At 43.5% G+C, this 51,437-nt stretch overlaps 2 protein-coding genes across 5 annotated transcripts in view; both read left to right on the forward strand.

Annotated features, from left to right (window-relative positions):
* The first annotated feature begins 3,715 nt into the window (after nt 1-3,715).
* DBNL (drebrin like) lies at nt 3,716-30,357 on the forward strand. 4 transcript variants are annotated; one of them, XM_056860065.1, is made up of 14 exons: nt 3,716-3,817; nt 6,211-6,266; nt 9,449-9,561; nt 11,341-11,415; nt 13,455-13,601; nt 17,252-17,329; nt 17,981-18,132; nt 20,012-20,066; nt 20,469-20,540; nt 22,936-23,041; nt 23,475-23,624; nt 27,133-27,254; nt 28,760-28,865; nt 30,115-30,357. In XM_056860065.1, exons 1-14 carry the CDS (start codon nt 3,735-3,737, stop codon nt 30,252-30,254), a joined length of 1,455 nt encoding a protein of 484 aa, XP_056716043.1. In that variant the 5' UTR covers nt 3,716-3,734; the 3' UTR covers nt 30,255-30,357. The 4 variants fall into 4 exon arrangements, with proteins under 4 accessions (XP_056716043.1, XP_056716045.1, XP_056716044.1 ...); XM_056860067.1 differs by lacking the exon at nt 23,475-23,624 and having other exon boundaries at nt 3,727-3,817; XM_056860066.1 differs by lacking the exon at nt 20,469-20,540 and having other exon boundaries at nt 3,727-3,817.
* A 16,563-nt stretch (nt 30,358-46,920) lies between these two features.
* The window catches only part of LOC130487141 (matrix metalloproteinase-17-like), an 18,839-nt gene continuing 14,322 nt past the window's right edge, over nt 46,921-51,437 (forward strand). Inside the window, exons 1-2 of the mRNA XM_056860546.1 lie at nt 46,921-47,286; nt 50,345-50,477. Coding sequence (XP_056716524.1) covers nt 47,092-47,286; nt 50,345-50,477 — 328 coding nt within the window. The 5' untranslated portion in view covers nt 46,921-47,091. The remainder of the gene's footprint in view (nt 47,287-50,344; nt 50,478-51,437) is intronic.

A 51,437-nucleotide genomic window follows, 5' to 3' on the forward strand; every position in this document is an offset into this window, starting at 1 on the left:
CTTTGTCATTTGTTGAACTAATATGGCGCAGTGGTTATAGTGACAGATTAGGATCTGGGAGATTCAGCTTTAATCCTACTCTGCAATGGGTGACTTTGGGCCAGTCATTTTTTGTCCTACCTCACAGGGTGGTTGTGAGGATAAAATGAAGGTAGATCAATATTATAAACTGCTTTGGGTCCCAAATGGGGAGAAAATCAGGGTATAAATCAATGAAAGGGTTGCCAACTCCAGGTTTGGAAATTCCTGGACATTTGAGAGCGGAGCCCGGGAGAGTGGGGTTTACAGAAGGGAGGGACTTCAGTAGGGTATAAAGCCACACAGTCCACCTTCCAAAGCAGCCATTTTCTCCATGACAAGTGGAATAAATGTTTTAAATAAAAAAATGCATGGTCTATGTAGTGGAACTCCCTGCCCCACGATGTGGTGATGGCTGCCAACTTGGAAGGCTTTAAGGGGGGAGTGGACATGTTCATGGAGGAGAGGGCTATCCGTGGCTACTAGTAAAAAATGGATACTAGTCATGATGCATACCCATTCTCTCCAGGATCAGAGGAGCATGCCGAATATATTAGGTGCCTCAGAACACAGGCAGGGTAATGCCGCTGCAGTCGTCCTGTTTGGGGGCTTCCTAGAGGCATCTGATTGGCCACTGTGTGAAGAGACTGCTGGACTTGAAGGACCTTGCTCTGATCCAGCATGGCCTTTCTTATATTGGAGATCACTTGTAATTCTGGGAGATCTCCCCAACCCCCCCAACCTGGAGATTGGCAACCCTATTTCCAAGGAATGTGGCAACGGTACTGCTTTTTCCTGAGGTGTGAAGCGTCTTAAGGTGCTGTCGAAGATCAGCCACGACTTGTGTTCCCTCCCACCGTCACTTTGCAGCCCTTCAAGGGAGTGGACGTGTTCATGGAGGATAGGGCTATCCATGGCTATTAGTCAAAATGGATACTAGTCAGTGGCGGACTGGCCAGGGTGTCAGCTTGCCCACTTAAACATTTAGACAATATGTTAAAAATGTTAATAACCTTTTAGTAGCTTGAAAATATAATAAACGTTCCAATACTATTGCTGTATGAAACTAAATTTTCAATTGTGCTTTTTTCCACTTATGTATTTTTTGATATAATTTTTATTTATTTCTTATAAAAATTAAACGACAGCCTTATAGTTGTGAGTGGGGCCCCCCTTTGTCTCCTGGCAACCGATATTTTTAGACCCAGTCCAACACTGATACTAGTCATGATGCCTACCTAGCCTTCTCCAGGATCAGAGGAGCATGCCTGGAACACAGGCAGGATGGTGCTGCTGCAGTCGTCTTGTTTGTGGTTTCCTAGAGGCACCTGGGTAGATCATGAAAAGCTATGGCTGGTTTTAATGGAAATGGGTGTGCCACTACATCTGATGGTTTTGATGCACAACCTGTACTCTGGACAAGAGGCCACAGTTAGAACAGAATATGGAGAAACGGAATGGTTTCCAATTGGCAAAGGTGTCAGACAAGAATGTATTTTATCTCCCTATCTCTTCAATCTATATGCAGAACATATAATTATTAAAGCTGGATTAGATTTAGATGAAGGTGGAGTGAAAATCGGAGGAACATTAATAATTTGAGATATGCTAATGACATGACATTATTGGCAGAAAATAGTGAAGATTTGAAACGACTACTGCTGAAAGTTAAAAGAGAAAGTTCCAAAGCAGGACTGCAGCTGAACATCAAGAAAACAAAAGTAATGACTACAGAAGAATTACACAATTTTAAGGTTGACAATGAGGAAATTGAAATTGTTCAAGACTTTCTATTCCTTGGCTCCACCATCAACCAAAAGGGAGACTGCAGCCAAGAAATCAGAAGGAGATTGAGAGTGGGAAGGGCAGCCATGAAGGAGCTAGAAAAGATTTTGAAGTGTAAGGATGTGTCACTGGCCAACAAGACTAGATTAATTCATGCCATCATATTCCCTATTAGTATGTGTGGGTGTGAAAGCTGGACAGTGAAGAAAGCTGGTAGGAAGGAAATAGATTCCTTTGAAATGTGGTGTTGGAGGAGAGTGTTACGGATTCCGTGGACTGCCCAAAAAATAAATGAGTGGGTTCTAGATCAAATCAAGCCTGACCTGACCCTAGAAGCAAAAATGACTAAACTGAGGCTGTCGTATTTTGCTCACGTCATGAGACGACAAGAGTCACTGGAAAAGACAATTCACAGTGGGTAGCCATGTTAGTCTGTCTGCAGTAGTAGAAAAGAGCAAGAGTCCAGTAGCACCTTAAAGACTAACAAAAATATTTTTTCTTCAGTATCTGAAGAAGTGAGCTGTGGCTCACGAAAGCTCATACCCTGCCAGAAAATATTTTTGTTAGTCTTTAAGGTGCTACTGGACTCTTGCTCTTTTCTACTACTGGAAAAGACAGTCATGCTAGGAAAAGTTGAGGGCAGCAGGAAAAGAGGAAGACCCAACAAGAGATGGATTGACTCAATAAAGGAAGCCACAGCCCTCCGTTTGCAAGACCTGAGCAAGGCTGTCAAAGACAGGACATTTTGGAGGACTTTCATTCAAAGGGTCGCCATGAGTCGGAAGCGACTTGACGGCACTTAACACACACACAGAAGCCCCTGGTTGTTGGCCGTTGTGCGAACAGACCGCTGGACTTGTTGGGCCTTGCTCTGACCCAGGTGTTTTTTACATTTTTTTCTTATGTTTTTCACGTTCTTAAGGCGAAGGATGTGTCACCGGCCACCAAGACTAGATTAATTCATGCCATCGTATTCCCTATTACTATGTATGGGTGTGAAAGTTGGGCAGTGAAGAAAGCAGATAGGAAGAAAATAGATTCCTTTGAAATGTGGTGTTGGAGGAGAGTGTTACGGATTCCGTGGACAGCCAAAAAAACAAATGAGTGGGTTCTAGATCACATCAAGCCTGAACTGACCCTAGAAGCAAAAATGACTAAACTGAGGCTGTCGTATTTTGCTCACATCATGAGACGACAAGAGTCACTGGAAAAGACAGTCGTGCTAGGAAAAGTGGAGGGCCGCAGGAAAAGTGGAAGACCCAACAAGGGATGGATGGACCCCATAAAGGAAGCCACTGCCTTCAGTTTGCAAGATCTGAGCCAGGCTGTCAAAGATAGGACGTTTTGGAGGGCTTTCGTTCATAGGGTCGCCATGAGTCGGAGGCGACTTGACGGCACTTCACACACACAGGACGAAAACGCACGGTCGCTTGAGCCTCCTTTCTTCCCTGTTCCAGCCAGGATTCAGCCAGGATCGAACGCACGAACGTTCGAAGAACGTTCAGCCAGGATCGAACGCACGAACGTTCTTCCCTGTTCCAGCCAGGATTCAGCCAGGATCGAACGCACGAACGTTCGAAGAACGTTCCAAGAACGTTCGTGCGTTCGATCCTGGCTGAATCCTGGCTGGAACAGGGAAGAACGTCCGTGCGTTCGATCCTGGCTGAATCCTGGCTGGAACAGGGAAGAAAGGAGGCTCAAGAGACCGTGCGTTTTCGCCCATTCAACCCGGGGCATCCTGGCAAATGGGTTTGCAATCCTGGCGTGGGTTTGCCCGCCTCCCGGCTCGTCCCCGCCCCGGTGCAGCAGCAGCAGCAGCAGCGAGCGCAGGTCTCGTCCGCGCGGCGCCAGGCCAGGCGGAGCCGGAAGCCGGCGAAGGCTGAGCCAGCAGATGCGGAGAGAAAGCAGGCGGTCGCAGCAGCAGCTCCTCCATGGCGCTGAACCTGAGCAAAAACGGGCCGGCGCTGCAGGAGGCCTACGGGCTGGTCGTCGCCTCGACGAGCCCCACTGACTGGTGAGGGGGAGCCTCTCCGCCGGCCTGGCCTGCCTGCCTGCCCGCTCGCCCCCTTCGCTTCCTTGTCCCGGGGACCGGCGCCGGTTTCATCCTGATCGGGTGGGGTGGAGGCGCATGAGAAGGCATCCACCGAGGAGTGGGGCGGAGGCCGTTTGCGCACGGGAGGTTTTGCCTTGGATCTGCCGCTCTTTGCCTGCGCGTCTTCCCCAGCCGGATTCTCCAAACTCTGCACGGGGGGGCTTATTGTTGAGTTTGGAGCAGTCGGATGGGGGGTGGGGAATGGGCATCTCGAGAGGGGCGAACCCAAGGCACAAACCCCCGTGCGTAAACGGCCTGAGTCACTCCTGGCCACGGGACGCCAAGGGAGGAGGAAGCAGCGCCGCGCTGTCTTGAAGCTGAACCTGGGGTTGTGGATAATTCACAGTGGGTAGCCGTGTTAGTCTGTCTGCAGGAGGAGAAAAGAGCATTTATTCATGGAAGGTTTTGCCTTGGATTTGCCACTCTTTAGATGCACTTTTCTCCCATCCATATTCTCAAAACTCAACAATAAGCCGCCATGCAGAGTTTTGAGAATTCAGATGGGGAAAATGTGCATCTAGAGAGTGACAAATCCAATGCAAAACCTTCCTTGAATAATGGAAGCAAGAGTCCAGTAGCACCTTAAAGACTAACAAAGCGCATACCCTGCCAGAAAATATTTTTGTTAGTCTTTAAGGTGCTACTGGACTCTTGCCCTTTTCTACTACTGGGGTTGTGGGTGTGGTAGGGGAGAGCTGCGGTTTGTTTAGCTCCAATTCTGCCTGGAATGGCTGCGGGTGTGAGAAAGGTGTGGGTCTGAGATGGCTGGTGATGGTCATCGTGGGGTGTCCTATGGGAAGGAGGGAGCTGTGAAATAAGATGAGGTTGTAGGGGAGCCCTACGTTATAAACCTCCCCCCCCCAACTTTTGTTGACTGCCCTTCCCCCAAGGAACCAAGAATGGTGTTATATGGCCTCTTCAAAGCAGCCCTGTGAGGTAGGGAGTGTGTGGCAAGAAGCTAGTGTTGGGCTAGGACTGCACAGATCCTCCTTCAAATCCCCACTACACCAGTATACTATGGTATTGGAATGGGATCTGGGAGATCTGGGCTTAAATCCTCACTCTGCCTTAGAGTTTTCTGAGTGACCTTGGGTCAGTTGTATGGTCTCCGTTCTACCTAACTAGGTGGTTGTGAAGCTAAAATGGAGAAAGGGAGAGCTACGTATGCTGCCCTGATCTCTTTGCAGAAAAGGTAGGATGGAGGCTTACCCAATCAATAAGCTGGGCTATGAAGCTCGCGGTCTGACCTTGGGAGAGTCACTGTCGCCTAACCTACCTGACAGGGTTATTGTGATCATAAAATGGGGGGAAGGAGAGGAAAAGAAGTTGGTGGTTGACGAACAGCAGGCATCTTTTAATGGGGAAGGAGGTATTTTCGTCTTTGTTGTTTTATGTCAGTTTCAACTTGTAATGTTATTACTGTAAGCTGCCTTTAGCCAAGAGGAAAGGTGGGGCAAAACATTTAAATATATATGTATTGCCCTGAGCACCATGGAGGAAGGGTGGGATGAACATTTGATAGAACGTGGCTAGGCTGAGGTCAGTGAACTTCATGGCTGGTCAGGGCCTGTCCATTCCAAATGTACCAATCTAGCCACTGTGCCTCATGGTTGTTGCAGAGATACCCGGGGTTTCGATGATAGATGCATGGGTTGTATTAGTCTCTTCCTAGGCCTGTGTGATGCTTCTGGCAACACCGGTTTGGTTGTTAAAGGCAATTGCCCTATGCATATTATAGATCATACTGCAACGGAGATTCAGGAAGGGTTTCAAGTCACAGCAGCTTGGTGAGTGCTGTTTAAACTCAAACGAAACTGCTGTGGGGTGTGCAGATAAGCATGCAGTATCTTTCTGTGTGAGAGCTTTTCGCAAACAAGGAAAATCAAAGCGATTCTTCCCACCCTTCCCCAGGATCATAGGGTCTGGATATTTGCCATGTGTTTCTGGGAACTAACAAGCCAAGTAGATATGGAGATGAACCTGTGTAAAGAGGAACTTGGAATGGAGTAAGAGAGGATGCACGTTAGCATGTGGTTGTGAACCTGTAATGAAAGTTTTGTACCCTATGTACGACAGTTCATAGTGAATTGACCCATTGATAGGCAAATATGTGATATAACCGAAGGGAAAATAGTGAGAGACGTATGGGTGTGGAATAGAAATGAATGACTGGGTTTGCCCTGAAGATGTCCACAGATAATGATTGAGCTGGGGTAATATGAAGATGTTAAACCTGTTTATGTAATAATAATTTATAATTGTGTGAGTTAAGTAGTCACTGTGATTTATCTTGATGCTTGCTTCATCCTCTTCAGGGCTCTATTTACCTATGAAGGTAACAGCAATGACCTGAGAGTGGCTGGCACTGGAGGTGAGTATGTTTGGGAAGTTTATCTCGGTATGTGTGACTTTAACATCTTTTTTAGATAACTGAGAGTTAGCCTCAAGAGGATTGTGTTACTTGTTAAGCCGCAGCTCGGGTGCTACCCACCTAACTTGCTGCCAGTTTCTGATTATGTATGTACAATTTGCTACATGATCCACTTGAGGCATCTATCTGACAGTGTTCCAGTAGCCTGTATCTCTTCTGCATACACCAAGAAATAGTAGTCCTGTAGTTTTATGCCTGTTGCTGCTTGTTTAGGCACCAGGTAGATCCTGGGAAACACCCCGGACCCAGCCCTTGGAAATGGAGCGTGGGAAGTAATGTGGAAATACATCTTCTGTTTGACAGTGGAAAAGAAGCAGTACAGTATGCACTGAGCGTTTTTCTTAGATCATGTGGAGCGTAAGAGTTCAGTTACTTTTAAACCTAAAACAAACCCTTTGTGTGTTTTTAAGGTATACAGAAAAGGTGAAAGAAAAAATGAACTATTAGCAGACTGGGAAGCAAAAATGGCCTTGGAAAGCCCCCCTTCCCCCAAAAAAGAGAGGTGGAAGGACCAAAAGCCATCTCCTATGCGCCGGCAGTTGCTTCCCACATGAGCCAGAGCATCTGGCTTCCTAGTGGTGGTGGCAGCTGCTGTTCACCCCACATAGGGCATTTATTTTGTAACGTTGCTATCACCACCATTGTTGCATTTGTTAGTAAAAGTACATCTTTGAAGGCCAAAAACTTCACATTAAACTTCCTCCTCCAGAACGTTTATGCGCAGTGCCTTCTTTCAGATCTCACATCTAACCAGAGTCGAGGAAGTGTAACTCTGGTTAGTGATGCAATCAGTATTGACCAACCATTGTTTTCAACCTTGTAAACCAGAAACAGAAATCATAGTTTATGCTATCTAGTGCTTGGCGTGATGTTTGACCCGACAAATTAAAGTTATGGGTATTGCTCCACCTCAGGAGGTCCCTGTGCTATGGCGGGCAGGAGTCCTGAGCAGATGAAAGCTGACAAATGGAACTAAAACATACCATAGTTTGCCTTTAAATTTGGAAACTCAAACCATGGCTTTAAATCATATATTTTAACCTATGATGAAGTGCAAATCATGATTTGGTGTGATGTCTAAACCAATTCATAATATTCTTAGTTTAAAGTTAGCATCCTTTGATGTTACCAAGTCCATTCTCACTGGGGACTGGACTCTGATGCCTTTATCAGGTGTGCAGAAAACCTCTGGCAGGTACAGCTTCTTCACTGGGGCGGCTTTGTCTATCATAATGCTGCATCAACAAGATTTATATACAATTGTTAAGGGAATTGGGCTACTTTAGCTGGAAATCCCGGTGTGGGGATCTGTAGAAAAGAGAACCTCAGTTCAAGAATATTGGTAATATAGGTGTGATTTTTTTAAACTTGTAGAAATGGGAAGTAGCTAATAGTGCTGAGCAGTTCCCTAACCTTAGTTTGAGGAAGATTACACATGAGGAGAAATGAAAGTTCAGCTGTGGCTTGTACCAAAATTATTTTCTGTTCGCATTTTGCGTGTTTGCGGATGGCTGGTTCCTATTGAGACGAACTAAAATTATTGACTGTTAAAATAGCTTGAAGGAAGTCTTCTATTGTGAGAACAAAAGGTTTACTGAGTGAAAATCAGCTTGTTTCGTTGGAGGGGAGGGAAGGGGAAGAACCACTTTGTGGGTAAACTGAATTTCCTTTTGAAGCTGTTACACCAAATTCTAAGCAAAGATATCCTTTCTTAAGGCTGCAGTCCTAAGCTTACTTAACAGGAAGTCGCATCCCATTGAACCTGTTGGGGCTTCCTTCTGAAAAAACATGCGTAGATCCAGACCGCAAGTGAGCTTGTCGGGATGTACCACCTTTTTCTATCAAGGATACCATTTTCTGCCAAGGCGTACGCCCTCAGGTTCTTCTGTGAAAACTTAAATGCACAAATTATGGAAATCAGCCAATGATGCTTTAATGTCTTAATTGTGCAGAGGGTGCCTTTTGTTGCTGTAGCACTTGTTTTTTTGGCCGCAATAAGTGAAATGGTAGGAACTGTGGCAAATAGTACGGGCCAAGGGTAGTGTTGGGAATCAGAGTGCGTGCCAAGGGTAGTGTTGGGAATCGGAGTGCGCGAGAGCCTGTTTTTTATGGGTGGGGGCAGGGTGGTAAAGAATGATCTAGAAAAAAGACGAGGAACTGCCCACTGCTTCCAACTGGAATTTGAGTGCCTGTACCTCCTGAAGCTTGCACTTCAAAATATTTGCTGGGTTTTATTCTTTGTCAAATCAACCAAGGGGCTGTAACTGTTATGTCATACTACTCAGCTTTGTGTTCTCTGAGCAACTTCAGCAGCAACTCTGACAACTGCAAGAGTAGCTGGACTTTGTGACTACTTAAGCAATGGTGCTGTAATAGTTCTAGAATAATAGTTTGACCTTGGTCATTGGTTCTGTTAATCAATAGTGCCTATAAAATGTTCCTTTGGTAATTGCTGTTTGGGTTGCATAGACAATAATAGCTGGATTTTCCAATATAAATTCCCAGTGGATTGTAATGGTTACTGAAGCTCTTTTTATTGTTTCAATTGCACTTTTCAGAGTATAATGCATTATAAAATTCCTAGCTCCCTTGTGAGAGCAAGAGGTTAGGCTGAAAGGTTGTTTTTTTTTAATCTAATGCCATCTAAAAGGCTTCACAAGTTGAACAGGAATTTGAATGTGGAATTTTCCATGTCCTTCTGTATGTTGTGGAAGATCAGCAGTATTGGTAGAGTTATATAAATGATGGTCCAAATAACTGTCAAGCTAGTTCTATGGCCCAAAGACCTTTGTCTTGAACTGTAGCTCCCTATTTGGCACATCAACTGCTTTGGACACGAACTGGAATGGGCTTTCCAAAACAGTTTGAGCAGCATGGAGGGTGGGTGGGAAGCAGATCTTCATGGTGGGTGAGGGGAACAAGCCCCTTGAATTGAACTAAAAAATTCTTTGGATTTCATCTCCCATATTGGTAAACATTTCAGACAAATAGAAATTACACTTGGTGATAGTACAGTGTGTTCATCTAGTATTCTGAACTTGCATTACTGGTTTTGGTTGACTGAGTTGGGTTACTTTCACTTTACTTTTCTTTCTTTTTTGTCAAATAATGATTAAATATAGATGGTGGTCTGGAGGAGATGGTGGAAGAACTCAACAGTGGGAAAGTGATGTATGCTTTCTGCAGGGTGAAAGACCCCAACTCCGGTTTGCCCAAATATGTACTTGTCAATTGGGTATGTGGAATGTAATTCCATTCATTTCTGCAGTTTAAGGGTCATATCTTTCTTAATAAAAAAGATGCAGTACTCCTTTTTTTGTAATGAAAGAATTAAGTATGAAATCATTACTGACAGTGTTTGAAAAGTCAAGAGGTGTAGATCCCTCCTTCGACCCAGAATCCCTGTTCTGATCACAGTGAACACACATGAAGCTGCGTTATACTGAATCAGACCGTTGGTTCATGAAGGTCAGTATTGTCTATTCAGACTGGCATCGGCTCTCCAGGATCTCAGGCAGAGGCCTTTCACATCACCTATTGCCTGGTCCTTTCAACTGGAGATGCTGGGGAATGAACCTGGGACCCCTATGCAAAGCTTTCCATTTAGCCTCAGCCCCTCCCAATGACTGACTCCAGATGGAAAAAGCCAGAAATTTTGGGGCTGCAACCCTATCTACTTATGATGAGGGGGCATTCCTCATTGAGTATAAGTTTTTACACATCTTGTGTTTCTTTACTAAGATTGGGATGCTGGTCAAGTATTTTAATTCATTCAGATAATATTCCTAAATATTTAAAGAACTAAAAATACAAATATGCTTTATGCTTCCAATTAAGCAGTAGACTTTATCAGATCAGTGTTAATTTTTTTAGTCTTAATGTGACTCACAAAAGATTCAAGAGTGATCCAGCAGCCAAGCAATCTTTAGCTCTTCTTGATGCACATCATAACTGTCAAGGAAATGCTGAGTGAAAAAGTAAACACATGGTAATATTTAAGCATAAACATACCAGAAAGAGAACTAGGTGCTAGAAAGAGGGTAAAAAGGTTGAAGGGCAATAGATTGCCTTAATGGCAGTCCCCCAAGGCTTCTGCGAGAAAAACCACACAAGCAAACATAAAAGGTTTGCAGAGGTTCCTTATGCTTTTTTAGTTCATTTACTCATTTTACTGTATTATTAAATGATTACAAATTTTGCTTTTCAGCCAGAAATTAGCTCCAAAAGCAACTCAAGGGAATCAAACTGTAACAAAACTTACGACTAAAGTTCAGTATAAATGTTCTGAGAGGGGATTCTCAGCTTAGCTGGATTCAGGCAGAGTGAAGGGATTCCTGGTTCCTTGCTGCCCACTTCCTGGTGGCCTCATAGAGGCAACTGGAAGCTGGAGGAGGGAGGGCTCTTTGCTGGAGCAGAATTCTGGTGCACTGGAGGGGTGTCTGGTTTTAATGCCATCCCGATGAGGACCCCTTCCATGGCAGATAGAAGCTGGAGGGGGCGAGATTACATATCAAAAACCAAAATGGGGGGGGGGGCATTGCTTACCTGATCTGGTGTTCTGTGCATTCTCTTTATAACATTGTTTCTGGTGTAGGAGATGGACATTGCAATAATAAATGGTTAGCAGTAAAGTTAATGTAAACAGCCTGGCAGGTGAATGAAGGCAAAATACAGTTAGGTATTTATCTCCTTTTGATCTTTGCTTTTAGTAACTGAGGACACCCCCCCTTTTTAAAAAAAACATCCAGCCTAATGAAGAGTTCTGGAGAACTCAAAAGCTTGCACAGTGTTGTCTTATTTTGATTGATCTTAATAAAAGGTATTACATGGCTTTTGTTTTTTTGTGGGGGGGGTGGGTTCTTTGAACTAACACAGCTACCTACTTTGTCTATTATGTGAGCTTCCTTTTCCTTATATTTTGTCCTCCTTGTGCAAGTTGACCGCTCCATGCATAAACAGTATCGTATTCATTAAACGGGTCAAACATCAAATTTCTACTGCTTTCTTTTGATAGATTGGTGAAGGTGTTAACGATGTGAGAAAGGGAGCCTGTGCCAACCATGTCAGCACTGTAGTGAACTTCTTAAAGGTATTTAATCTTCATTTTATTCTCTGTAATCCCCTTTCCTTTCAGCTGAATGCTCTCCCACATAAACAGCTCTGTGGTCTTTGTGCAAAAGGCAAATCCTACCAGAAGCTCAGAAATAATGCTCTGTTTTCCCCCATTTCCCTGAGTGCGATGTTTCTGGAGCAGCTGCTTACAGGGTCAGTTTCCTTGAGATGAGAGAGCTTTGGAAGCACACGGTGCTCCTATAATACCTGTTTAGAAGTTGAGTAGTGGGGAGCAAGCACACAGAGACCCTAACAGGCTATACTAATCTTGAAACAGCATCAGATTTCTCCTCCACCCCTTCACAGCAGCAATACATTCTTGCATCTCTCTGCTTGCCAGAAAGCTGCGGAGTTTTCTCGCAGTGGCCAGATTCAAACCACAAAATGGTTTCCTTCAGACCCCACCAAGGCAGATGAGGTGTGACTCACATTCCAGTGGTTTGGATTGGCCACCCGCCCGTCAAAGGCCATTGAACAAGCACCAGATACCAAAGTATACAACAACCTAGAGAGAGGGAGTTATTTTTGAGTAATTGGAAGCTCTTGCTTGCAATGAAATTTAAGTCCTTCATTTAGTCTGTAGTATCACACCCTTACAGTTTTGGGCTCCAGTAACCCTCTCAGTATTAATTTATTTCCTGCCAAGTATCCTGGGCACTTTGCTTGGGTCACAGTGTTAAATTCAGGCTCCATGAAGGCAGGTTCATAGAGATGTTACGTTCCAAATACATTTGAACAGTACACCATGCAAGTTTAGGCTTTACTGTATCCCCATTTGGTTGTAGTCTGTGCCCAGAATGTATCTGCTAACCCCCCAGTCCAAAGTTCTGCTTTCAGAATATATTGCACAGATGAGTGGAATCTGCTTAATTTTGCATGTGCTACTTGGTTCGTTTTGCAGAAGATTTTGTCAAGGAATGCTGAAGGAGAGGGGGGAAGAATGGGGAATTGAGCCTTTCCTCAGACTCTCTTTGGTTTTTAGAGTGTTCAGACACTTCCTGAACTGGGAGCCAGAGAGGGTTTTAAATATGAAAACTGATATTCTCATCCAAAAAGTGTATATAATTCACAGTTCTTGTCTTTGTTGGGAATAAGAGCAAAATATAAGCAGTTCAGCCTGTCTCCAGAATGGAAGTAGAGATGAATATAGTAGTATTTACCTGATACTAGGACATGTAACCATGAGTTCCAAATTCTGTGCTGTTTAGCTGATTTTCTTATTCGTTTATTCCTTTCACATCTGAGCATTTAAAATGAATACTGGTGGGAAGAACGTCCTATTTTTATTTCTTATTTCCTTTTCCTGACTTTTCTGAGCTACTGACATCATCATTTTTAGACTTAATAGTTCTCTAGGCTATAATTTGTGGACTGCTGACCACTCTAAATTGATCTGTTGTCTCTGTAGTTGGTGCAGAGAAAAAACCAAAATTGGAATTTTTAAACACTGCTTGACCATGTCTGTTCTTTTGTTTTGCATTTCTGCCCTTCACAGCTCTGGCTTGCAATGCCCAGGTGCTGCTTTTTGCAGCGAAAGTAAGCTCCCCAACAATACTACGGAGTAAAAGCCAGCATGGAGAGCCAGCCTGGTGCAGTGGTTAAGAGCAGTGGTTTGGAGCAATAGACTCTGATCTGGAGAAATGGGTTTGATTCCCTACTCCTCCACATGAGTGGTGGATGCTAATCTGGTGAACTGGATTTGTTTCCCCACTCCTCAACAGGAAGCCAGCTGGGTGAACTTGGGCTAGTCACAGCTCTCTTAGAGCTCTCTCAGCCGTACCTACCTCACAGGGTGTCTGTTGTGGGGAAGGGAAGGTGATTGTAAGCTGGTTTGATTCTTCCTTAAGTGGTAGAGAAAGTCGGTATATAAAAACTAGCTCCTCCTCCTCCTCCTCCTCCTCCACTCATTATGGGGCAATAGAATATATTGGGATATAAACGGGAAGTTCTTCGCTCCATGGTTAGCACCTCGATATACTTTCCAGACCTTCAGCTGTACTTTGCATCGTTTTACAGGGCGCTCACGTGACGATAAATGCTCGGGCTGACGAGGATGTGGAGCCCGATGTTATCATGGAGAAAGTGGCCAAGGCGTCGGGAGCAAACTACAACTTTCACAAAGAAGGCAGCAAGTTTCAGGATGCTGGTCCTCAGGCTCCAGTGGTGAGTCCCTCTAGGCTCTTGGTGCTAAGAGCTCTGACATATAGGCTGGAGAATCTGGGGCTGACAGTGAAATCCTACTTTTCTGGGAGTAATTCCCCCACTGAATATCATGGGACTTAATTCTGAGTAGACCTGTTTATGATTGCTCGCTCAGTTACTCAGATGAATGGCTGGGCCGCTGGGCACTTGAGCCTGGGACTTCGGCCAAAATTAATCTCTTGCATTGAGCGTAAACATTTTTTGAGCCGGGTATGTTGTGTACAGCTTCACACATGGCTGTTTGTCTTGGAACTTCCTGAGTTTTCATTGCGATGATACAAAGGATCTGCTTTGATCATTCTTGAAATCTCAGTGCATTGGCTCAGAGGTTTAAAAAGAAAACGTAACTTTCATATCCCAGGGCATAATTCCTGGCCTACTTGAAAAATTCTACAGGTGTATTGATGGGCAATAGGCCCTTCTACAGAATTAGATGTGAAAGTTATCTCTGCAGAAGTTTTCAAAAAAGAATCATTGTGGCTGCTTCTTTCTTTGGACGTATAGAGTTAGTTCTGTGTTTTTCTTTTTAAAAAACTAAAGATGCAGGGTTAATGTCACATGAACACATGAAGCTGCCTTATACTGACTGAGTCAGACCCTTGGACTATCAAAGTCAGTATTGTCTACTCAGACTGGCAGTGGCAGCAGCTCTCCAGGGTCTTTCACATCACCTACTTGCCTAGTCTCTTTAACTGGAGATGCCAGGGATTGAACCTGGGACTTTCTGCATGCCAAGCAGATGGTCTACAAACTGAGCCACAGTCCCTCCCCTGAGATTATCTCTCATATTGAGATTATGTGTAGAAAAATTTGACAGAATACAAGCCCTCAGTATAATCTTCAATTCATACTCTTCTTATGTAGGAGTTATAGTACCACTCAGAAAACTCTTGCATGACTTAAATGTTTTATCATACTGTATAATATCTGTATGATATAATTTGGCTCATACTTGCAAGAATTCTATGCAGCTTCTCTATGCAAAGGTGTGGAAAGCAGATTTAGAAAAGACATTTGAAGATGGCATTTCAAAAGCCATTTGGAATTCTAATTATAGGTTTTCCTAAATGGTGTGTCTGATATAATAACAGCTAAAAATTTACAAGTATGTTATGTCAGCAAAAGACTTATAGTTCTCTTTGCTGGAAGCAGTATGAATGTTGTGCTGTCTTTGGCAATGCCCTGTAACTGTGGTTTTCTTGTCTTCTGTTAAGGAAATGCGTGTAGAAAATGTATCTCATTCTGGACCTGGCCCCTTTGCAGATCAAAAACCCTAGAGAATGCGATCAGCTACAGATAGGGGACATTTCTCTAGAGACTTGGGGGAACACCCCCCAGGTATGCAGAAAAATACAAAAAAAGAAATTATTTTTTAAAATTAAAATTTTCAAGAAAGACTATGATCTCATGACAGTATGTCTGCTGCCATTTTGGAAAAGGGAGGAGCATCTGCCTCGTGCTGCACTCACCAGGTGTGTGGGTGGGCAGGTAACAAGGAACAGTGAGGAAGAAGATTGGGGAAGAAGAGCTGGACCCATCCCTTGCCCCCAGGCACTGCAGGCAGTTCCTCCGCTTTTCATACTGAATCTATTCTCTTGCATTTTATTCACCTAGATTCAATTGAGTTTAACTGTGAATCCACACAGAGAGCTACTTAATGCTGTATTTATATTGGCAAAAATGTATATAGCTAAGATATGGAAGACTTCTAGGTAGCCCTCAGAGAAGTGGTGGTTTACTTAAATGCTGGGAACTTTGAGCTATGGCAGAGGTAATGTATCAGATTTGGGTAATATGTGCTTAGCTTGGTAAGTAGAAACCAGACAGAGGAAAAGGACTTTTTGTATTGTTACGTTCTATAGAAGCAGACTTCTGCATCTGAGCTTTATTTATTAAAATACTGTCACGAGATAACTTTAAAAAGATGAAGATATACAAGGAATCAAAATCGAATATACAAACTGATGAGGAATTTATTGCAGTTTCCAACAAGGATTGCCCAGTGATGCACTCTAAACAAAACAGAGCCATTAAAGTAATCCTTTATTAAAAGCTTGAGCTGAGAAGTTCACCAAGTTTCTTGTAGCTTCAGGGAGGGTAATTCAAAATTCTACTCTGTACCATCTTATCAGCCCCCAAAGACGGAGGCCTTGTTTTCTTTGACGATAGTCCTTTTAGAATAGCAAAGCCAGCATAAAAACTTGTCAGGATACAAAGGTTCATTTTCAGCCAGAGAAACCTAAAAATGGCTCCTCTTATGCCAAGTTAAAATTCACTCACAAAGCCCACGAGTAAAATCCACAAATAAGAAATGAGCTGTCAAGGAAACAACAGGGGTAGTTATAAAAAGCAACCAGCTTTCAGAGATTTCAGGTCTCTAGTGGAGTCAGCTTACATCAAACCAGAGTCTTGGGAAAAGATGTAAGTTTTTAACTGTGCTCCTAAAGGCTGCCAGAGACTATGCTAGTCGTGTTTCATGGGGGATGACATTCCACCATCTTGGTGCTGCCACTAAAAAGTCCCTATCACACCTTGCTCTCCGTTGAATCTCCACCAGTGATAGTATGTAAAAGTAGCATCTCGCCAGATGATCTCAGCATCTGCGAATGTTCATGTTGTGGAAGGCGGTCTGGTGCCACATTTAAGAGCAATAGTTTATTCTCTGGGCATCTCGCTGTGTTAGTTGAGTGGGGTTCTTTTCTTCTGCTTGCTGGATGAAATTGCTGTGGCATGAAAGAAGTTGACAGTGATTGTAGGAGAAGAAATGTTGGAATTCGGTGCAGTTGAAGGAAACTAAAGTGTAAACAAACAGTACTGAACTCTGGAGAACTAAGACAGAAGTCTTTAATCATATTAAGCACGTGAAGGTTTTTTGTTTTCTTTTTATAAAACAAATCCCTAACAGTTGCAGATAAGAAAACTGAGAAGGTCTCCCCTTTGCTCTGGAACTTTTAGCTGGTCTTAGGATATATGTTGCTGAGCCTTTTTATAATTTTTTCCCCCACTGGGCCATCGTGGCCATGTCTTTTAATGCCCAGTGGTAGGGGAAAGTGTTGTTTCTTCAGTTTCCTGTGACCTTTTCCATATGGGTTATTTGCCCTGGGTTCAATGCTGTTGTTTCCCCCCCCCCCTGCTTCCCTGCAGTATTGTGGTGCGTTCACGCACCTCCCAGGTTTTCTCTGGCTTTTCTCGTCTCTTTCCAAATTGGCTTTGCTGCAGTTTTGGGAAAGATTGTAGCAAAACCTGGATGCCTAACGTGTGGGTGGGAAAGTTTACTTTTTTCCTGATCCCACCTGCATGGCAGCCATTTTCCTTGCCCCTGTCCCCACTGCGGCTGTTCCTTCCCCCCGCCACCAGCTGGGCTTTCATATTGCAGTTATGCACTGGCTTAATGTGCTGATGTTACTTCTTTGTATAAAATTTCTTATCAAATTGAGGAGTAGCCTAAATGGAATTGCCTCATTGTTTGGGGAGAATAAAAAATGCTTTGATGAAAATTTATTCTGTGTATAGTAACTTCAAGATATGAATTATGTTACCAAGTTGCTGGCATTTGTTTAAAAATAGTGATTAAATTGTTTCAAACTATATGTTTCTCTTTTATGTAACAGGGATCTGTTTATCAGAAAACAAATGCCCTGTCTGAGATCAAGAGAGTCAGCAAAGATAGCTTCTGGGCCAAAGCAGAGGTATGTTGTGTATTTAACGAAGGGCCAGACCAAATGATTTCACGGGCCTTATATGGCCCCCGGGCCTGACGTTCCCCATCCCTGCTCTACAGATTGGTTGAAGTTCAAATCTGGGCACATTTTGGGAGCATTATATGATCTATTATTTGGCGGTTCTTTGAAACTGAAGTATAAACCAAGAAAGGGTGGGGAAATTTCAGCGAATTGGATAAAAATGTATTTGTGTTTGCTTTTTGTTACTAGCTCCAAATAAAATATTAGGAGTTACTCTGATAAAGCATGGGAGATGGTAGGAAACTGCACTTTGCAATTTAGAAAAACACTTGAGCTTCCTCAGCTAGGCAATTAATTTCTTTGTCATGTTTTAAATGGCTTGCTGTATGGACACATTCCTCCTATGAGGGATGGGTTGGCTAGAAAGAAATGTGGAGTGGTGCATCGTACTGACCTACATGATTTATTTGAAGGGTCTGCTAAAATGGCAAGAAGAATTGTGCTGGGTGACGCAGTAGATTGTCTGTATTGATTTGATGTAATAGCGCTGTGCTGTGGGTGAATTTTTTAATGTGACTTGAGTGGTGTCATGCACGCTGTGTGTACTTCTTCTCCAGAAGCAGCTGTTTCTCAGACTTGCTGTGTTTGCTGTTTCAGAAAGACGAGGAGAATCGCCGGCTAGAGGAGAAAAGAAAAGCTGAAGAAGAGCGTCAACGTCTAGAAAAAGAACGGCGAGAACGCGAATTGCAGGAAGCATCTTTACGTGAGCGTAGATTTAAAGAGCGAGCCAATGAAATTGATGCTCAGAAGTGAGTAGATTTTGTTTTTATTTAAAGCACTGTTAACACTAACTCCGATTAACCGATTATGTAAAGAGCTGTGTAAAAATGAGAACTTTAGTGCTCAGTTCTCTGAACTGCATATGATTGTTCCGTATGAACTGTATATGAATGCTGCAGTAGATGGGTCTACTTCCCTTACCGGAGTGTTTCTGGAAATTGTGACTGTTGCTGCTGTAAAAGCCAAACCTACTGGTGGGAAGTGTTATGTTACGTTCTCTTGTTCTTAAAATGTCTGTGATAAGTGCATAAGACACAGTCTGAAATAATTGCTGCAGGAGAGCCATTTATGTGCATGTGATGTAGTGGTGAAAGAGTGGCGGACTCTAATCTGGAGAACCGGGTTTGATTCTCCACTCCTCCACGTGAAGCCAGCTGGGTGACCTTGGGCCAGTCACAGTTCTCTCAGAACTCCCTCAGCCCCACCTACTTCACAAGGTGCCTGTTGTGAGGGGGAGGGGAAGGTGATCGTAAGCCACTTTAAGACTTCTTACGGCAGATAAAAAGTGGCGTATAAAAACAGATTTTTCTTCTTCTGAACACAGCCTGAGAATATCTTCTTCCATGCTATAATTTTCTAATATTTCCACAGCTTCTATCTTCTCACTGTGACAATTCAGCCTCAAAAAATCTTGAGTCAACAGTATAGTATTCAGGGCTTGTGGCTAGTTTCCCCTAAGTATCTCTGAGCTCACACATCCTTACCCATTGCCCCCTTCCCTCCACCCAGAAGCCCCAAAGTGTGAGATGTCCATTCGATCTATGAAACTGAGCACACAGAATGAGCTTTTCATTTATTTGCCTAAGTGTGTGTTCTGTGAATTCAGTTGTTACAAATCCACAGGAAGTGATTGATGTGGAAGCCCACACAATCTCTCTGACACATGTGACTGTAGTACAGTCTCTCTATATGTACCTAATTCCTTAACCATCTGGAATATACATTAACTTCAGCTTCGTGTTGGCTCATTTGCACTCTAAAAATATGAATCTGCTGTGGGCCAGTACTAACAATATGAAGTAAGAGCTAAAGTGAATGCCTTCAGAAGGAGGCAGCTTCAGCAGCTGAGCTGTAGGGTTTGATGGTTAGGGAATTTCACCTTTTGAGGCTGTTTGCTTCTCAGTTGTCCTAGTCGCACTAGGGAGGCAGACTGACATGCAGATATCTTGTGCTGCCTTTAGAATGGATCTGCTTTCATATGAACAAATGGTTTATAGTTCACCAAAGAGGACCTCCATTCCCTCATTCCTCTCAGAAACTGATGGAGCTTATATGATCTCAGCATTGCCCTAAACATCAAATTTGGCTTTGGCAGTTGTGTTCAGGAAATAGAAGGGGTGTGTGTAAACTCACCTTTTTGCTAGTAGAAAACTAGATTGGCTTAGACCTATAGGGGGGTCCCAATCTTTTTGAGCCTGTGGGCACCTTTGGAACTCTGATACAAGGTGGTGGGCACAGCCACAAAATAGCTGACAGGAGAGGCAGAGCCACACACAAAGGAAGCCCAAGTGCAGGGGACAAGAGGAGTAATTAAAAAAAATATACTGGGAAAGAGCAGTGTGAGAGAGAGATAATAAACAAACACTATAGTGGTAGCTACCACCAAAACACCATTATTTTAATTTGCTCAACCAATCAGATCTCCAGGGGCCGATCAGAAGCCCTGCTGGGCAGGAGCCCAACCTGTCTGACCTACTTTCTAAAACCCCTTGGCTGGTGACAGAAAAGATGTCAGCTGGCACCACGTTGGGGCCCCTTGGTTTAAGGCAAATAATGCCAATGAACAGAACTGAGGCCTTTGTTAGCATAAATTCTCATTAACCACAAGGTTTTGTTTTGAATTTGCAGGAAATTCCAGCAACAACAGGAAACTGAGTCAAGGGATAAAGAGAAACAACAATGGGTAAGGTTTGAAATTCACTCTTTTCCTATTGGCCTCTACGTCATTTTTAAAAGCCTTCTGCACAGAGGAGTGTTGTGTCATCTGCCAGAGTGATGTGGCGTCCATTTCTGCGACTTCTCAACCCATTACTATCCCAGTGAATCTACAAATGCTGCTGATGGTGTTAGTCATCTGCAAGGCTCAGAAAGGCGCCACTGTACCTTTAAAAGCAATAGGGAGAGACTGCCTTGGTGATAGAATTGTGTGTTGGCTGTTCTCTTTGGTAGGCTGCATAGCTGGCGGCAGGCGAGCTGTAGCAAAGGTTGTGCTCACCTAGTAAAGCCCAATTTCTCATTTTACTGGAGACCTGCTTCTGCTTGGCCTTACTGTGAGTGGAGTAAGGGAAGTCATCTTATGTTACAGAAGGAGCAGGAGGAAGATCACAACAGGTTGCAGAAGAGTTTCCGAAGGAGTGAGTCTGTGGAGAAAGCTCAGGTACCTTGGTGCAGGCTTCTTGGCGATTTTGCTTCATCCTCAATCAGGAGCTAACAGCCATGGCTCTGTAATTCCTCAGCATTAAATCAAGTCGGTATCTGTGGATTTGGTCATCTTTGCACGGCTTCTCAATGCATGCTGGGTCTGAATAAGAACTATAACACTTCTAACCCAATGTTGTCTCCGTTTTCAACACGGGATGTTTCTGATAAAGTTAAACAGTGGAATGATGCACCATCCATACAGATCGTCACTCTGGAAGGTGGGGAAGTCTGTCCACTTCCTCAAAACCTATTATGGGCTTGGATATCCTGGTCCATCATGTAGAGATGACTATCTTTCAGTCTCATTCTTGATCTTAACCACATTCCAAGGCAGTGAATTTCACATTCTGGCTGTGTATTGATTCAGGGGTGTGTGATTTTTATAAACTATGAAGTTGAAATATTAAAATGCCTCTGTACACAGAGAACAGCAGCTTCCAATGTGTCCTTTTGTGACTACTCATTATTGTATATGCTGAATATACAACCTTTCACTACTTCTTTTCTGTATTAATCTCCTTCTTGGACCTCTGCTCAGTTTTGCAGTTTTTCTGGTAAACAGCACTGGTCCTTTCATAATATCACGGCCAGAAAAATTCTCCGTTGTACTCTTTAGCTTTGTATTTCCTGAAATTTCCATTGATCATTTTACTGGCACTGCATACTGAACATTGGCCTTCACCAAGTTTCTGCGAATGAAACTTTGGTCCTCTTCCGGAGCTGGCACACCTACTGAACACAGCTCATGCTTAAATATCCTAAATAACAAAACATCTGTGTAACGATTTCAACTTTGTCTACAATCTGTAATTCTCTGGCTATCCAAATAATTTCTGTGAATGCATGTCTTTGGTTTAGTACCTACTAGTCCAACGGTCCAGAATAACTTTGTAAATCTGCCCTTCAGTCACATGACTCATAATTTTGTCTACTGAACTCTCTTTAGTGTGTGCTGCCGGCACAGCTCTTCAGCTGCCATGACTTAAGGCTGGATTTTCTGGGGCAATCTTGGTTGAGATCCTTCTTGCATGCACCTCTTCATCTTTTGTGAAGACAACTTGCCTGCTTGGATGCAGGACTTCAAATCACACCTTTATTTGGCATTAAAGGATGCAGGACTTCTGATAATTTATTATGCGCTCTTTCCTATGCTGCCATGAGTCTTCAGAGGGGCATGAGCAACCTCTTGGCAAAATATTCTCTGAGTAAGGGTTTCATGATCTTTGCACGTTCCACCCTCTAATTAGTTACATCCTGTGTTTCTAGATTAATGGAGGCTTTCTTCAGTTTGACAAAATATCTTTTACTACATTGTTCTTTCTGCATGATCTCTGGTGAAGTTTAATCATGAGTAGGAAAATCCAAGTTGTTTCTTTGTTAATCCTTAAATCCTCAGTACTTACAACATAGCAGACCCTTGCATATTCTGTATGTGAGACTGTGGTAAAAATACCTATCAGCAAGCCTTGATCTCCCATTAATGTGGCCTTCCCAAAAGCAAACAGGATGAACTGCATTACCTCAGACAATTCCTATGACTTCTGCAATTCCAGGATAGGTGGGTGCTAGAAGCAGGGCCTTAATTTCGATGCATGAAAGCTTATTTTTGCCCTGGGGTAACTAACTAGGTCAGAAAAGAGGAAGATACAACATGAGATGGATTGACTCAGTAAAGGAAGCCATGGCCTTCAGTTTGCAAGAACTGAGTAAGGTAGTCAACGATAGGATGTTTTAATGTAATGATAAAGGTAGTCCCCTCTGCAAACACCGGGTCATTACTGGCCCATGGGGTGACGTCACATCCTGACGTTTACTAGGCAGACTGTGTTGATGGGGCGGTTTTTCATTGTCTTCCCCAGTCATCTACACTTTACCCCTATCAAGCTGGGTACTCATATTACTGACCTCGGAAGGATAGAAGGCTGAGTCACCCTTGACCGGCTACCTGAAACCGACTTCCCTCGGGATTGAACTCAGGTCGTGACCAGAGCTTTTGAGTACAGGATGTTTTGGAGGTCATTAATTCGTAGGGTTGCCATAAATTAGAAGCAATGGCACATCTCACACAGCTAACTAATTTGCTTAAATCAACAAAGTCCTTATTGTAGTGTTTTTTGCTTGTGCAAGAACCTTTCTAATATGTGCTTGTGTGTGTAATATTTCCTCCCAGTGAATGGGTTAACGGTTATCCATGCAAGTCTTTAGGTATTGGCAGCCTAAGCTGGTACTTTTCCCTACCTGCAAAAGTCAGGTAGCAGCATTGGTAGCTATTGCTAGATATTCCTCCTTTTCTCCCCACCCCCAGATGACCACGTGTTACCAGGTTTCAGCATCTCTTCCTCTCCTCACAGGAAGCAGCATCACTGATAGCACAAAGATCAATGAATCCCCGGGAAATCTTCAAGCAAAGGGAGCGGTCCATGTCCACAGAAGCAGCAGCCATCAGTTCTCAGCCAGGTATCCAAAACTGGAACAGAAATGCTTGGGGGGGCGGTCTGTTACTTTTAAGGGACGATGCTTTTCCATAGGCCACTTTATATGGAAAACATCAGCTTCCTCAATGCACTGTGAATTTTTTCAAGATGCTTTGAATGAATGAAGGAGCCATAAGGGTAGACAAATGAATCCACAGAGCATCAAGGATGTTGTTTTCACATGGAGCCGTCAGAGAATCACTTACGTAATACTCTGTCACTCTTAGAATTCTGGCTCCTTTCTGAGATCTTTTGAAAGAAGCCTTTAGGGACTGGTAGACAGGAGACGGGTGTAGAATTGTTGCCAGGCTGAAATTTACTAGTTTGTCCAAAGCCTGCTGAGTGAATGGAAGTAAGAAAAATAATCTCTCTTGCACCCCTTCATGTATTTTCTGTTGACTTGCCTCCTCTCCTAGGCAAGTTACGGAGCCCTTTTCTGCAGCAGAACAGCCAAGCAGAAACTCCCGTGTCCCCCGTCCGTCCCACTGTGCAAGACGTTTACCCTCCTCCTGTTGTTCATTCGTCTGTGCATGACACACCTCCAGTCTCTCCTGTTCCTGAACTTGGTAAAACTATTAAAAGAGACCTTTTCTGTTACTTGATTATCATAGGGCTTTAAAAAAAACAAATAGTTGAAGGTGTTCTTGGAATAGCCTATGGTCCATTGAGCCAGCGTGGTGTAGTGGTTAAAGAGTGGTGGACTGATTTCCCCGTTCCTCCACATGAGTGGCAGACTCTGATCCGGTGAACTGGGTTTGTTTCCTCGCTCCTCCACATGAAGCCAACTGGGTGACCTTGGGCTAGTCACAGTTCTCTCCGAACTCTCTCAGCCTCACCTATCTCACAAGGTGTCTGTTGTGGGGAGAGAAAGGGAAGGAGATAGTAAGCCAGGTTGATTCTCCTTAAAAGATAGAGAAAGTTGGCATATAAAAACCAATTCTTCTTCTTTTATTGATGCCTTAGCCATAGAGGAAGAACCGTCTCTGTCCTGAAGGAGGCTGTAACCAGCAAAATTAAACTTAATTCCAGAACTACTTTAAGTCTATAGTTTTTTAGGGTGTTTATGATCAAAATATTTTGATCTTTACTTGATAAGTACTTAATGTAATTTTTCCCGGTTACTGCATATTTGTGTTTTCACTGTATGGGTTAGTAGATTTCTCTTGCTGTAGCCCATCGTGAAATGTTTAAGTACAATAAGAATTCCCCTTCTGCCCATCTTGCAGTTTCCCCAGGGAAGACTTTTACTCAGAGCTGCTTACTTTCCAACTCATGGTACTGCAGCATAAAGTTCATTCATGGATACTTAGGACTATGCCTGCTGGCTTGCCTGTTAGCCATGCTTAGGTATTGACACCTGCCTCCTCCCCCCTTCTAAATCACATTCTGTCTCCCCATTTGTGGTGATAATTCTTTCAGAATGGCTATTGCCGAGACTTTTCACACGTCTCCTCCCACACCTTCAGTGTCAGTTGCAGCTCCTGGCCCTTTCACAACTCTAGAAACGAGGGGTGCTGTTACGTTAGCAGTTATTCTGGTATTTTGTTATATGGTAACAATAACAGGAGCCCCGTGGCGCAGAGTGTTAAGCTACAGTACTGCAGTCAAAAGCTCTGCTCACGACCTGAGTTCGATCCTGACAGAAGTCGGTTTCAGGTAGCCGGCTCAAGGTCGACTCAGCCTTCCATCCTTCCGAGGTCGGTGAAATGAGTACCCAGCTTGCTGGGGGTAAAGGGAAGATGACTGGGGAAGGCACTGGCAAATCACCCCGCAAACAAAGTCTGCCTAGAAAACGTCGGGATGTGACGTCTCCCCATGGGTCAGGAATGACCCGGTGCTTGCACAGGGGACCTTTACCTTTACCTTTTTAACAATAATACAGTGTGGGCTTTTCCTAGCCTGTTATATTTCTGGTCAATGTTGCTGTTCCTTGTCCGAAGAGGTTGACAGGTTCTTGGGGTCTTTTAAATCTGTTTCATTTTTCTCTGTATTGTGACGTATTCTTTGTTGTTATGTGGTGCACAACATGTCTCCTAGGCTGTTCAGAGATCTGTCTCTTTTGATGTAGGGGAAAAATGACTGCTTTTACATTTGAGATTAGTATTATTAGTATTATTATATCTGATTATGCATAGGCTGTTTCAGGAAAAGGCAGGGATTCGGCTGTGTCATACAGTGCAGTCCTAAGAAGAGTCACTCCAGTCTAAGCTCATTGATTTCAGAGTAACTGATTTCAGAATAACATTGATTGCAGAGTAACTCTGCCCAGAATTGCACTGTTAGTGGGTGACAAGGAGGAGAAACAAACAGGAAAGCCAGTAAAAGGCAGCTTTGCCTAATCAAAAGGCGAGGGCAAAAAATGGGTGTAACTCCTCCGGTGGCTGAGCTGAACTGTCATTATGACCACGTTCTGAGCAAAAAGAAGATACCACCAATGAATGGAGTCTTGGTGGGTGATTCTCGTCTTTCAGTCATTATTTTCACTGGACATGCTGGAGGCCGTCGCCTGCTTGATGACTTTCTATTTCTCCTGCACTCTGCACTTAAAACAACTCATGAAGCAGCTTTCAACAATAAAAGAATAAAACCACACTTCTGGTCTGACGAATTGAACGCAGCAATATAGGACTTGTTCTGGCCACAGTTCAGTAGAAGAGGCCATATACTTTCCCCCTCTACTTCTGCAGAATGGATCCAGAGTTTCAGTGTCAGATTCTGCATGCCATTATACACCCTTATTTTCGAGCCGAGATCTACTCTGCAGTAGCAAAACAAACTAAAATTCCTTTGAAAATACACTTTGCGTGCTTAACTGAACCATATTTTTTTCTATAAGAGCCTGTAGCTATTAAGTACTATATAATACCTTTTACAGAGGTTGTGGTTCAGTGTCTGAGCACATGTTTTGCATGCAGAAGGTCCCAGGTTCAGCATGTGTAATCTCCAATAAAAATATTTCAGGACCTTTTTGTGTGTGAAACTCTGAACAATGGCAGCCCATCAGAACAGATGATGTTATGCTAGGTGGGCTAATGGCTTGACTCTGCAGAAGACAGCTTCGGGTATATTTAAAAGACAGTTTCCACCTCATAGGCACATAAATATATGGGAATTTCTGAGATGTGTACTTAATCATCTTCTCAAAGTGTGACAAATGAACCAGAAAAACTTGCTATACAAGCTGTGAGAGATAGCAGAGGTGGAACTATGGCAAATACATACACACAATAGGCTGAAATGCCTCATCTAGCCTTGCCTGGCAGAGAGACAAGAGACTTCTCAGGCCTATAAAATCATGTCAGAAGAAATGGGACAAATCTGTTTAGGCTTAGTTGGTAGAACATCTGTTTTGCCTGCAGAAGGTAGCTGGTTCAATCCCCCTACTTCTCTAGTTAACAGGATCAGGTGGTAGGTGATGTGAAAGACTTCAACCCAAGACCCCGAAGAGCCACTGCCAATCAGAGTAGATGATACTGACCTTACTACCGCAGTGATCTGACTCATTGTAGGGCAGCTTGCGTGTCCACCCTTTTGTAGACATAAAGTTAGGGTTCCATCATACCATTGTTTAGTAGAACTCACCTATCCCATTTGAATGTTTCTGCTAATATTTTACAATAATATGAATAATGAGAGCCATCGTGGTTTAGTGGTTAAGAGCGGCAAACTCTAATCTGTTGAACTGGGTTCGATTCCCCACTCCTCCACATGAAGCCTGCTGGGTGATCTTGGGCCAGTCACAGTCCTCTCAGAACTCAGACCATGTGAAGGGAGGCAATGGCAAACCACCTCCAAATGTCTCTTGCCTTGAAAAGCCTACAGGGCCACCATGAGTCAGCTGTGAGTTGACAGAACTTTCCACTAGCAATATTTATTAGCACCAGTTTCCATACACTGAGACCCCAACTTTTTTTTTTCTTGCCATCCGCCTTTGGGCATAGTATAGGATGCCTTCAGTTCCCTTAGACAAAGATCAGAATGGTTCAGCAAAGTGCCAGCACACAGTACTGGCTGGAGGAAATTATTAATAAACATGACAAATAGAATTACAAATGTGTGTTCTGCTTTTTCCAGGTGATTTGATCAGGCAGGACAATTACAAACCGGCCCCTCCGGTCTTCCAACCAGAGGCGGAACAAGACACTGTGTATGAAGAGCCCCCTAGCGAACGAGTTATCTATGATGAGCCCCCTCAGGTTAGTCTTATGTTTGACCTTGGCTGTGTGATGCATATGTGGGTAAACCAGGGGCACTAATCTGAATATGTCACAAGATTCTAAAGATGTTAACAAAATCCAGACATTAACTGATGGAAATCTTGGTTTGAAGCATAGCATTTTGGTAACGTTTTAAGTAAGATTATTTTGCATTCCATATATACGTTAGCAGTTACCCAGAGTCTTTCAGGTTTGTTTTGTTTTGTTAGGCAATATTATAGATGTTCACAAGTCCTTACAAGCATGCAGCATCCTAGTAGAGTGAGCCAAGAGCATGTGCCTAAAGTGCTCAAGGAATTTTCTCAGCTTGTAAATATGAGCATTTTAATCGGTAGTACAGCCTTAAGATGGTCCTTGGATTTAGGTTGTGTCTGATGGTATAAACAGACTCTTATAAACCAAACAGTAGGGAAACTCTGTGCTGTGTAATAGCGACAAACCGTCTCTGAACGTCTCTTGCCTTGAAAACCCTACAGGGCCGCCATGAGTCAGCTGTGAGTTGACGGCACTTTCCACCACCAATATTTATTAGCATCAGTTTCCATACACTGAGACCCCAACTATTTTCTTGCCATCTGTCTCAGAGATGGTTTGAGGGGCTGTGGCTCAGTGGTAGAGCATCTTCTTGGCATGCAGAAGGTCCCAGGTTCAATCCCCGGCATCTCCAGTTAAAGGGACTAGGCAAGTAGGTGAGGTGAAAGACCTCTGCCTGAGACCCTGGAGATCCGCTGCCGGTCAGAGTAGATGATACTGACTTTGATGGACCAAGAGTCTGATTCAGTATAAGGCAGCTTCATGCGTTCATGTAACAAATCTTAATTAGATTTTTCTATCTGACATGGTCTTCGAGTCTTTCTGCATAGTAGTCCATATGTAAACTGTCTGATCATTTCCCCACTTGCACTGTTGGCAGTGCAAGGAAGCAATGGAAGTTCATATCCGCTTTAAGAGGAGTTCGAGACAATGTTTAAGAAAAAAAGAAAAGACTGAACTACCAGGCAATAGCTTTTTTTTTTTAAGCTAGTAACCACCACCACCCATTTATTCCTCAGGTTAATATAGGAAGGTGGGAGGTAACTGTTGAATGAACAGGAAGGTCAGAGGAAACAAGTTTCGAAGGCCCATGGGAAGTGGAGTGAGAACAAAATTGTTGGAGTTTCCTATCAACAAAGTCTTTGTTTACAGCTGTAATTGTAGTGCCTTACTGTATATTAACTGGTCTTCCATCCCCATGTCTCTCTTTTCCAATATAATGGCTGTGGTATTTGCCTTAACTAAATAAGTAATTCCAGTGAGTGTAAAACGACGTCTGTGTATCTGTGTGTGTTGTTTTTCAGTTTCTTAAATTTTAGCTGCAAGATGTTTAAAGGTTTCAGATTTGTTTTTACCTTAGTGTAGGTGAAGGAAGAGCTTGCACAATTGTGGACATAATAGCTATGAGTACTGTCTTGACATACTGTGTTTCATTCTGTTAATCTCTTTAGGATCAGCCTGAAGACACTAATTATGACTATGCTGATAACTACCAGCAGAACCTTAACTTGGAAGGAAAAGGTTTATGTGCTCGAGCGCTGTATGACTATCAAGCTGGTACGTTGCTCGTGGTTTATTTTCTGTGTTTTGGGAAGAGCTGCTGCTTTCCTCGGTGCGAACAGAATACAGGATTTAACATCATGATCTAGGATCTGCAAGCCAGAGAGTGAGATTGTACAGGTTGATTGCAAAAGCATGGTAAATTTATGCTGTTAGTATCTGATTAGATTTTTACAAGCCACATTTATTGGAGTTGTTCTGGCCACCGTCAACAGAACTAATGAGTGTTTGAGACATGTACGGTTAGCTACTCTGTCCTAGTTAAGTAGCAGGGAGGATAAATGGACCCAGGTTACAGTCTGAAAACGCACAATGCACAAATCTTTTTGGATCTGCTTAGTGTCTGGGTGGCAGGTTCACTGGGAACAACCATATACATCACCTTGAGTTCCACAATGGATGAAAGTCAGGATATAACTTTAGAGTGGGCTAGCAGGAAACTTTGGACCATAAGTTTCAGACTCCTCACCCCCACCCTGAAGCTACTACTCCCATTCTCACTCTGCGTTTTGTTTTACCTTTTATCTGTCACTGTGAAAGCTAACAACCATTTTTGTTTTTTAAAAGGCAGACTGGGATTGTGAAGGGGTCTGGGGTATGCACTGATTCCTTGGCAGAAAGCAGATGGCTTTATCTGTCTTGCTGTGGCTGTCACATACATCATAACCGGGGGAAACAGTTGTGTGGCAGCCTCAAAGAATCTGCCTTCTGTGCCTTTGCTGTCTGAACTGTTCATTGTAAAGCTAGAAACATTTTAGTTGACCATTAAGCTTATGGTAGGTGAGGAGAACAGAGTATTTTGTGCAAAAGCTGTTTTTGAATGTTTGTGCCTTTTTCTTGGAGTCTAGGTCCAGTTTAGAAAGCTGATGCTTACTTTTAAGTAAAAAATGGATTGAGACTTGCATGTTGTATGGAGTGCCTCTCCTGACCTGACCCTAGTTGTTTAGAGTTGATGTGAGGACCCTACAGCTACTCTTGATATCAGGAGCTATTAGGAAGAGCAGGGCTGAGGGATGAAAAGATGCTGATGAGCACCTGTACGAAAATGTGTAAAGTCCATCTCTGAACATCATCTTTAGGGGAATAATATGCTCTATTGTTCCAGTTTTATGCTCTGTTTTTATGTTTTCAGCTGTGTCATTGCATTGTGCTGTTTGGACGAATAGCCACCTTTTAATGTGGGGCTAGATGAGCCTATGCATTTTAAACAATCTGTTTCTTGCATCTGATTGTTCCCGCCTTTCAGCTGACGACACAGAGATCTCTTTTGACCCTGAGAACATTATCACCAGCATTGAGATGATTGATGAGGGCTGGTGGCGTGGTTACGGTCCAGACGGACACTTCGGGATGTTCCCTGCCAATTATGTGGAGCTGATTGAATAGGCAGCCGGCCTTCGCCAGAGGAAGGATGCGAGCAATACCTGAAAAGAAGAGTGCTGTCCAGTCCGATCCTTCAAGTTGAAATTGTATTGGCTTAAAAGAGTGAAGTGCCATTCCTCTGCTCCCTTGTGGCTGGGGCAGCATCCACAACTGCCTAGTGAAGCGGAACCCTTCCTTTGCCTTCTTTTTGTTTTCCGTAACTGGCATTTACAGTTGAAGTTAGGAAATCAATCTTGGCAGTGAATAACACTTCAGTTTTTTGAGGGGTGGGGAATCTTTTGAGGATAAAGGCATTAGCCACACACACAAATCTCTCCAGACATACTCTCTGACCATCACCATGGAGTATTTATAAGATAAGGAAGGGCTTAATAACAGAAGCAGCGGAGCTTATAGTGCAAACCACTTTTTTATTCCACGTGTTGCATCTTCCAAGGTAGCACAGGGGAAGAACTTGAAAAGAAAAAAAAACCTACGTGACTTAGGAGCCTGTTGGTAATTTATCACTGAGATTCGGGTTGCAATCTGCAACCTAATTATTCCAGATCTCTTCTTTGGAGGAAAACTGATTGCATTTCTCAAAAGCTACACATTGCAATCTAGGGCAAGCCCTGTGGAAATGAGCGAATTGTACAACAGCTCTGCAGAGCTCTTGTGCAGTTCCCTTCCATTTCAACACAATAATCAGTCTGGAAGAAGATTACCGTGTTTGTCTGGCTTTTAAATGTTCATGTGTTTGTGGAAGTTCTCGCCTTTTGATTTCAAGCAAAGGACCTCACCATATAGTTTCTTCAGATAATGGCATTTGATTTAAATGCCATCAGTGCAGGCAATAAACCAGTGCCCTGGAAGCTGTATTAGCTTTGAAATGTGGTGTACATTGATCTAACTATAATGCTGTATGTGGATCGCGTGTATGTGGGGTGTGCTGAGTGATTTGGTTAATATAGGAGGACCTTGATTTCTGCATTATCTTTTCTGGATTTTAAAAGCCTTTTATACCACTGAGGTAGGATTTGGATACACCCCCCGGGTAATTAAGTAAAATAGAATATAAACCAGCCTCTGGTAGCCTAACACAGTAATTATGCCAGTTTGTGTGAACATTTTGCATCACTCTTATTGACATCCGCTAATTGTATTAACCTCGTAAAGGCATTTGTGGTGCATTTGTGGATGCAAATACTATATTTTAAATAGGTTCTGTCAAATTCTCCCGACTACTTCCCTCTTCTTCATAGTGAACTGACCACAGGTGTAGTTTGCAATTTTAAATTAGCTATTTTTAAAAATACATTCCTGGTTTTTTTTGTCTCTGTGAAGGCAGCTTGGATGAGATTCTGAAGAAACTCAAAACATTTCCTGTGTGGATACTTGGCACAGGGAATGGGTTTTTATAAAGGAGAATCTTGCAATTTATTTGAGAGGCCAAATGAATGGTCTTGCCAGGTTGAATTACATTATCCCTTGCCTTATGCATAATGTGATGATTATTATGGAAATAAGAGTCCCTAACATAGCTCTTCAATAATCTCATCCAGCTAGTTTTCCTTTAATGGCATATAAGAAAATGATGTTTTTATAAGATTGTGATCCATTTTCAGAAATTGACTGCTTCATTGCCACACATTCCTTCATTCTTTCCCAATCTGAGAAGCTAAACCTAAAGTATTCGTTCTGTTTCTAAATCTGGTTGGTGTGCTATCCTTTCTGCTCCCACCCCACTGATCTCCAGATGGGCTGTGAACCTTTCAAAAGCACTTTCTGTGCTAACCCACAATATAATTAAAAATCAATATGGGACCTTCCTCCCCCATGAATGGATTTTATCCTGTGTAGTGTTTTGTTTTGTGTTTAAATTCCGTCTTCCCTTTCAGGAACAATAAAAAGTTTCTGTTCAGAGATAGCTGTAGCAGGCCAGCAGTGGCTTCATGGGGATTCTTGAGTGTTCATTTTTATTAGACTTGTCATCAACAATCATGCAGAATCATTGTTGTTTACTCCATCTCCTGCTTTTGTTCAAAACTTTTTGTCAGCCTTCTTCAATGCACAGAAGTTTGGGATGGGGAAAAAGCTTGTATCGGAATGATCTGAATGATTAAAACATTGATTAAAAAATCAAATGATTAAAGTAACTCCTGTGAAGTATATTTGTGTGCCACTGGGTACCTGAAAGTGTTTGCAGACCAAAAAAAAAAAAAAAAAAAGATCCTTTTGAGTGGAGCTTTGCACTTGTGTCTACTAATTTAAGTCTCCCTCTCTGCCTATAATTGCCCTTTGTTTTCTGGAGTCTATTCTTGGATTCTATCAAACTGAAACCGCAGTCTTGTCAGTGATTCATTTCTCTCTTCTGCCATGTTAATCTGAATAGGATCTTCGTGTCTTCTGTTGTAAATGCAAAGAAGTCATATAACTTTGAAACAATGACGTTACCATGTATAAGGACAGGATTCACCCTAGAGTTCTGATATGCTCTCAAAGCATTGCTTCAAATAATAGTTTGTAAGTGGTCTTGTGAATGGGTCTTTCATACATTTGATTTGCATATTCCACCATTACCAGCTAACTGTCCTCACAGGCAGCCTGTGGATCCAGACTAACAGTGCATTCCTAAGGAGAGTTACTCCAGTCTAAGCCCATTCATTTCAATGGTAACTCTCCTTAGGAATTCGTTGTAAGTGGGAGAAATGACCTCTCAGAGCCCTTAGAAATTCGTCATCAGATGTTAGCTACTCCTTGCTTCTCCAGTTGCTTTTTGCACCAATACCTACAGTACCTCAGATGTCCTCTTGCCCCGTTAAGACAGACCTTGCGGAAGCCACTGCATTTCTGTGGAAGATGGAGGTCTGCATGGCCCTTTGCTGACTGCATAATTTTTCAATCCTTGCAACAGTAGTAAATCGGTTGATTACTGTAAAAGATGTGTGTGGGGGCAGTGGGTCAGGCGGACGTGGCGGGGACAGCGAGGGAGACAGAGATGGATAATCAGATTGCAGGCTGGACCTCAATTTCATTTCCTTCTACCCTGTTCCTTTTGCTTGCTTCCCCTGGGACCCTCTGCCACCAGCAAAGAAGCCATTAGTTAAATGCTGTAGCAGGCTTGGGATATGGCCATCCTTCTGTCTGTTCTAGCAAGTGGACATTTTAAGAATTATTTTAAATGAACAATGGTGTAACGAAGCGCTCATTGTCCGGGCCGGTGCGACGGGAGGCTCCCGGCATCCTGCTCAATGAGTGTCAAGGAACTAATGAGCTTCACCAGCAGGCAGCTGTGAAATCATGTAAGTTGCAGGGCTTCCTGACGCGGATGCTGCAGCAATCCTCTTAAAGGGATGAAATGGCATAATCCAGCGAGGGCAGGGCCTCTCCTCCTCCTCAATCGTGGGGCTCTAACAGCTGGGATAAAATAGTAATTGTGAGCCGTAGTGCAGGTTATTTTTATTATTTGGAGCGAACAGGGCCACCTTTTTGCAGAGAGGCCCTGCCAAGCTCATGGTCCAGCTCAAGGAGTCTCGATCTCTCCGGTCCTGTGCAAGGTCTTGCTATGGCTGCACCTATTGGTTTTGCTACCTGTAGAGTGGGTGTTGATGCAACTCGAGACGTCTATCAGCCCCTTTGTCAAGGTCTGGGGCCTTTCTTTCTCCCTCCCTTCACAGACAAGAGATTTCCAGACCCAATTCTCCTGGCCTAGGTTGAACTCTCGAGCAGCTTTATCTTTGCTGTATTATTTTCTCTTTCCTTGTGATAAGCCCACCCATCCAGCAAGGAGATTTCTGAACTGGCTTTCAGCATCCTGAACTGTCATAACCTTGCCTAATCAAGCTCAGCTCCGTGTCCACATACACAAATACATTCCTGATTGTCGCCTGAACCCTCTCCCCCCCTCTTGGTTCTAATTTGTATCATTCCAACAGGCACTATCACTCTCCACTGGCAGCCTGCTGCCTCGGTTTATGTCTCTTGTGCTAGCTCAATCTGCACTTTTTTCTAGTAATTTGCTGTCTGTCTCTTCCATCCTCTCTGTATTTCCTTTTCTCTTTTACACTACTGTGCCTCTTCAAGGCCGCCTTCTTTTTTTGCCTTACCTGGATGTCTTGACATCTTTCGGTCTTCCAGTTTCATTCCCCCCCCCTGCTAATCTTTGCCTCTCCTGTTTCTGTTGCTCTTTGTTTTGGTATCCTTCCATGCAGTGGGACCAAATGCATGCTAACACATTAAATGTTACTCCCTAGGTGCAATGATATCCAAGGGTCCTGTTGACCGGGGGGGGGCTGGGGATTGGTAGAAGAGTTAGGGTCTAAGATTGCCTGCCAAAAGTTGATTTTCTGATGGGGGGTATTGCTTTAGATTAATAGTCAGGTCACCAATTTATCTTGCCTCGAGCAACTGTATTTCACATAATGCTGAAAGCTATACACAAGCATGGACCTTCTGAAGCCCTGTTTGCTTTGCAATGTCAAAATGCTGATGGCTGTAATTTAGACATAGCTGCTCACCTCTGGGTGTTCCTCCTCCTACTGCTACGGCAGTTCGTGCCCCCTATCCTTCTTTGTATCCCCAAAATATCAAAGGAATCTTGCCTGAGTTTGCTGCAGCCAGTCTACGTTGTTTAAGAGCCATGCCAACTGATGGCCTTCAACACAATGAGATTCAAGCATTTTGGAGTCCTTCCCAGATGGGGACCAGATGTGATTCATCTACTCTGTCGCCTAGAAATCTGGGCTTGCTTTAAGGGTACACTGTTAGCATTGACAGGTCATGCACTAACAGGATATTCTGGGTGTGATGGATGTGACTCATGTTGCATATGTTCTGGGCATTTTGCCATCTCCTTGTCCATTCAGTTTACCCTCCTGCAGTCATTTGAGGGATACTTAGTACATAATAATGAGAATTGCCTGCTACATCTGACTAAATATTCCTTCTAGTCTAACTCTTGGTTTTCACCAGGGACCGGCCTCTGAATGTTCAGTAATGGGGCATGCTAGTTACAGCTATTCCTCTCACGTTGCCCATCCTGAGCATCTGACAATCAAGAAAATGCTGCTGCTGAATATGGAGGTTCCATTTTCAATTATATTAACTTGTAGCCATTGATAGATCAATTGTTCCATGAATTTTCTGGAATTTTTGTCAGGCTGGGCAGGTGGGAAGAGTAAACATCAGCATATCTTGTAGGATAGATTCCATGGGTTATGCACTGTATGAAATGCTTTTGGTTGTCTTGTAGTTATTGCTAGTGAACTTCACTGAATGACCTTGAATTCTACCATTTTGAAAAAGTTTTTATTTCCTCCCCCTTTACACCCATTAATACTTTCTAAAAATTAAGGTGCTCCTATTCAGTCATCTGTGACCTTTGATAGAAAAACTGCACCTACTTTATTTTCAATATTGCTTTCAGTACCTTCCCAAGCTCTCCATAAAAGCCTTATTGGTAGGGAGCAACCACTGATCCTCCACACAGGATTCTAAATGTGGATCTTTTACTGTCTGTTACTGTTTTACAATACTTCATCTGTTACGTTCAGTGTCATTTCTAAGCAGTATGAACGCTGAATTTGCTTTCCCCCCCTCCCAGCTGCTCTGGAACCCAGAACTGATGTGTCTAGTGGTACTTCAGTTAGCTGGGCCATCTTTTGTTTGGGCAATATGCGGTGACCACGTCCCCATAACAAAGGGTGATGAAGGGTCCCCTACTTGCTGAAAGGAGGAGCTGATACTTGGGGAAATTGCACTACCTGCCTGAACAACGTGAAGACACTTAGTAACTTTTTTCAAACACTGCATTTTTATTTACAGGCTTTTTTGAACTTGTGAATATAGTTGCTGTGCTATGTAAGCTGAATATAATCGAACAGCAAAAACATCACCCAATCTAGATGGCAAACATTTTCGAGTTCTACACCAAAATAGTGTTCAAGATTTGTATTAACAGAGGCCAACCACTATAGTTTGTTGTAATGTGTGGTGTAGTGGTTAAGAGTGTCAGACTAGTATCTGGAAGACCCAGGTTTGAATCCCCACTCGTGCCATGGAAGGTCATTGGCCGGGTGACCTTGGGCCAGTCACATGCAGCCTAACCTACCTCACAGGGTTGTTGTGAGAATACAATGGAGGAAAGAAGAAAGCTGTAAGCCACTTTGTGTCCCCATTGGGGAGAAAGGTGGGGTACAAATTAATTAAATAAAAATAAATAATGTAAGAGTCACACTGATTGTGAAGGTCTGGGTTCAAAAGTGCCATGCAGCTACGAATCTTACTAGGCGACCTCGGGCCATTCATTTTATCTCAGACTTACCTACCTCACAGGGTGGTTGTGAGGATAAATTGAGAGGGAATGTACCATGTATATCAACCTGAGCTCTCTGGAGGAATTATACCAGATGAATGTAAATTATTATTCTAGAAAGAAATAATTAGTGAAAAATATAATTTGGCTCTTCCTGCTGCAGAAGCAGCAATAGTGCTAGAACAGGCATACCTGGGTGTGGGCTTCAAAGAAAGAAAAAGGAAATACAAGGAATGGGAGTGGTGTATACGGTACAGTAGAGTAAGTAAAAGACTTCAGCAACTACAAATCGTCCCCAGTTCAAATTTCATCTCTGCCATTCAGTAGCTTTAGGCAAGCTGTACCCTCCCCCCCCCACACACACACACAATATGGAGTTTATTTTTTAATATAATTTTATTGATTTTTCAAATGTATATATCACTATTTGACAACAATTATATCAAATAAATCATAGTAATAAAGGATTTTTAAAAATCCAAAATTGTTGTTAAAAATGTAAATTAATTAACTAATATATTGACTTCCCCATCACCTTCTGCTACCTCAAAATAAAATTCTAAATTCTATCGTTGATTACTTTCTGATCCTAATATTATCATTACATCCATATTACCTTTAATTACTTAATAATATAACTAATTTTCCTTTCAATCAATTATATAGATATTACACTATGGATCAGATCAAAGAGTAACCTTCCATTTTCCCCATATGCAGTTCTTGTTCACAGTAATTCTTCCAAGCCTCCCATTCTCCCATAAATTGCATATTGTCTTTTTGACTAATAATTGCAGTTAATTTCGCCATCTCCACCAGTTCCAGCATTTTTAATATCCAGTCGTTTTTCTCTGGAATGTCCGTCGATTTCCATTTAGCTGCATAAAGCAATCTTGCAGCTGTGGTGGCATAGATCAAAAATGTTCTTTGAATTAAGATATTATTTGGTATCATACTAAGTAACATCATCTCTGGTGTTTTAGGGATATTATTTTGAATAATTCACAATATGGAGTTTATAATGTTGCCTACTGCTTGTTGCAAGATTACAGCACAATTTATACGAGGTGGTCTGAGGCCTTGAAAGGGCTACACAATTACTATGTATGAGGGTTATGACTCTCCATGAGGAGTCTGCTATGCCCCACAGGCCTCCTTTGTGGTTGTAATCCTGCTGAGGAAGTTTTCCCCACTGAAGACCACCCAGTGTATCCGCGTGAGTCTAGAAAAGCAGACTACCCTAAGGCAAAGCCCAGGCTTCATTTCCTAGATTTCCCCAACAATCTGTTTTAAGAATTACTTTGGGGGTGTGGTTTTGTCGGGGAGGATTTTGTTCCATGGTTGCTCCCGGTGAGAAATATGAGCCCCATAGTCCGTGTAGCCATGGACACGACCTCCAGACTAGCTGGGCCGAACAAACCCCAGCGCAGATTAATGGCTGCCATTGTCGGCCAGAATTATTCTCGGACAGAGCTTAGGCAGGCCCCGACTGACCCTGTCACCCGAAATAGCCACTCTGGCCCCACTGCTTCCTACACCGCACATACAAGTCTCTGCCAAGGCACCCAAAGGCTTTGGCGGTGTTGCCATGGAGTCCTCGGAGGCTAATGTGTGCAGCCAGTGGGGTAAGGCAAAAGGGCAGGCAGAGACCTCCTTCCTGCCTAGCCCTGAACGTTGAGCATCAAGCAACTGTAAAGCGACCTATCTATGTAAATGGACAGTCGCTTGCTGAATTTCCAGACCAGACAAAGAAAGGTCAAGGAGCCAGCCAGTTAAGGTGGCCAGATTTTCCCTTTTTCAGAGGACGGGCCTCTTTTTAGGCCTGTCGAGGTTCTGCTGTTGTCCACTAAAATAGCTTTGGAGGCTTGATTCCTGACCAGAGTACCCATCGTGTCCTGTAGTTGGAAGAAGAAGGGCTGCTGAAGCTAAATGTTTGGGGGTGAATTAATGGCAGCGATCCATAAGAAGGAGGGAGACTGGGGCCTTGAAAAGTTCCCCATCAACAGTTAGCACCTGGACAGCAGTCAGAGCTGGTAAGTTATTTTTATTTTAAATTATCATAATGCTGCACAAACTTGCATCTGTGAATGTAAATTTGTGTGTGCAAATGTTAATCTTTTTCCACCCTCTTTTGTCTTTTTTTTTTTTTTTTTTTGGCGGGGTCCTCCATAGATGGTTGTCCATAGAAGGTGATCAATGTGTTTCGGAAAAAATAAATGGAAACCCTGCAAAGTTTAGAACAAAGAGTGCACTGTTAGGAAGTTAAAAGCCAGTGAAGTCATATCTCCAGCTGAATACAATCATCATGCAGGTTTTTTAAAAAGCCTCAACAAAGGGATGAATGAGACTAACACCAAATCATAGTTTGCAGGTGTGCTTCCTCTTTCCCATCTCTTATGTGCTGTGCTTCGATTAGTTATTTCCTCTCTAGTTCTAAGCATAGTTTACAGTACCATCTGAACTGGCCAACTGGTTTAGGATTGCCCTCCAAACCAGGAATGCAAAACCACTGCGTGAAGCTGATTTGCCATCTGTTGGAACTCCAAGTGCAAACCTTAGTTTGCTGGTTCACATACTGTGGCATATGATAAAGTGGATATAACGTAGAGCATGAGGGAAGCAGGAGGGGGTGTGCAAAGCTCATTTGTGTAGCACCAAATAATAGTTTTGTGGTATGTTTGGAGCAAGACATTGCTTTGGAACCCTTATTGCTGACGGAGTACTGAAAGGCTTTTTTTTTTTTTTTTACAAGAATGAAAAATCTTAGAAAAAAAATCTTAGTAGAAAAGAATAAAAATCTTAGAAGAAAATAAATACGGTAGATAAGCTATTGTGTGCATCTAAGTAAAGTTTCCAGGACATCCTTTCTAAAGTTCAGAACAGGGGTCCCCAACCTTTTTGAGCCCATGGGCACCTTTGGCATTCTGACACAGCATTGTGGGCACAGCCACAAAATGGTTGCTGGAGGTTACCTTCAGTCACACAGTGAAGATGCTTGTATTGTGGTAGGAAGCCGCAGCCAAAGCAATGTTTTTCAAAAAATATGCACAGCCAATCAGAAGTCTTGCTGGGCAAAGGCCCCACCTCCTCCCCCCCACACTTTCTAAAAACACTTGTCAGGCACCAAGAAAGGTGTCAGCAGGTGCCATGGTGCCCGCACATACCATGTTGGGGACCCCTGGCTCAGAAGGTCTCTTGAGTATACACCCCAGACTGAAAGCAGCACACCAGTCTCCCCCATTTCTGCAGATGGAAAGGGGAAGGGATGATTTTCATCAATTTCCCCTTTACGCTGCTCCAGGGGCAACACTGGGGGCATTTTGGGCCACAGCAGAAGAGGAGAGATGAAAAATATTTCAGTCAACATTAATTTTAGCAGGATCTAAGCCGTATGTTCAATCCTTGCCATCTCCAAGTAAAAGGATTCTGGTAACTGGGCCGAGAAGATTGGTCTCAAATGTGAGGCCTGGTTGTATGTAGCTAAATCTGGCAGCCGCTTACAAGGGCCTGACTCTGCTAAACATATGCTGTAGTGTGGCATAGCTATACAGACATGGGACACCACAGTTTGTACATTATGAGCACCACAGATGTATGGAATAACTGGGTTTGCCAATGTGAGAATGAGCCCATAGTCTTATTGATTACATCAACATGATAGTCTCACTGCTTGTAATATTCCTAATTCTGAGACTGATAAAAGCAGCTGCAGAGAATAATCAAGATTCCTGGACTTAATCTAACTACTTCAAATATGACAAAAGTTCTTCCCAGTAGGCAGTGTACAAATGTTGGAAAGTCCTGACCAGACATGACAACCCAGTGAGTGTTAATGCTGGGATAAACTTTTGTGTACAATTTTGTGCATGCGTGCGGCTTTATGCGCCAGTGATTTATTGCTCCCTACATAGTGGTGTCTTCAATGTATAAATTGGGTAAAATTTAAGCGGCTTATTTATATAGTATGTACATCACATAAGACATTTTTTTCTCACAGCAAAGTGGACACTTGTGTGTCATTCACACTTAACAGTGTTTTATTTAGATCACGATGGCCATGTTAGTCTGTCAATAGCAGTAGAAAAGAGCAAGAGTCCAGTAGCACCTTAAAGACTTAATAAAATTTCTGGCAGGGTATGAGCTTTTGTGAGCTGTGGCTCACGAAAGCTCATAGCCTGCCAGCATTTTATTCAGTTAATAACTTCATTTATACTTTCCCCCTAATTGGGACCCAAAGCAGTTTACAACACTGTCTCCTTCTCCTCACAACCCTGTGAGGTAGGTTAGGCTGAGAGTGTGTGACTGACCCAAGGTCACCCAGCAAGCCTCCATGGTAGAGGAACCTTGTACATTTCCACCTATTTATTAATTTCAGTACAAGAAGAACATAGTATCTGAACTTGGTTGCCTGAAGCTTCCAAGTAAAACTGCGAAGATAAGAAGCTGACTTCTGGTGACTCAGACCATCCACCTAGCTCAGAGTTGCCTGCTCTGGTCAGCTGTGATTCTCCATGATCTTGGGAATTTCCTACCCTGCTACTTATAAAACTAGAAATTGAACCTGGGACCTTATGCAAACAAATGTTTAACCACATATGGGAGCCCTCTCCAAGTTCACCCAGGTTCTTGGTTTTACTGATTTCTTGTGTAGGAGGCAGAACCTGGAAACAAGCTCTGACACTCTCAGCCTATCCTACCTTGCAAGGATAGAATACCTTGCAAGGATAGTAAACCAGAGCTTCTCAGCCAAAGGGTGGGCTGTAAATGTGAGAAATAAAAGGGCTCGTCAGATACCATTAAATGGCACATCCGGCTCCCTGTTTACTAATGTTGTCAATCTCCCCTTGCCACACACACACACACTATTTAACCTGTGAGAGTTCACTTTGAGAGACCCCTGGAAATAGGAGAAGGTTTTACCAAAGCAAACTCCCCCAAGTTAAATAGGACCCTGGGGAAGGAAGATTAAGGCCATTTTGGAAGGGGGACCACAACACTGGAAAGAAAGGTCCCCTTCAGCCCTCCCCCCCCCTTTTCCTCAGCTAGGGCTCCACCCTTTCCAAGACTTGTTGCTCCCCATCCTAGGCTGGGCCCTGGGCTGTGTTTTCTCTCCCTGCTGTGCTGGAAGAGGCCCCTCCAAGGAGCGGGTATTGCCACAGGTAAGTCAGTGGAAACTGGTTTCAAAAGATTTGGAGCTGGGGGGGGGAAAGGGGGTTTATTGGATGGCAACAGAGGGCTGCTGGAAGGATCTGCGGCCGGAGTGCTTTGGCTCTGGGGCTGCTTTGGCTCTGGGGATCGGCTCCTTGGTCGGGGGCATCTGGCGTGTCGGGATGGGGGGGTTGTTGCTTCCTGGCGGAGGCCGCGTGCAGACGGGAGCAGAGGTCCCCCGGACTTGGGGAAGGAGGAGGGAGGTGGCGACCGGCTGCCCTGCTGGGAAGACGGGATTCCCGGACCCCGAAGGGCAGGGCAGCGCCTTTGAAGCCGGCAGCGGCGGAGAGGCAATAACGGTGGAGGGCAAAGCTCCAGCAGGGGCTTTGGGGGGCGGCTGGGGTTTGGTTTTGCTTTTGTTGCAGCTGTTTGAAGTTGTGCAAAGCAGCTTAAAGCCGCGGCGGCCAGAGTCGCTGCAAAGAGCTAGCGGGGCTGGGCTGGGGTGGGCTGGAGAGGGGAAGGGAGGGGGGCTTTTCCCTTCCCCGGGAATGGGTGGTTCCCGCCGCCCCCTTGCAAGGAGCGTCAGCTCTGCCGGGGGAGCCCAAGAAAGGAAGAAGCAGGGCTGGAGAGGTGTTTGGGTACCAGTCCGGAGGAGAGGTCCGGTCCGGCGCTTGGCACATGTAAGAGCTCCTTTTCCTGATCAGCTATTATCATCCTAGGAGAAGCCCCCTTTTCAGCGGCCGGCACTCTCCAATTTGGCTGGGAGGTGGGAGAAAGGGGTGCTAGGCGGGGCGGATGCTCTGGAGGTCCCTCTGACTCGCCTCTTCCATTCTGGGCAACTCTTATCGTGCCAGCAATGGCTGTAGCTGCTGGAAAGAGCAGAAGAGGCAAGGGTGCCTTTGTCCAAGGCTAATGCCAGGGAAATATCGTGCTCTTTTGCATAGGCAAAGCTTCTGGTCCTCATAAACTTAGAGGATAGATCGTTCTGATTTCTGTTTTGCAGAAGGGAAATCAAGGCACAGGTGTAGTAGGGGTGTTTAAAACTGGGTCTTCCAGTTTACTGTCCCTTAGCCACTGCCCCAGGCTGGAATTCTTTGTCTTCATTTAGCCTGATAAAGACATAAACGATGTTATATTGTTTGTGTTCTCTCTCACACATCTTTGCAGATGGACATTATTGTTCCAGGTCAATAATCTCGAGTGATCGCTGATCACAAATCTTAGGGTGGGATAACCTACCGAGTGCTTAGCCGGGTTAGCCATTCCGCAGCCCAAAGTCCTATCATCGGACGATGTCGCCTCCCATTTGAGCTCCATTAGGAAAGAAAAGATGGTGGAGAAAAAGGGCAGAGAAAGTGAGTGATTAAGGAGCAGCTCATCCTTCTCTGCCATGGATAGGGTTGGCCCTAACTGTTCACACATGCAGAAGAGGGCCTTAGCTTCTCTCCACTTCCTTTGCATGGCTGATGTTCAATTTGTTTGTTTCCCCACATTGTCCACCTGTGACAGTAGCAGGAAGGAGCTTAAGACAAGTTAGTGGCGGAGAAAGGCAAACTGAGCCGTGTTCTGGCTGTCTGTGTTTCTCCTTAGCTCTCCACTCCCATTGCATTCCTTTGCTCCTCCAGATCCCACAAGATCAGCTCAAATGCTCCCTCAAATAACTCCCCCCTTGCTGTCCCTTATGCTTGGGGTTTCCTCCTGGAACACATGTGTGGTTCCTCTCCCACTTTCAACTCTTTCCTCAAAAACAACCTTTTCCCCATGAAGGTTTTGGTACAGTTCCTTATTCCTCATCCCCTGTTCTCTAGAGATATGCAATGGCATAAATGCTAATTCTTTCCCTGTCCCCCCACCCCCCAACCTCCTCCTCCTTCCTCTTCCTTATTGTCTGCCTTGCCTCAGATTTTACATTGTAAGCTCTTTGGAGCAGGGAATCTATCATAATGTATTCTGTTAAATGCCATGCACCAAATAAATTGATAAATAATTACAGTTTTTCAAAAACTCCTGGTTGCTTTCCCCAAACCATGCATAGTTTTATAAGCCTCCATCAAGTCTCCCCTTAGTAGTCTAATTAAGGGGGAAATGAGAAAGGGGAGATATGATAGAGATTGATAAAATTAGGCAAAGTGTAGAAAAAGGTGGACAGAAGGAACCTTTTCTCCCTCTCCCACCCAAAAGAGTTGATGGGTGGTGGATTCAGAACAGGCAAAACGAAGCATTTCTTAACATAATGCATAATTAACTTATGGAATTCGCTACCAGAGGATATGGTTATGACCATGAGCTTCGATAGCTTTAGAAGGGGGCTAGGCAGATTCATCACTGCTAAGTCAAGCAATGGGTTTAAGCCATGATGGCTAAATGAAACCTCTATGCTCAGAGGCAGTGTACCTCAGAATACCAGTTGCTGAGGACCAAGAGCAGACAAAGAACTGTTGCTTTAATGCACTGCTTATGGGTTTCAAAGAGGCATCAGGCTTGCTATTGTAGGATGCAGGATTCAGGATTAAATGGACCTTTGGTCTAATCCATCTGGGCTCTTTTTACGTTCAGTAGTCAAGCTATATTTTCAGAGCTCTTAAAAATAAAACAGGTTTTTGGACGTTCTTGTTGGAATCATTTTATTAAAGCATTGTTCAATCAATGTTTGTAATAAAATGGTGCTCACAAAATAGACATAAGAGAGCACAGGAGATGGCAAAGGATTTTGCTTTAGCCGAGTCCTGATATTTTATCATGTGTTAGTATTATTGTCGGCTGCCAGAAATCCTGAAGCTGGATAATACTCTAAGAGCTGGGCTGGCAACCCTGAATAAATTTCCTTGCAGTTCCACAGCTTTCCCTTTTCCAGGTTTCTTTTTCTTTTTTGTAATTCTCTTCTCTCTCCACCATACCCAGTCCAAGCTAAACTAAACACCCTGCAAAGTGTAGCTCCTAACACATATAAGCTCTGTCTTTTCATTATGGGCATATTTATATTACACACTGTAATCAGTTATGTGTTTTTGGCATTTTAAGTCGACAAGGGAGCTGGGCTTCTTTATGGGCTTCTCTGGGAAGTATATACCCTAGAGTTCACAATTAGCTACGTTTCCCCCTCTCCCTAGGCTGGTTTAACATTACTTGCAATTTTTTAATACAAACAGCTTTTGAGAAAAGGACACTGTGGAAAAGGTAAGTGCAGATTGTGCCCCGGATTACTGCTTCAGCCCCAAGTTGGAACTGTGTAGATCTACACTTTTCTCCTTTCTGAGGAAATGAAGGAACTATTCTGGATACAATGTGAAGAAGGACATTTTCTTAATCTGCAGGAAAATGCAGGGGCGGCATGAGCTTTGGCCTTCTTGATACATTGTCCAATCCAGAGAACTGGAGCACTTTCACAGCTGCAAAGAAGTCATCACCTTCACCTGTGGCTTCTCTGGGGAAATCAAAATGGATTTATGTTTGTAGCGTAGATGTGGCCTTAGAGAATCATGCCATTAACTGTTGGTTGTTTTGTCTCCCTAATATTTCAGCTGAATTATACCCTCTTTCCTTCACCCCAGAATTACAACCTGCCCTGTAAAGATTAACTCTTCTTTGCAAGGATGCAGGCTGTAGTTGTTTCATCAGATGAATTAAGTGTATGGACAGTTGTTAAGTGTGCAGTATGTAGGGAGCAGAGGAAAACCGCTTTTACATTCTGAGATGCAAAAAAAAAAAAAAAAGGATAAGGTTGCAATTCATGAAACAACCAGAGGGCGCTTTCACACATGCCAAATCATGCACCTTCAATACACTTTCAATGTACTTTGCAGCTGGATTTTACTGTGTGAAATGTCAACATCCACTTGTTAAAGTGTATTGAAAGGGCATTATTCAGCATGTGTGAAAACTCCTAGAGATAGCAGTATCCTAGTCCATTTGTAACCATAGTCCATCTTACATTTTACACTCAAATGCATGAATTAAACGCAGATGGCTACTTTAATTAGGGGAAATTAGCTTTGGGAGGGTGAGTAGCAGCTACTTTTGGCCTTAAGAGATGCAGAGCCCAGGTGAATTCCCTGTATCCATAGGGTGGCAGAAAAGGATAATTCCATGGACAGCTTAGTAGGACGATAACAGTCTGTTTTTTTAGAAAGAAGGATCAAGAGTATCTCAGCACTCATGCTCCAATCAATAAGCTAGGAACATGGCATGCTCCTTTCTGTTTGGCAGAAGACACGATGGACACTTTTGGAATTTTATCTGAGCAACTCAAGGACCACTACTCTCATATGAACGTGCTTGACCACCACTGTCATCATCTGATGCCCTGCTTCATGTGTCCTGCTTTCTGATGCTAGATGGGTGGCAACCGGAGGCAGGGCCCTCTCAGTGATGGCATCAAAATTATCCTTCAGCGGGGATATTTGCCTGCCCCCCTCTATCATTGTCTTCTGCCAGCAGGTGAAGACTCCCCACCCCCATCTTCCTTCAGTTACTTCTCCTTCTTGTCTGATGTTTGAATTTGCTGTCTTGTGCTTCATATGTGTATTTTCATTCTGGTTTTTCATTGATTTTATTATGTATTTTTGTTATGCTTGTTTTAATTGTTAGCTGCCTTGGTGGCTTTGATGGGGCAGAAATGCAGGCTAAGTGCTACTGGGTGAATGATGGTAGCAGAATAGGCAATATTACACCTTTATTGGTACGGGCAGTCTGTGATTCCACGGCACAAAACTATTGAGTCTGGACATTTTGGTTGGCATGTGATCGGTCAGTTGACTGTATTAATAAATTTGATTTGACTTGAACAGGCAATTCAAATGACATCCTTGAGCCTGGAATGAAGCCAGTTAATCTACATTGTTGGTAATATGTGTTTTTTCTCTCGCACTGTGGTGGAAGGAGAAACTTCCATTGAAGGAGCATTAACAGGCTGGGTTTTTTTTACTGCCTGTCCTATGACTCAGAAAGCTGCCCTTGCAGTCACTCTGAAGGACAGTAGGCTGTGGGAGAATGCATGAGTTTGTATTGGAAATGGAGATGTGATTTGCAAGCAAGAAGGGCATAGCTTGGTATGCTTGTCGAATGTCTCCATGACAGGGATATTCCCATTATCCTGATCAGACTGCCAGGTGAACACTGATCCATATCTATTTCTGCCGTTCCCTCCATGCAGGTTCAGATGTCAGAGGCAATGCTTGCACCTGGAGAAATGTTAGTGTGTCTGCACCTGGCTCCTAACCCAAGGAACAAAACTGCAGCGTTTCTAATTCCCCATCTTGGACTCAGAGTAGACTGCAAGACTTTCCAGATGAATTCAGCAAGGTCTGCTGAATTGTGAAAACTAGTCTGAGGAGTCTTTATTGTGGACTCAGAAGAACTTGGCAGCTTGGGTGCCCAAGTGAAGTAGCGTGTGCCAGCTGGATGGAGACTGGAGGAGCGTATTTGCCTAAGATACATCCCATGAAGAAGCATCGCCAGTTGGAACATGGGCAAGGGACAGCACTGTTAGTTGTCTCTAGGTACCTGGTCCGGATATCACTGCTGTTGCTGCTTCTAACTTTGCCTCCCTGTGTACTTCCTGTACCTACTCCAGCAGATGAGAGTGGAGAGATAGTGGTAAGTCATTCCTGGAGCATGAGAGAGTCAACAATTGACATTATCTTTACCTAAAAACAGAACGTTTGTAATCTCCAGGAGAGAGTTAAAAAAAATCTGTTAGTAGGGTACAATCCCCATGCCTTAAGTAGTCCAGGACAGGTTTTAGAAGGTAAAATTCCATACAAGTAGTTATATTAAGCTGCTGCAGCCAAAGTAAATAATTTTGTGTTGCTTTAAATACCACTGAATGTAAGCAACCATTGCATACGCATGACCAAGTGGGCTTTGGATTGTGAAAGCTTATGCCATAATAAATTCATTAGTCTTTAAGGTGGCACAAGAGTCTTATTCCATTGGAGGAGGGTGTGCTGTGATGCTGTTGTAAAGTTTTTCTTTACAAATGAGCAGGTGTTATGGATGTGGAAAATAAACCAAACGAGTGAGCTGGTTCCAAAACAATACCAGTACCCTGAAAATCTAGACTAACTTCCCTAATGAATCCAAAAACTGCTTTCTCCTTCAACTTTTGTACACATATTGCCAAACAAAACAGATTTCAGCCTTATTCCGCCATGCCACTCAAAAGTGTGTTCTATTATGGCTTTGGGAAAAGAGCAACATCATTACTCCTTCAGCAAACACTTATTTATTCACGATCAGTTTTCAAAGCCCTGAAGAGAGGGGCTGTTGTTTTACTTAGCAGTAAAGAATTGGATATCCCATGCTTCAAAGAAACCCAAATTAATTAAAACTACATGGTTTATTCTATTGGTTTTCTTGAACAGAACTTACAATTTAAGGTGGGAGAGGAAGAAAGGTGTATATGAATCTTCAGTGTACATCATTTCACCTCCAGACCACTTGACAACCTGTTCGCGTTCCCTAGAGTTTCTAAGGACCAAACCAGACAAGACATGGGGAGAACACTGAATGGATATCCAGAGCGTCATGTTTTGTTTTGGTGTTATTGTAAACAGCAGCCATGGGAGACATGACTTGGATGTGTCAGGAGACAGCATTTTTGCAGCTCCCCTTAGGTGTCACTTTCCTAACCTCACACAGTCACATGGAAGAGCTTTTTACCTTTCTGGGGAAACATAGATGTTGCCAGATTGGAGTTCATGTGTACCTAAAAAGTATTAGCTTGAGGCTGGAAGAATAGCACAGAAGGGAGAAGACGCTTCATCCATGCCACAGTCTGAATTAGGCCTCCTGCAGCTGCTAATTTTAAAAAGGTACCTGTAATCTATCTCTGATCTTTCAGCATCTCCTTTGGCTGGATCTTAAATCCGAAGTACAAACAACTTATTTGTTTTGCCATGAAGTCACAGCTGACTTATGGTGACCCTGTAGGGTTTTCAAGGCAAGGGACATTCAGAGGTGGTTTGCCATTGCCTGCCTCTGTGCCCCTGGTATTCCTTGGAGGTCTCCCATCCAAATACTTGCCAGGGTCGAGGCTGAGAATGTGTGACTGGCCCAAGGACACCCAGCAAGTTTCCATGGCAAAGTGGGGATTCAAACCTGAGTTTCCCATATCCTAGTCCGACACTTTAACCACTACACCATGCTGGCTCTCAAACCATGAGTGTTAGAAATTTGATCTGTTAAAGCCAAGACTTTCAAGATTACATGGTTTATACTGCTCATACCGTAAAATGCTTGGGCATTCAGATAAATGTTTAATCTGAATGCCCAATAGGGTTGCCAGGTGCCCGCTGGTGGCAGGCAAACCCCCGGCAATTGCCCCATCTGCCTGCCGACCACCTGAGGGTTTAGAACCAGAAGTTCCATCTTGCGAGGGGCCTTTACCTCTTAGTTTGAGTGGTAAAGGGCTGCTTTACTACTCAAACTAAGAGGTAAAGGCCCTTTGTGAGGCGGCACTTCTACTTAAACACAAAAGCCTCCTGCCGGAGGAAAAGAGGGACCTGGCACCCTAATGCCCAAGCATTTTACTGTATGACCAATATAGACTGGGGCCATGGTTTTGGGGAAGAGAGGGTTAACCCCTCCACCCAAGCAGGTTCTCTAGTTAAGAATGAACCCTGGGAATGCTTTCAGCATCTCCTATTCGCCTGAAAGGAGTACTAGGCTTTTCACCACATGTGCTGTCAAAACAGAAGAAGAAGAAGAAGACATCTAAAATTCACATACAAGTTACAGTTGAATGCAGTAATTAAAAAACCCTTTTTAGAAAGGGGGATCATCTTACTTTCAGGGCCATCTTCATTTGAGGTAAATAACGGTATATTTAATAAAATACAGTTTAGCCCTGAGTATTTTTGAAAGAGGAAGTTAGGACAGCGTGCAAGAAATTGTCATCTCTGACAAATCACTTGCGCAGTACCTGTGTGGTATACTTTGTAGTTCCTGTTTCCAGCTGAGAACAGTATTAATAACCATTGCAGAAAAAGCAAGTAAAATATGTAAATCAGGTGCACGAAGTGTCTGTTTTTTTGCTTTATGCAGAAGATGGTTCACTTGACAGCTTCTTGGCAGAGGTACCAGAATTAAAACAAGACGCTTCTGTGTCCGTGTGCTCATCATATTTTTCATGTTTCATACTATGCAAGTATAGGCCTTGTTGCTAGACTAGCAGAGTTATGCTCTTCTTGAAGGGTTATGCTCTTCTTAATGAAGTCAATAGACTCAGAAGGGTGTTAACACTATTTAGAATTGCACTGAAAGTTCTCCATGAGTAGGGTTGCCAACCTCCAGATAGTAGCAAGAGATCTCCCTCCATTACAACTAGGGTTTCCAACCTCCAGGTAGTAACTGGAGATCTCGTGCTATTACAACTAATCTCCAGCTGACAGAGATCAGTTCAGCTGGAGAAAATGGCCGCTTTAGAAATTGGACTCTATGGCATTGAAGTCCCTCCCCTCCCCAAGCCCCGCCCTCCTCAGGCTCTGCCCCAAATATCTCCAGGTATTTCCTAACCTGGAGCTGGCAACCCTATCTATGAAGTGGCTAAGGAACATAGAAGGATGGAATCCCAAACTAGAGGATTTGAAATTTCCACCAATATAGATGGGACAATACTAACCTTTGCTCTCCCCCATGCTGTGACCCTTGCTAGGAGTGGCTGACGCAGTATGGATACCTCCCTCCAGCTGATCCAGTAACAGGTCAGCTGCAGACCTGGGAGGCTGTGACCAGCGCTATCCGTGTAATGCAACGTTTTGCAGGCATCACTGAGACCGGGATTCCAGGTATGGGGTAACTACCCTGAGCATTGACCTGTAGACCTGTACTGCGATGTTTCCTGATTAACTTTACTAATCATGTATGATACATCATTGGCAGGGATGAATACCCTCTATGAGTTCATGCTATGTTGAGAATCCTCTGTCGAGATGACTGAAGAATCTCTATTCCATCTGAAACCTAGTTCTTGCTCAAGTGGTAAACCTGTGTATGGACTGTAGCAAAGAGCAAGAGTCCTCTATGAGAGCCAGCATGGTGTATTGGTTAAGAGCAGTGGTTTGGAGCGGTGGATTCTAATATAGAGAACCAGGTTTGATTCCCCACTCCTCCACATGAGCCGCAGAGGCTAATCTGGTGAACTGGATTTGTTTCCCCACTCGTACACATGAAGCCAGCTGGGTGACCTTGGGCTAGTCACAGCTCTTAGAGCTCTCTCAGCCCCACCTACCTCACAGGGTGTCTGTCATAGGGAGGGGAAGGGAAGGTGATTGTAAACCGGTTTGATTCTTCCTTAAGTGGTAGAAAAAGTTGGCATATAAAAGCCAACTCTTCTTCTTCCACTAGCTTCTTAATGACTAACAAAATTTATGTCAGGGTATGAGCTGTACCACTTCAGCCAGCAGGTGGGGGAAACACACATGACCTTCTGTACAACAAAAATTTCCCTCCACAAGGATGTAAGAAAGAAGAGCTTCCCCACCACGAAATGCATCTTCTAGTCGTCTGCACCCGTTTTTCATTGTGAACTGAGGGCTACATGGGAGCACTCTTAATGGGGTGCCTATTGTATTTTGTTTGGGCATTGGTGGGCTCAGCCAAATGTAACTTCATTGTGTAATGTTTAGTTCTTTGTACATAATTAGCCTAGTTCTTAGAATATAGATGTGAGACAAAGTAACTTTATTCTATAAAGTGAATTGGCATAATTCAGTGGTCTGCGTTGCTAATGTATTTTTTTCCCTTGT

Source organism: Euleptes europaea, chromosome 14 (assembly GCF_029931775.1).
Source record: "Euleptes europaea isolate rEulEur1 chromosome 14, rEulEur1.hap1, whole genome shotgun sequence".
NCBI classification, from domain to species: domain Eukaryota; kingdom Metazoa; phylum Chordata; class Lepidosauria; order Squamata; family Sphaerodactylidae; genus Euleptes; species Euleptes europaea.

What these genes read in the sequence shown, in the direction of transcription:
- DBNL (XM_056860065.1), top strand. Translation starts at nt 3,735, where the DNA reads ATGGCGCTGAACCTGAGCAAAAACGGGCCGGCGCTGCAGGAGGCCTAC. An exon ending in GAGAGTGGCTGGCACTGGAG is followed by an intron (nt 6,267 to 9,448) that starts GTGAGTATGTTT and finishes GATTAAATATAG; the next exon opens with ATGGTGGTCTGGAGGAGATG. An exon ending in CTGGTCCTCAGGCTCCAGTG is followed by an intron (nt 13,602 to 17,251) that starts GTGAGTCCCTCT and finishes TTTATGTAACAG; the next exon opens with GGATCTGTTTATCAGAAAAC.